This window comes from Hyperoodon ampullatus, assembly GCF_949752795.1.
Source record: "Hyperoodon ampullatus genome assembly, chromosome: 11".
Classification (NCBI taxonomy): Eukaryota; Metazoa; Chordata; class Mammalia; order Artiodactyla; family Ziphiidae; genus Hyperoodon; species Hyperoodon ampullatus.
In genome coordinates this window covers 4,236,070-4,308,158 of record NC_136924.1, presented here as the reverse complement: position 1 = coordinate 4,308,158, position 72,089 = coordinate 4,236,070, and positions in this window count along the sequence as shown.

The window sequence follows — 72,089 nt, the reverse complement described above, 5'->3', positions numbered from 1 at the left end:
ATAATATTGATGAGGTGAAGTCACTTTATATATTTTTTTCAGAAATCTTAATTTAGAGTGATAAAATGACTAAAATTCACTTGAAGGTTAAATATATATGAATAGTAAAGAAATTTCAGGAAAAAAGTAATGCTTTTCCCTACCAGTTGCTTAAAAGATAGAAGAATTTAGTGTACAAAGGTTCAGCTCAAATCAGTGATGAGAAGAAACATCCAATAAGTGGTATATAGGGGCAACTAGCTAGTAGTCAACCTGGGAAAGCAACTTAAGATGTCTGTAAATATTTCATATAGTATAAATTTTGTTTTGGTATATTAAAATACATTAACTACAGTTAAAGCATGATATTCTGACACTTTGCATTTCGGATTCTGCCAAACCAAAGGAAGAAAACAATCATACATTTTGCCACCAAAACACAGGTAAAGATTAAATAGTATCTGCCTTATACATTCAAAACAATTTTGAAAAATAACCGCTGATTTCATAAACTGATTGAGATTTCTAGCGCTCACTCATATATGGGTCTCCTCTTCTAGGCACATAGAGTTGGGTGGGCTAAGTGACTGCTTCTGACCAACAAGCCAGAAAAATTAAATCACAGTGCTGTGACTGAAAATGTGGCCTGTCCTAGATGGTGCTGGTAAGTAACAGTGGGGCTCCATCAGCTTTGACGACTGAGTGGCTGTGGGCAGCAGAGCACACGATCACCTTAAGTTCACCATGTAGCATGAGAAGAAATACACCTGCACTTATTCCTTCAACACAGACTATTCCATCCTGTTCAGCACAAATGCTAACAGAATAAAGCAGTACACTAAGGGGGCTTATAAAGAATGGTAAGTCATTTGTAAAGCCATGGTGGAATTCAAAAGAACATTAAGTAATAAACAATGTAAAAATCAAATCATGAATTATCAGTCAAATTTGACAAACTTTCCAAAAATGGAAAAGAAAAATACAAAAGTTGACTCCAACAAGAGAATTAATAATATAATTCAAGATAACTGATTTTCAACAAGTGGATAGTAGGTATTTTCTTGATGAAGAGACTAAGACAAATAGAACAAATATAATAATCCAACATACTAAAACATTAGAGCTAAATAATGACCTGCATGATCAGTCGAAAACACTCAACACATACAAGTCAAAATTAATAAAAGAATAATAGGGCTGAATTGGGTTAAAGAAACATTCCTATAGGGACATATGCAAAGAAAAAAGAGAGAGAGAGAGAAATCAGGCCAGAGTCATTTGCTCTGAAATAATACAGTACAAAAGATAAGAAATAAATAAAAAGGATACCAAGTATGACCCTGGAGCTCAAAATTTTAAACACTGAGTCAACCTGTATCCATAATGCAAGTTTGTCTAAAAATGAAAATATGTATAGGATATGTAGGAAAGCAGAGTTTGGTTTGTTTCCTCTTATCTTGTCAAAATCTTTAAAGACCCTACAGTGGAATCCCAGGTACAAAAAAAGAGATGCTTTAAGCAAAAAAAGATTGCAAGAGAGCATAAAAAGATTCTGAGTGTTTGACTATTAAATCAGAAATGTTTTGCATGTAAGAGCTTGTATATGTAAGACTATCAGCTCTGTCAACATTTATGCTCACCTAAGAAAAATGTCAGAAAGTATCCTGCATTTCATTTTCTTCATATAGTTTTCTTGATGCTACAGTAACATCTTTTCAGCTGGCAGGGAATTTCAAGCTCACCATGGGCAATAAGAAACACTTGGTGTGAGACAGATCTGATTGGTTTGGATTTATTGATAGATACTTGATTATATTTATTTCAGAAAGCTCTATCTGCTGTAGTAATGAGAAAATAATTACTGTGCAAAAACTCTTATCAACAGATCCTTCATTTATTGGTGCTGTGATATAGTTGATATATAACAACAATTACAAATGTAGTAATTTCCTGATAGCTTTTTTACACATTAATGTTGAGAGTAGGATTAATTTCCCCCATATCTAACCTTCTAGGCCTGGAGTATGTGTTTGTTGTTTTAACTTTACATAATATTTATCCTTGCCAGTATCCACATTTAAATTTTATGTTACAGACATTTTATGTGGTCAAAAAAAGTATCTTAATAAGATACAGAAGGAATCGAAGCTAAGGAACGCCCAAGTGCTTAATAATAAAGGTAATGAGGGTAAGGCAAACACAAAGATACATGAAAATGTAAGCAAAACCTCTACATAATTCGAAATTCATGTGTGATAATGTATGTTTAAATGCCAAACGAAAATTAGTAATTTTTAAATGACAGAAATCAGGAAGGCTTCAAGGAATAGTTGAAAGGATATGTATAAATGCATTTTTTATGTTTAAGTACATTAATAGTATTGACATAAAATTTGAAATGTAAAACTTAAGAACAAAAGAGTTGATAACATCGTATGTATCACTTTGCCAGGCTCCACATGCTTATTTTCATGTCCTAGAGATACCACGGGGGTTGAAAATGGTGCATAAGCATCATTCAATGTATGGCCATCACGGTGCCTTGCACCACCAACTGGACAGTTTCCAGGTCAGACACCTATGCATTAATCCTCGAAGTCCCCTCTTCCTACTCTACTGCATTCACTTACACATAAAGCCACACTCACTCAACCTCTTAAACTCCTCTGCTGCCTCAAGCCGACCTTCAGCCTCCTTCACTTCTCACTTGGATCACTAAGAACTTTTCAAATTGTTTACCTTACCCTTTTGAAATCCACTATTCACACAGAGAAAGGGTCACCCCTTGAAAGTACAGATTCCAGAATGGCAATTCCTTCTTTAAACGGCATTCACTGACTCCCTATTTGCTCCAAGATGAAGTCCCAACTCTATAGTATGACTTACAAAGGCCCTTAAGAACCTGGCACTGGGTATCTCTCCACCCACATCCCTGGGTACCCTGCACCCCACCCAGCCAGGTCTGCCCCAAACACAATGAAACACTGCACACCAGGTCCAGTCAGCTCACAAAAGAGCCCTGTGAAATTACTATTATGAGGTTATCAACATAAAAAAGTGAAACTGGCACCCTCATCTTGGCTAACAACTAGGACAAGAGATCACTTTATCCCTGTCACTAGTTTAACTTGTCACTATCAGGATTAACACTAGCCTAGGGTTACTCTGGAAGACCTAAAGCAAACTTGAAAGACTCACTACACCTAACTTATACTATTAGTTTTCCAATATTTTGTGCTTTTCACATCTCCTTAAATAAACAAACAAACATAACACAATGCTAATAGGAAAGATGTATTAAGTGCTTAATATGTACTGGAATTTTGCTGTCTGTGTCTGAAGTATAAGGTAAAATAGAAAAAGCAAATTGGTGGTGGCAGAATAGTGGATCTTTTTATTTCAACACAACTTTTTATTGCTTCCATCATTTCAAAAACTATATATGAAAAATAAAAAGACCTACACACTGAAGACTGGTCTTCAACTAAGCTGCAATTCTTTATTTTCGGTATTGATAATCTTCTTATCTCTATCACGTTATTAAAAGAATCAAGGCTGATGTCATCTCCGGCAATGAGAGAAGGACAGAGAAACATGAAAAGAAATACAAAAACCCTAACAGTTAAATTTGTACATCACATATCGGAAAAGTTACTTGCTGTCAACACCAGCATTTGAAGATCCATGGAAGTTCTACCTATATTTCCTAAACTCCCTCTTACCTATCCCTTGACCAAAACCCATACACAAAATCAAACACACAAAATAGAAGAAAAAAGTTGTAAATGAAAGCTCATTGTATTATACTAGAAACTAACAACCACTTTTTTTTTTTTAACTCTCAAAATGTCAGACTCAACTTGGTTCAATGTGCTTTTTGATTTAACACTGCTACTGAACCTCCTCTTTTTGGTACCTGCCTAGATGATCCATACAAAACACAAGAAAATAATTCATCTTCACATTTTTTGAGAAAAACAGAACTGAGTTCCACTATATGTTCCAGGGAAAAGCTTATGATATACATTATCAGCTAAAATAAACTATTTTAAAAATTTCACACCACATGCAATCTTTTATTACATGGAATATATGCATAAGATACGTTTCTGTATTTTTGAAATTGTGATAATGCCCAGGTTTCTGAATAAAAGTAGGGTTTCTTGGTCCTTCTGTTGACCATTTACCACTATTTCTTCAGAAACTTTCAAAGCACAGAAGAAATAGGATTCTCTTCTCTTCAAACATAATTTATTGGCACTCAAAGTAAGAACATACATACCAAGACAATCACTTGAGTAACCCAGAAATTTGTTTAAGAAACACCTTTCAAATTGAATTTTATAGATAATTTGGCCTGAACAACTGTCCACTTCAATCAGTATTGCAGACATTCTAAGCTTGTGATGGACTGATTCCAGTATCTTATAAAAGCTGTGGAAATTCTGTCCAATTTCAATAGGCTGTTCACACCGCTATTGGGAGACTATGTTCCATGAATATTTTCACATTTCTGCACACTCAGGACCTTCTGGGTAAAAATTACTGTCAACTGGGCTTCCCTGGTGGCACAGTGGTTGAGAGTCTGCCTGCCGATGCAGGGGACACGGGTTCGTGCCCCGGTCCGGGAAGAGCCCACATGCCGCGGAGCGGCTGGGCCCGTGAGCCATGGCCGCTGAGCCTGCGCGTCCGGAGCCTGTGCTCCACAGCAGGAGAGGCCACAACAGTGAGAGGCCCGCGTACCGCAAAAAAAAAAAAAAAAAAAAAAAAATTACTGGCAACCTGGGTGAAAGGATGATTGAATGGAAGTTAGAGATAGTGAATTATTCCAGAGAGATTTAAGGGCTTATCTGCCTCAGAGATATTTACTTCCATTTTAAGGGTGATAAAAATCTCAGGACCAGGCTTCCCTGGTGGCGCAGTGGTTGAGGGTCCGCCTGCCGATGCAGGGGACACGGGTTCGTGCCCCGGTCCGGGAGGATCCCACATGCCGCGGGGCGGCTAGGCCCGTGAGCCATGGCCGCTGAGTCTGCGAGTCCGGAGCCTGTGCTCCGCAACGGGAGAGGCCACAACAGTGAGAGGCCCATGTACCGTCAAAACAAACAAACAAAAAAAGTCTCAGGACTTTCCTTCCCCTCCCCAGACAGGATTTGTCTCTCTCCATGGGGGAAAAGGGAAAATATGCTTGCTGCCTTATGCCTTATACAACCTCTGAGTTTCATAATATAGGAGTTCCTGTCCTTTGGCAAGTCCCTGCACACACAGATATGTCTAGCCCACACTGCACTGCCCCATGGGGAACTGGAACACAGGGGAATTAGTGCTCTAAGATGTGAGTAAATGCTCTGTTCTCTGATCAAGAGGTCTCCTGTTTTTAAGTGTTTATACAGGCACACTACAATGGCAGGTAAGCTTTTGGCTTACAAGAAGCTTCCTCGCTTTTCAAAATTTTTTAATTGAAGTATAGTTGATTTTCAATATTATATGTTACAGGTATAGAAAATAAAGATTCACAATTTTTAAAGGTTATACTCCATTTATAGTTATTATAAACTATTGGCTATATTCCCTGTGCGGTACAATAGATCCTTATAGCTTATTTTATACATAGGAGTTTGTACTTCTTAACCCCCTACCTCTATACTTCCCCTCCCTGCTTCCCTCTCTCCGCTGGGAACCACTAGTGTGTTTTCTGTGAGTCGTCTTCTCTTTTCTTACATTCGCTAGTTTGTTGTATTTTTTAGATTCTACATACAAGAGATATCATACAGTATTTGGCTTTCTCTGCCTGAATTATTTCACTTATCATAGTACCATCCATGTTGTTGCAAATGGTAGGATTCCCTTCCTTTTTATGACTTCCGACTGAGTAGCATTCCATTGTGTATATATATACCACGTCTTCTTTATCAATTCATCTATTGATGGACACTTAGGTTGCTTCCATATCTTGGCTATTGTAAATGATGCTGCTATGAACATTGGGGTGCATGTATCTTTTCAAATCAGTGTTTTCATTTTCTTTGGATATATACCCAGGAACGGAATTGCTGGGTCATATGGTAGCTCTCTTTTTAGTTTTTTAAGGAACCTCCATACTGTTTTCCACGGTGGCTGCACCGATTTACGTTCCCACCAACAGTGCGCAAGGGTTCCCTTCTCTCCACACCCTCGCCACCTTCTGTTATTTGTGTTCCTTTTGATGATAGCCCTTCTGACTCCAAGGGGGAGGCGAGGTGGATTCTAGGAGCAGGAAGAGGAATCACCAGCAGAGAGAAAGACCCATCAGTATCAGATTGAACATCTTCCCACCAATGATTTTTAGTCAGACTCATGATTTTTTACCTGCACTATTGCTGTAGCCTATCTTTTCCTCCAGAGGTTTCCTGCACATTATTTTTGCAATATCGCCCTTAAACACATCTCACATCAATCTATATCTCCCCCCTTTAAAAACTGTAACAAAAGGCAGTGAAGTACCACATTAAAAGCAGAAGCTTTGGAATCTGAGACTGGGTGGCTCCAAACCCAGCTGTGCAGGTCTTTTGCTATGTGACTTTGGTTAAGTTACTTAACCTCTTAGTTTCCTTGTCTACTACATAGGAATAAGACAATACATGCAAATAACTTAAGCAACCCATTGCCCATGGTTAACCCTCAATAAATGGCGGTTACTATCATCACTGTTAGCACAGCTCTTCAACACCTTGAGAATAAAGTATGAACCACATAAAAATTCCTGTTGGAGAACATCATAACCTGGCTCCAAATGTTCTCACTTCTGCAACTCAAAGGCCAGACATGCTGTATCTCTCATCATCCACAAGGCATGCTCTTCTTTCCCAACTCCAGGGCTTTACTTGTGCTCCTTCTATTACTTAGAGGCATTTATCCTTCTCTGCCATGGAAATGACTGCTCATCCTTGACCCAGGTCCTCCTTTGTCTGCCTTTGGCAGGCAGTCACTCCATCCTCTGGGCTCCAGCCCCACAGCTCTATCTAAGCCCTCCTTACACTGACTGTAATCATCATTATTTACTTAGGCAACTGTCTCCCACACTATAGGAGCTGTAAGTGTGGTGATGACCTGAATCAAGATAGAGTGGCCCATCTGCTAGGCTGGATTATATACAATATGGAGTCATGGTGGCTGAAGGCCAAGGGGTGAGAGGGTCTGAATCTTGCCTGAGTAAGGAGGCAGAGTGATGTAGCTACAGAAACAGTGTTCATTGTCAGGTATCAGGGTCAAGGTGGAGCTGCAAATGCAAAACCAAATCAGAAAATCACAAGGCAATATACAGATTCAATGCAATCCCTATCAAAGTACAAATGACATTTTTCAAAGAACTAGAACAAAAAATCTTTTTAATTGTAAGGAAACACAAAAGACTCCAGATAATCAAAACAATCTGTAAAAAGAACAGAGCTTGAAGTATCATGCTCCCTGACTTCAGACTATACTACAAAGCTGCAGTAATCAAAACAGTATGGTGCTGGCACAAAAACAGACATACAGATAAATGGAACAGAATAGAGAGCCCAGAAATAAACCCACACACTTATGGTGAATTAATCTACGACAAAAGAGGTAAGAATGTATAATGGAGAAAAGACAGTCTTTTCAATAAGCGGTGCTGGGAAAACTAGAGAGCTATATGTTATAAAATGAAATTTAAACATTTTCTAGCACCATATAAAAAATAAACTCAAAATGGATTAAAGACGTAAATATAAGACCAGAAACATAAAACTTTTAGAAGAAAACATAGAACAGTCTTTGACATAAATCAGAGCAATCTTTTTTTGGATGTTTCTTAAAGCAAAAGAAACAAAAGCAAAAATAAACAAATGGTACCTAATTAAGCTGAAAATCTTTTGCAGGTTAAAGGAAACCATCAACAAAGTGAAACGACAACCTACTAAATAGGAGAAAACATTTGAAAATTATATGATCAATAAGGGGTTAATAGCCAAAATATACAAACAGCTCATACAACTCAACATCAAAAAAAAAAAAAAAAAAACCTGATCGAAAAATGGGCAAAACACCAGAATAGACATTTTTCCAAAGAAGTCAATACAGATGGCCAACAGGCACATGAAAAGATGCTCAACACTGTTAATCGTTAGAGAAATGCAAAATCAGAACCACAATGAGATGTCACATCACACCTGCCAGAATGGCTATCATCAAAAAGAATACAAATAACAAATGTTGGCGAGGATGTGGAGAAAAGAGAACCCTCATATACTGTTGGTGAGAATGTAAATTGGTGCAGCCACTATGGAAAACAGTATGGAAGTTTCTCAAAAAAATAAAAATAGAACTACCATATGACCCAGCAATTCCACTCCTGGGTATATATCCAAAGAAATGAAAACACTAATTTGAAAAGACATATGCACCCCAATGTTCATAGCAGCATTATTTACAATAGCCAAGATATGGAAGCAACCTATGTATCCACAGATAAATGGATAAAGAAGATGTGGTATGGACACACACACACTGGAATACTACTCAGCCACAAAAAAGAATGAAATAACTCCATTTGCAGCAACATGGATGGACCTGGAGGGTGTTACACCTAGCAAAGTAAGTCAGAGAAAGACAAATACTATATGATATCACTTATTTACAGAGCCTAAGAAGGAAAAAAAACTAGTGAATATAAAAAAAAAGAAACAAACACAGATATAGAGAACAAACTAGTGGTCACTAGTAAGGAGAGGAAAGGGGGTAGGGGATTAAGAGATATGCTACTATGTACAAAATAAACAAGCTACAAGGATATATTATACAGTATAGGAAATATAGCCAATATTTTATAATAACCATAAATGGAGTATAACCTTCAAAAATGGTGAATCATGTTGTACACCTGAAATTAGACAATGTTGTAAATCAACTATACTTAAATTAAAAAGAATATAAATTAAAAGATAAAATTATTTTTTAACATCTTCATTGGAGTATAATTGCTTTACAATGGTGTGTTTCTGCTTTATAACAAAGTGAATCAGCTATACATATATATATGTATATACAGCTATACATATATATCCCCATATCTCCTCCCTCTTGCGTCTCCCTCCCACCCTCCCTATCCCACCCCTCTAGGTGGTCACAAAGCACCAAGCTGATCTCCCTGTGCTATGTGGCTGCTTCTCACTAGCTATCTATTTTACATTTGGTAGTGTATATATGTCCATGCCACTCTCTCACATAGTCCCAGCTTACCCTTCCCCCCGCCATGTCCTCAAGTCCATTCTCTATGTCTGCGTCTTTATTCCTGTCCTGCCCCTAGGTTCTTCAGAACTATTTTTTTTTTAGATTCCATATATATGTGTTAGCATACGGTATTTGTCTTTCTCTTGCTGACTTACTTCACTCTGTATGACAGACTCTAGGTCCATCCACCTCACTACAAATAACTCAATTTCATTTCTTTTTATGGCTGAGTAATATTCCATTGTATATATGTGCCACATCTTCTTTATCCATTCATCTGTTGATGGATATTTAGGTTGCTTCCATGATCCTGGCTATTGTAAATAAAGCTGCAATGAACTTTTTTTTTTTTTGGTACGCGGGCCTCTCACTGTTGTGGCCTCTCCCATTGCGGAGCACAGGCTCCGGACGCGCAGGCTCAGCGGCCATGGCTCACAGGCCCAGCCACTCCGCGGCATGTGGGATCCTCCCAGACCGGGGCACGAACCCATGTCCCCTGCAGCGGCAGGCGGACTCTCAACCACTGCGCCACCAGGGAAGCCCTGTAATGAACTTTTTGAATTATGGTTTTCTCAGAGTAAATGCCCAGTAGTGGGACTGCTGGGTCGTATGGTAATCTTATAGCCTTATGTTAAATAAAAATATATTAAACTCTGAAACACAGATTTATTATCAATATCAATGTCTTTCCTCCTTCTCCACTTCCTCCCCATCCTTTTTATTCTCCTCCTTCTCCTTCTGTCTGCCTCTGCTTCTCCTTCATTTCACTCATATGTATGTACAATGATGTTGAAAAATACCAAATATACTTTTGAGCCTAACTACCCACTATAAAAACATTTTGTGATACTTTAAAGCTATGACCAGAATCCATGAAATTATATAACACATGAATTAAAAACTACTTAGAGTGACACTTGCATCCTTCTCAAAATGTTCAGATATATCTGCATTCAAACCCTCTCTGAACAGAATACCAAGCATGGAAACTCTATTATTGGCTAAACTCACCTTACATATACTTTCATTAACAAGTGTTAAAAGCTGTGGTGTTAAAAACAGAATTTAGAAAAAACTTGATAATGTTTTTCTCTATGTAGAAAAATGTGGTAACTGCCAAATCTATAAGTGAGAATCTGTTATGTATGCATTTCATAACATTTGCTATAAATTATGGAGTTGTGGACACTCAACATATATAACAAAATATAACACAGCACGGATGGTGAACTAACATTGAGGTCTTCTTTGTATCATTCTTGCCAGATAACCTCTAAAGGATCTTATGTCTCATAATAAAGATGAAAACATAACAATTTTCTTATATTAGTATAGGCCATATTATTGGTATAGCCATAGAAAAGAGGTAAATTTTTCATCTTTGGGCACATTTATATCCTTGGTCAATGAAATTATTAAGATAAATAAAATAGACTCTAGTCATCTTAAACAGATTATTTGCAAAATCTTTTGTTTCTGCCAATAGAATCAGACATGTGATTATATTAAGCAATGAAATTACTCTAGGGTTTCATATATTCTCAAATAAAACTACTTATATACAACATTAGCCATTATTTAATAACTATATGCATACAAACATATAGTGGCTTTCGTGACTACACATTAAAGAATATACTGAATTTTTTACCTTTACCATAAAATTCAAAACTACCAAGTCCCACGAGCAGAAATGGTGACAGAAAGCAACTAAGGCCATGAGAACATACCAAAGTGCCCCCACCAAACCTGTTCTTCTACATTTATCTTAACTCATTCTTCCTACTTTGTCACTAAACTCATTTGTGTTGCTTGCTTTAACTCCTTTCCTTGACAACTGTATATTATTTAATGGATACATTTGTCAAAATAATTTATTCATATCTCATTCCTTATATCTTTTTTGTATGTTGAGAATAGTAGGTGTATTTTTCCCAAAAAAAAGGAAATATAAGAAGAGGAAGCAACCACCTACATGGAGAAAATAGATTTTCTGCTTTTAGCTGAATTAAATTACAATGTACGATGATGTTAATTTCTCCAAAGTAAAACACAACAGAATGTTACGATTTTATTCCAAACATACAATTATCTTTGAACTATTTTAAACATACAGATTAAAAATAGACTATAACTTTTAATACTATTTAAATATCTAGAAATAACTTCTATAATTAACAAATATACAGAATACAACAGGCCTTGTACTATTCTTTACTATTGTTCTTTACTATTCTTTACTATTGTTGCATTACTCTAAATAGCAAATAAGCTACTACTATTAGAGCCTCAAAAACTATAGCATTAAATCACCAAATTAAGTGAATAAATGTATTCTTATACAGAAATTAATGGCTGTGCTTTACGCAGTTTAGTATCTCTGTTGAAATGCCACCCAATTTCAATTCAGAACTTTCTCGTCTCCTCTGACCTCTAGCAATTTTGTCAGCAGAGGTGGAAACTGAGGCTCTAAGCAAGTGAGTTTCATGAATAACAAAATTGCATCAAGTTATCTTTGCAACTTTTGCCTAGCACGTGGGCTGTCATACACTAGGTGCCCAATAAATGCTTATTGACTTGAACGACTGCAATTTTTACTAAATGATAATTTGTACTCCCTTGTTTTGGTCATGGCTCCAGAAACAGAAGGAAGGCCCAGATCTTCCACACACTGCACCCAGAGGCAGCAAAGGGTTAAAATCACTCTATATACCAGGAAACCACATCACTATGGAAAATCGAGGCCAAAGGTGCACTCCTCTCACATACAAGCGGGTACATGAGCTTAGATCCTGACTTCACTCTTTCTTGTTTTTTTATTGATATAAAGAGTGAAAAATATATTGATATATAATTCACATACCATAAAATCCACCCTTTTGAAGGATATAATTCAGCATTTTTTAGAATATTCATGGAACTGTGCAACGATCAACACGACATCATTTCAGAACATTTTTTCACCTCAAAAAGAAACCTTGTAGCCATTAACAGCCATGCCCCATTCCCTCAGCCCTTCAGTCTCTGGCAACCACTAATCAACTTTCTGTTTCTGGGGATTTGCCTAGTCTGAACATTTCATATAAATAATCATACAATATGTGGCCGTTCGTGACTGACTTTTTTCACTTAGCATGTTTTCAAGGTTCATCTGTATTGTAGTATATATCTCTACTTCATTCCTTTTTATTGCCACATAACCTATTATATAAATTATTACATTTTATTTACCCATTCATCAGTTGATTGATATTAGGGTTGTTTTCACTTTTTGGCTACTATAAATACTGCTGCTACAAACTTCTGTGTACAAGTCTTCATGTGACATAGGTTTTCATTTCTCTTGGGTGTATGCCTAGGAGTGCAACTGCTTAACTCGATTCTAAACATTTTGAGGAACTGCTAACCTGTTTTCCAAAGTGACTGTACCATTTTACAATCCCAGCAGCAATGTTTAAGATTTTAATGTCTCCACCTCCTAACAACACTCGTTATTGTCTTTCTGATTTTAGCCATCCTAGTGGGTATGAAATGGCATCTCATTGTTGTTTTAATTTGCATTTCTCTAATGACTAATACTGTTTTCAGGTGCTTACTGACAATTTCTGTATCTTCTTTAGAGAAATATACACTCAAATATTTTACCTACTTTTGATTGGGTTGTCTTACCATTGGATTGTAAAAGTTCTTTATATCAGGGGTCCCCAACCCCCATACCAGTCCGCGGCCTGTTAGGAACCAGGCTGCACAGCAGGAGGTGAGCAGCGGGCAAACAAGCAAAGCTTCATCTGCCGCTCCCCATTGCTCCCCATTAGCGCCTGAATCATGCCCCCTATCACTAGCATTACTGCCTGAACCATCCCCCTGACACCCAACTCCCCGCTCTGCCCTCATCTGTAGAAAAATTGTGTTCAATGAAACCGGTCCCTGGTGCCAATAACGTTGGGGACCGCTGCTTAATATAGCATGGATACTAGTCTCTTATCAGATAAATGAATTTCAAGTATTTTCTTCCATTCTATGGGTTATTGATTCACTTTCTTGATGTTGTCCTTTGTAGTATGACAAATTTTAATTTTGATAAAGTCCAATCCATCTATTTTTCCTTTTGTTGCTTATACTTTTGGTGTCATATCTAAGAAACCATTGCCTAATCCAAGATCATGAAAATTTAGTCCTACATTTTCTTTTAAAAGTTTTATAGTTGTAGCTCTTACATTTAGGTCTGGAATCCATTTTGAGTTAATTTTGGTATACTTCACACCATATACAAAAGTCATTCTTTTGCATGTGGATATCCAATTTTTCTAGCACCATTTGTTGAAAAGACTCTTCTTTCCCCACTGAATTACCTTGGCAACCTTGTAGAACACTCTATAGCTTCTTAAAGGCAAATGTTTATCTGTTTAGATAGTAACGAATTTTCTAATTGTTCTACCATTAGATTTAAGGTTGTAGCTCTTTTTTTTTTTTTTTTTTTTTTTTGCGGTATGCGGGCCTCTCACTGTTGTGGCCTCTCCCGCCGCAGAGCACAGGCTCCGGACGCGCAGGCCCAGCGGCCACGGCTCACGGGCCCAGCCGCTCCGCGGCATATGGGATCCCCCCAGACCGGGGCACGAACCCGTATCCCCTGCATCGGCAGGCGGACTCTCAACCACTGCGCCACCAGGGAGGCCCTGTAGCTCATTTTTATAAGATTTTCTTGTGGTTCTATTCTTTTTTTTTTTTTTTTTTTGCTGTACGTGGGCCTCTCACTGTTGTGGCCTCTCCCATTGCGGAGCACAGGCTCCGGACGCGCAGGCTCAACGGCCATGGCTCACGGGCCCAACCGCTCCGCGGCATGTGGGATCTTCCCAGACCGGGGCACGAACCCGTGTCCCCTGCATCGGCAGGCGGACTCTCAACCACTGCGCCACCAGGGAAGCCCATTGTGGTTCTATTCTTAAATCATCTGTTTAAACGGGTGGCAACCCTAAAATTTTTTTTCATTTCAAAGACAATACTGTTTTAAAATCTAAACTTTATTTTCTAGGTGTATTGTGCTAAGCATAATATCACATTGACTCTTTGGGACAACATTATGAAGAAAGTTGTAAAACATTAATTTAGTTATAAGCTCTACTATGGTTGTTCACTCTTTTCAAGAAGAACTATGAGCAGAAGCAGGACTCATTATGCAAAGCCAGACTGCCCTTAAATTTACTAAAACAGCCAGTGTAGAAGATAGCTCTTGCCTTAGAGCTGCCTGACAGATCTTTGCTTTGCTAACAGTACCCAGGTTTCATTTTAGGAAACAACTTTCCTTCCCTACATGATATCTTGCTGGAGCAGTATATCAAGGTGCTATGTGCTCCCACTACAGACCCCCAAGGAGTGCCTGAAGGTCTTATCATGGGTCTCTTCCTCTTTTCCATCCATATAAGGATAAGTTGTGGCAACAACCTGAAGTACAAGCTCTTAGAAATTCAAGCGAGGTAATGCAAGGACAGAGTCAGCAATCTGAGTTCATACATCCCACGGAGCTGCCAGGGAAAGATGATTAAAATGCTCCTACTCCCAAAAGCCATATTAATATGCCTGGCTCTGGTCTATCTGAAGCCTGGTTCATGTTACTCCTTTCAATAATGGAAACTACACCACAAACTTCAAATAAATTAATTTATTTGCTTAAGCTAGTCATAAAAATTCACTGATTGAAAAAAAAGAACCTTAACTTATATAGTCAATTCCAAAGATATCACTAGAGATTTTAATCTTGCTTTCTAATATGATTTTTTCCATAAATGAAAACTGATAAGCTTTCGCAGAGAGTCTGTTTAATAGCTGGGTCAACACAAATTACACAATTGCTTGATTTAATGAGCTTGTTTAAGCAGGTGGTTTCTAGCATCATTAATGTCATCATAACTTGTCTCCTTGTCTGGGAAACACTATCCCACTAACTTGCATACAGCTTTGTACATGTGTATATTCCTTAGATGCTTTTGACTTAAGTTAGCCAAACTGCTTTCCAAGTACTTTTTGAGGGAATATTAATTAATGGCAGACACCAAAAAACAGAGAAAGAACTGAATTTTGGCATGTGTTTTTAATTTAAAGATAAGAAGAAAGTGATGAGTTACAAGATTTTTTTTTCCTGCCAAAATATTGTGGAATAAAGACTCAGTATGTGGGAACTACCACTCAACCTGATGGAGTAAATTTCCATGATCTTGGGTTAGGCAATGGCTTCTTAGGTATGGCATCAAAAGTAATAGCAACAATAGAAAAAAAAAAAAGATCAATTGGGCTTTATCAAAAGGAAAGAAGTAAGAAGGCTTTAGAGGATTCCAACCCACTAGCCATTAAAATAGCCCCTGACTTTCTAATCTTTCCAGTTAAGGCCTCAGACACCATGGAGCAGAGATAAACATCCCCACATTTGGACTATGCCCTATCTAAATTTCTGACCCATGTATTCCATGAGCATACAAAATGATGACTGTTTTATATCACTAAGTTTTGAGGGTTTTTTTTTAATAGCAACAGGAACAGATTTTGATTCCTGTAAGTGGGGTACCACCATAACAAACCTAAAACATGCGCCAATAGATACCCAGAACGACAGATATGGTCTTGTCCCTTCCAATCTATTGGGAGATACAGACAAGTAAATAAGCAACAGCAATAAAGAACTAAAAAGCACCACGATAAGATGAAATGACTGCACCGGAATGTGAGCATGAACACCTTTCCTTGTCTGTGGTTCTCAGGGAAGATTTCCTCTGTGTAGTGGCATCTAAAGTGAGGACAGAAAAGTAGGAAGACAGTGTTCAAAACCAAAGCAAGATCATGTGTGAAGGCTCGGGGGCCATATAGCCATGCAACATTTGAGAACATATATTAAGTTTCTGTGTGACCGGAGCTCAGAATGTGAGAAAGTAAGAGGTGAATCTAAACTGAAGAAAGGGATGGAGGTCAAGCTCTGAAATACTTTATACAACAGTCTAAGTAGTTTTTTCTTACCCTAAGGGCAAGACCAGTGATGTTTTAAGCACGGAGACAGCATGATTACACATCATTTTGAGTAACGTGGGGAGAACGCATTGAAAAATAGTGGCAGAGAGAATGCAGAAAGCCACCACAATGATCTAGGGAGATAGTGGGCTGAATTAAGTAGTTGCTACAGAGATGGAGAATCCTGAACAGATTCTAGAACGAGTCAAACAGTAAGATAGAGAAAAGTAGGAGTCAAGGATGAAGACCAGGTTTTTGACTTTGGCAAGAGATTGAATGGTAGAACCAGAGCCTGAGAAAGGGAACCGAAAAAGAAGAAGAGCTGGTGGGGGAATACGGAAAATCATAATGAAGTGTTTGGCTCCTTCTAAATATAAAATGAAAAAACTTGTAAACATAAGAAATTGATGGATTTCTCATATATATGAATATTTCTTCAGGGATGTTTTTAAAAATAGATGCTTAAAGAAAAAATTTAATAAGCATCAAATATTTGTACATTAAATATTAAAACACTTAAGAAATGTTTTTCACTATGTGGGAAAGGGATCAAGCCGTCCCTCCCCAGAATCAATGGTTGCTATTTTCAGTTTTAATATTCAATACATAAATATTCGCATCAGAAGGAAGAAACTATCCTTTAAGAAACTGCTTCTCCAAAAAGAAAAGATACCCAGATTCAGCAATCTAGTCTAGTCTTTCAGAAAATGGGAAATCAATGAGAATCTTCATGCTGGTGTGTTTGGAATTACTTAACAAGCCATCACGTGGCCACTGAACCAAATTCTCTCTCATCTCACAGCCCAGCACCCCTACACTAAGAGGCCAGATTAGCTATACTCATCAACTAAAAATAAACACTTCCTTCCCTACCACAATTTGCCTCTTAACTCAGCTGGACAAAACAACACAATATTCATTGTGATTGACAGAATACTTTCAGATCTAATTATAATTTCCACCAGTTTCTGAACATGTTTTGTTTTCAATATGAATTCCAACACAACTGGATGATTCACACATCAATATGAATCAAGGGCTCTGGTGAGGACAAACATCTGTACTGTTGCACATGCAGATGATAAATTGGTAGGATCAGAGTTTGTTTATTTTGTTCACAGAATAATGTCAATAAGGCCAAGGTCAAAAGCTTACTCCTTTTTGGGGAATTCGAAATTGCTTTCTTTAATCTAGCACCCCTAACAGAGGCTAATGAGTTCATAAAAGTATACAACTGATTCCAAGGGTATCCTCGTATCAAGGCTGTATTATGAAAAACCCATGGACACTTCCAGAAAATCAAATTAATGTTTATGCCTGGGTGACTGTGTATCAGGAGCTCTCAGTGTGTCCCACACGCTGTTCAGTCAGCACCACACAAAAATAGTGTTCTAACACCTTGGCATTTTTCACAGTCTTACTATTGAAGCTTTTACCTTACTGTGTTTCCTGCCATACTTCACTATTATCTCCTAGTTCTGTACGTTTGTGATTTTCTGATTTGTTTTTGCATGTAGAGTTCTACCTTGGCGCTAGTACCTGACAATGAGCGCTATTTCTGCAACTACATCGCTGTACCTCCTTACTCAGGGCAGGATTCAGACTCTCTCACCCCTTGGCCTCCAGCCACCATGACTCCACATTCTGTATAATCCAGCCTAGCAGATGGGCCACTCTATCTTGGTTCAAGCCCTCACCACACTTTCCCTTAAAGTTCCTCAAGGAAAGCCAGCCAAGACCTCCTTCTAAACTTTAGAGATGAATTGCCAATGGCCTATATAATACTGCCACTTGAAAGTCTTCCAGGAATCTTAAACTGAAAACCACATTTGGGTCCTATCTCCCATCTCCCCACCCATCAATCAATTCCTTCTTCCAAATGGTTGTTTACACCAGAAATAAGGGAGACATTCTTGGGACTCTCCTTTCCCTCACCACACACCAAGGCCTGTGTTGTCAATTCTGCCTCCAAAACCCAGTAGAAACACTCGTAACTACTCTCCAGTTACCTGACTCTTAGATTAACTGATATTTTCCACTTCTTCTATAAAAAGACACTGACTGGCAACCATGGCACAATGAATGCTTGCAACCAATACAAGGTTTACTTCTAGCATCACCCTACATTTTTACTCCCTCCCATCAAATGGCATCGGTGCCAGAAGTCAGTTGTATTTTTCTCCAAACTTGCTGATACCAATATGCATTTATTATTGAAATTATATATTTCAATTATATACTATATAAACTGGTTAATTTTGAATTTTAAAAAGTTTGGCTCTACAAAAACAAGGTAGAATGTTTTGGGAGATTTCCAAGAAAAATTGCTATATGAATTTTTAAATCCCATAATGGACAACACTGGAAAAAAAAAAAAAAGAAGCTAGAGAGTTCTGTGCTGGCATTCTCATCCCTGCTTCATAAAGACATTTACAGATATCTTTCAATTCTTGCTTCAGGTAAGGGAGCCAAAGCTGGAAATAATGGAAGATGTAACTATGGGTATGGTTCACACAAAAGCAAACCCAACGAAATCAGTTCAGAACTCCAATTCACAGATTCACATTCAACGAATGGTCCCAAGCTGTTTCAAAAGATTGGCAATGAGTATTTATATTCTTTAAGTTAAAATAAAATACAGGACCTGCGTACATATTTTTTTAGTATTTCTCTTTAACCAGATTTTTCAACTAAGTAACCAACTAGTGCAAATTCCATTGGATAATACAAATAATAATAGTAGCTAATATTTACTGATATGAACCCTGTACCAAACACAACTATCCTCATTTTACAGATAATGAAACTGAGGGCTGCGTCTGTATATCCTGACTCTGCCCGTCACTTTGACCACCCTTGTATTCCTTCAGTGGCCTCTTAGCCAGTCTCTACACTTCCACTCTCACTCCTTCACCAACTTTCATGAATCAATGAATAGCAGAAAGTATTTTTTACTTCAACCCTACTCATTCCATCCCCTACTTAAAAGCTTTTCAATGTCATTACACTTGGAAAAATATTCAAAATCCTTACAAGGTTCTTCTCAACCTGGCACTTATATATTTCTCCCTCTTTCCCTCCTAACCCATGCTTCCTTGTTCACTGCATTCCAGTTACCTTGGCCTTCTTTTAGTTTTCAAAATGTGCCAAGATGTTTCCCATTTCTAAGAATTTTTCCATGCTGTTTACTCTGTTAAAACGATTCTCTTTTTTAGTTTCTCTTCATCCTTCAGACCTCAACTTGAGCATCAACTTGTCTCGGAATTCCAATTTAATTACCTCTTCTTGCTAATATTTAAACTCATTAGCACTCAATAATTTTCTTTCATAAGACAGCACAATTGAAAAGTATGTATTTATTTGTGATTATTTTCCTCCCGTCTTTCAGGGGGTAAGAGCCATATGTATTTCACTCACCTCCACCATACCTCCCACAGTACCTTTAATCTAGAAGATAAACTCACAAATAATTATTCAATGAGTCAATCCATCAATGTTCATATCTGAAGCAGAGAACAGAGGCAATGCCAAAGAGTTTTCAAGTGGCCATAAAACGTCCACTACCAAAGGGTTTCCTAAAAATGGGTGATGGTCACTCTCCAGTGATGCTGTGAAATATCTCCAGATATGAGACTCCTCCACCACCTACATTATATTCTGTTTCTATTTTAACCATCATTATAGTTGAGATGTCTAATTCATGAACTCAGAATTGTATTCCTCTTTATCACAGATCTAGTAAATATACCAAATAATATCTATGTAACATTAGCATTTGTGTTCACTTTCTTAACTTAGGCAGATATTAAAAATATTAAATATATAGGTCATTTGATTGTATATTAGAACACTGTTCCAGAAATCAAAATAGTTCCTAAGGCAGCCAGTAGCCTATCTACATACAGTAACATCTCCCTCCTTCCATGAACCGCACTTGAGGAGAAAACATCAAGTCTTCACTCAAGCTCTAGTGTTATTTTAGACACAATCCCAGCAAGCATAGCTTGCAGTCAGAATCAGCAAATAAAGAGGATTGGCTTTCTAGAAGTAGGCACATTGCCAGTGGTGAGAAATAACAGTAGACATGAGAATTCACCAAAAGACAGCTGTCTGGATCCATTTAGTACATGGTCAAGCAGGGCTACATATTTTAATATATCCTGAGGACAGTGTCATGTCAGTGGGCAGTGTAATAATAAAAATGCCTAATGATGACCTTGTATTATGAAGGCAATTTATATTATTTTCACCGTATACTGCTTCAAAAGACAAGGAAGAGAGTACTACATCATAGGGGGGCAATCACCTGAAAAACATGTATTTATCTGGAATATGTCATTTCCTGACAACATGTCACAAAATCAAGGTATTACGCTATCTTACAGTTTTGCATTCCATGCCTTATTAAAATAAAATAAAAATAGGTTCCATAAAGTTTCAAACATGAAACTTTCCTAATATTCCTCTAAAGAAGCGGCATAACATAAATTACCAAAATAAAAGATTAATCGTTCTGCTTCAGTGATTTTATAATTGTGAAGTGCCATCTTTTGAGAATAAGACTTAGATTAATAAGGAACATAAGAAATAGTGCAGCATAAAGTTTTAACAAGATTTTCCAAAGTAGTAAAGCACTTTAACCCAACAGTCTTCCAAACAGATGAACTAGGTTGAAAGTCTAACGTTTCCAAAATAATAATACAAAATGATTACATATTATATGTACTTATGTATTTATATTTGATTCCCACTGTACATTATCTTTGGATTCTCTCAAAGCATATTCTTCACAAACTGCTATAATAGGAGCCCAAAGTAAATACAGTAAATGGAAACCTGCTTCATCAAGAATCATGTAGACTAATTCAAACACTGATTACTAGAAATTTAACTACCAATCAAAATTAGAGATTATAAAACTGCAAAGACAAAAATTATAATAGAAATTATGTTCACTATGTGCCACATATTGTTCTAAGTAAGCATATTATCAGAAGGATCTCATCTAATCCTTAGAACAAAGCTAGCAAGTAGGTACTATTATAATCCCCAGTTAAAGCTGGAAAACCTAAGGCACAGAAAGGTTTATATGTTGCTTTAAACTTGCACAACTAGTAGATGATGAAGTTGGATAAGATTCGTGAAAGTCCACCTTCAGAACATACTTTTAACCATACCAAAATACTATCAATGAGGTCTTTAACTATGCACATAAAAGACATAGCTATATTTCATTTTTAGAGAGTTGTTATGTGGAATACACATAAAAGTGATATAAAACAAAATTTTGGAGAATGCTTTTTTCCTCAAGTGTTTGTTTTATATGTGAAGAAAAGCACAAAGTGCCAATGATTTGATACAAAATAAGATGCATTCAATGATCTTCAAAACATTCTAATTCAATGACCTCAAAATATTTTACTGTTTTAAACTAAAGGTTATAGAAGAATAGCAGTATGCTCTTCTTCAAACTGCCTCAAATCCCAGAAGCCAGTAGTCTATAAAGAGTGTGCTACTGTATACATTAACAATATAACACAGAGTCATAACCAGTGTTTTAGAGTCAGCAGAGTCAAAAGGCATGCACTAGAGATGTAAATTTTCAATGTAGACAAAACAGCCTTCTGTCTATCCTAGAAAATGCCATCTAGGATTTCCATAGCCAGAGAGGAAAAGTCAATGCCTGGCTTCAAAGCATCTAAGGACAGGCTGACTCTTTTGTGAGGGGCTAATGCAGCTGATGACTTAAAGATGAAGCCAATGCTCATTTGACCATTCCCAAAATCCTAGGATCCTTAAGAATTATGCTCAATCTACTCTGCCTGGGCTCTGTAAATGGAACAACAAAGCCTGGATGGCAGCACATCCGTTGACAACATGCTCTGATGGAGATGTACAAGATTCATGTGGTTTTCATGCCTGCTAACACAACATCAATTCTGCAGCTCAGGGATCAAGGAGTCATTATGACTTTCCAGTCATTATTTAAGAAACACATTTTCTAAGGCTACAATTGTCATAGATAGTGATTCCTCTGAAGGATGTAGGCAAAGTCAATTGAAAACCTCTGGAAAGGATTCATTATTCTAGATGCCATTAAGAACATTTGTGATTCATGGGAAGAGGTCAGAATATCAACATTAACAGAAGTTTGAAATAAGTCAATTCAAAGAGGGGTTCAAGACTTCAGAAGAGGAAATAACTGCCGATGTGGTGAAAATAACAAGAAAACTAGAATTAAAAACTAGAATTAGAAGTGGAACCTGAAGATGGGACTGAATTGCTGCAATCTCATAATAAAACTTGAAAGGATAAGGAGCTACTTCTTATGGATGAGCAAAGAAGTGTTCTCTTGAGATGAAACCCACCCTGAGTGAAGTTGCTATGAAGATTGCTGAAATGATGACAAAGGATTTAAAAATTACATAAACCTAGTTGTTATAACAATGGCAGGGTTTGATAGAATAGACTCCAATTTTGAAAGAAGTTCTACTATGGGTAAAATGATATCAAACAGCATTGATGCTACAGAGAAATCATTCGTGAACAGAAGAGTCAATCGATGCAGCAAACCTCACTGTGGTCTTCTTTTAAGAAATTCCCACAGCCATCTCAGCCTTCAACCACACTGATGGGTCAGCAGCATCAACACTTAGGCAAGACCCGCCACCAGCAGAAAGATTACACCTTGCTGAAAGCTCAGAGATGGTTAGAATTTTTTAACAATAAGGTACTTCTAAATTAAGGTATGCACACTTTTTTAGACATAATGGTATTGCACACTTGATAGACTATAGTGTAAATATAAACTTTTGTGTGCACTAGGAAACCAAAAAATTCATGTGATTCCCTTTATTGCACTGGGCTGGAACCAAACCCACAATGTCTTGAGGTGTGCACGTAAACATTTATTAACTGCCTTCTATGTCCCACTGGCTCTGCCAAAGGTGGCGATACAGCAGTGAATAAGAGGGCCATGGTCCCTGACTTCAGAATAGTTGCAAAATGCCTGGATGGCTTTTGCAAGCACACGGTAGGCACCCAATAAATGGTTACTGATACTGTCACTGTTATTAGTATTTATTAGCATTATTCTGGCCCAGCAAAATGCTGACAATATTGAGATGAGAGCTAGGCCTCTCTCTCCACTAGGAACATCTATTCCATTACTCTCTACAGTGTGTCTTGAAGTAAAGGAAGTTTAAATAAGGGTATATTTATGAGAGAAGAAAGGGAGATAAAACCACTGAGCAGACCCACTGGGACCCCACAAGCATAGATACAATTCCATTGTGAAAAGCATCTTGGCTTTATATAAGATGTAGAAGCCTCCTCTTATGGGTCTTTATTTGAGCCTGGGAAAATATTTCTCAAGGTAAGGGTAAAAACCCTTCTCCAATATGGCTGGATACTCTTCCTCCTTCTGTGACCAGAGAGCAGGACTACATCTTCATTTTTAAATATTTATTTAGTTCAGATGACCAGGTGGTCTTTCTCAGGAAAAAGAACAAGTAACCTATTCTGGGAGAGGTATACTCCTCTTGTTCCAATTTTCTATTGTCCAGAACAAGTACAGATTTCCCTTTGGGGACCCAAAGGGTAGATAGGGTGGTTGGAGAAAAGAAGGTCATGGACTGACCAAACAGGCCCCAAACCAGTTACTAAAATTGTCAATGGAGAACTAACTAAAAATACACAGCAATCATCCATATGAACAGTGCCAAGGCTATTACACTGTCTCACTATAGCAGACATTCCTGTTCCATTCAGATTCATGGATATGTACCATACATTAATGGAAGGGGAAAAGTCATCAGTTAAATAAATGAAGAAAATTTAAAAAGCAGGGTACTGTGAAAGGTTTTTTATCTATGTCAAAATTTCACTGAATATTCAAAGTTCCTGCAACATCCAATCAACTGATATTTATTAAATAAACACTATGTGTCAGTGACTATCAAACTCCTGTGGGATAAAGTCCATTTGACTTGAAAATTAGAGATAATGGGTAACAAGGACACAACAATTTCAAGGACAATCTCTTCTACGGATAGAGAGCTACCAGCAGAAGTCAGAAGGAAATTGGTTTCAATTTGGCAAATGAGGATATAAAAGAGGGAAATGTAACCTCTTCTTTTAAGAGATTTAGGAGAAGAATGAAAGACTCAGAGACACAGATAGACAGACTCAGTCCTTAAGCCTCAAGCTACTTGTCTGTGTTTGCCTGAAAGTGAGAGGATATGCATGCATGGGTGTGTGGACGTGCACACACACATAAGGGGGGCCCTGCACACATGTTCGTTTTAAAGCTGAGCCAGACAGCTTGTTTCTAGCCTTCGTGAAGAAGGCTGTATTAAGGGAGATGTTGAAAATTAAACAAAAAGAGGAACTAATTGAAGGAATCAAATCTCAGAGAGGAAAGGAGGTAACTGGACCAAGAGGAATTAGCCTTGGATAGGAGAAGTCTTGTAGATAATCTTAAAGCAAAGGTCTTTGGGGGAAAAATATAATTCTTGATGTAGAATTTATAAAGTGTACGATGGAGTAAAGAAAACTTAAATACTCTTATTTCCAATAATAAATAGAACTCCATAAATGGAAAGACAAACATGAAAAGTACAGCCACATATCTTCCCAGATACAACACAAAATGCCACTTACAGTATCTTCCCCTTATTGTTTATATGAAACAACACTCATGAAAGAGCTTTTTTTTAAATTGGATTGCCCTAAATATATGTTCCCTTTGGTATAAGAATTTTCATCTTATAGTAACATCTTCCCTGTCACCAGTTAAAAGCTACCTAATTTACAGTGGAGTCTTTGGTCTGTTATGAAAATTAAACTTCACTTACAAATCATAATAATGTATCATTTGAATGTTTTAATGAAAGTTTAAAAAGAACCTTCCTACTGCACAGATTTAAAAGGTGTATTTGGGTCTGAATAAAAGAGAAAAATCGAAATGTAGCTCCCTTTTTATAATACAAAATTATGCTCTTGCTTCCAAAGAATAGGATACAGATGGGGCAAACAAGAACTTTCCAGTCAAGCAGTCTAGCAAACACTACCTTAGCCAAGTGATCAAAGTTACTGTCACCAGGAGTAAGTGATGTTGATACTATGTACCTCCTGATAGGAGGTGAGAAGGTAGGAACTGGGCTACGGTGGTATTCTTCACCAAGCCTCACAACTCAAGTCTAATATTATTCGAAACTAAATTGAGGAATACTTTATGAATCACCCACCAGTAACCCTGAAAAAACGTCAAGGTCATGTAAAAGAAAAGGCTAAAATACTGTCACAGGTCAGAGGACACTAAGTCATGATGGGTAAATGCAATGTGATAACTTGGACTGGATCACTGAACAGAAAAAGGGACATTAGTGGAAAAATTTGTGAAATCCAAATAAATTCTGGAACTTAGTAAATATTAATGCACTGGGGGTTTCCCTGGTGGCGCAGTGGTTAAGAATCTGCCTGCCAAAGCAGGTGACACGGGTTCAAGCCTTGGTTCAGGAAGATCCCACATGCCGCCGTGCACCACAACTACTGAGCCTGTGCTCTAGAGCCCACAAGCCACAACTACTGAAGCCTGCTCGCCTAGAGCCCGTGCTTCGCAACAAGAGAAGCCACCACAATGAGAAGCCCGTGCACCGCAACGAAGAGTAGCCCCCGCTCGCCGCAACTAGAGAAAGCCCGCGCACAACAACGAGGACCCAATGCAGTCAAAAAAACAAAAAATATATTAATGCACTAATACTGGTTTCCTAGTTTTGACAAATATACCATGGCTAACCTTAGGGGAAATGAGTAAGAGGAGTAAGAAAACTCACTACTATCTTCACAATTTTTCTACACATATAAAATAACCCCCAAAATGCAAAGTTTATTTAAAAATCAGCTTACTTTAAAAAAAGAAATTAAATTAAAACCCGGTATCTATTTCTGAATTACCTCAAATTGTAATTAAACTGCTGCAACAGAAGCACTCATGTCCCCAGTTAAAGCATGAGAACAGAATAAAAGGTTAATTTTGAAGTATAGTTATAAAAATCTTGAATTAAAATTAGCAACATGAAATCTACTGCCTACATTGTAAGAGCCATTCTGTTTATAGTTTCTTTCCTTCTGCTCTGAAACTATTTTTGCCATTTTATTGGACTTAGTTTTAGATGTCTTTCTGATATTTCTGAAAATATCTTTTTTATATTAATTGGCTATATTCTTATGGACACAGATTCTACACAAACTTGAACCAAACTGCTATGCTAGTTGTGCTCTTCAGAATGTGAAGGCACCTTGGGCTACGACCCTAATATGAAAAGTAAACATGTAAACTAGATCCAAAACACAAAGACTGTCACTTGGTTCATCAAATGATAGCATTTATTTAATACTTCCATATGATCCTTAAATATGTATTTCCTTTTTTAAACAGCCTTATTGAGACATAATTTATACAGTCTAAAATTCACCCACTTAAAGTGTACAATTCAGTGGGTTTTATTATATTACCAGAGTTGTACAACCATCACCACGATCTAATTTTAGAACATTTCATCATCCAAAACAGAAACCCCATACCCATTAGCAGCCACTCCTCATTCCCCATCCCACCCTCAACCCAGGCAACTGTTAATCTACTTTACAGCTCTGTAAGTTTGCCTATTCTGGACATGTCATATTAATGAAATCAAACATGTGGTCCTTTATGACTGGCTTCAGTTAACATAATGCTTTCAAGATTCATCCATGTTGTAGCATGTATCAGCACGTCCTTTCTTTTCATGGCCAAATAATATTCCATCGAGTGAGTATACCACATTTTTTTTATCCATTTATCAGCTGATGGACCTTAGGGTTATTTCCAATTTGGGGCTATTATGAATAGAGCTGCCATGAATATTCATTTGTATACAAGTTTTTGTGTGGACATATATTTTCATTGCTCTCAAATATATACTTCAAGGTAGAACTGAATTGCTTCATCAATGGTAACTCTATGTTGAACATTTCAAAGAACTGCCCAACTGTTTTCCAAAGTGGCTGCACTATTTTAAAGTCCCTTCAGTAATAAATGAGGTTTCCAATTTCTCCACATTGTCACCAACACGTGTCATTGTCTGTCTTAAAACACGCATTTTCAATACTCATCACTTCTCTTGGTCATGTTACTCCCTATTAAAATTGTTTGTTGTCTTCTGAACTCCTTTCCAAGGAAACTCCCATGTTGCCAAACAACTCTACAAAACAAGTTTTAAATGATCCGAAATATACTAAATCCATAATCCATCTTAATTCTATTAAAGTGTGTTATTTCATTCCCCTCTGACCTAATCATTAACCTTCTTTCTTCCATTAATAATGACTTTAATATGACTTTTCAAAATATAAATTCCCACTAAAGTAATTCTTAGCAAAGCAATTAATGTGACATGTATTTATATGGGTGATAGGAGCAAAATTATTAATTTAGCCATGTTCATAGACTTCTCTCTTTCTCCAGTCAAAGAAAATTGTGTGATTCAGTTTCTTATTGCTGCCCAGGACCCATTAATGAATCATAAAATCAATTGGATGGGTCGTAACTGAGATTTTTAAACAGAGGACAGAGGAGAATAGAGGGGAAGGGTGGAGTGGACCAAAATGGAATGGAATAAAATAGAAATGTTAGAGTTGACTGCATTATTTTCTGATACTTTTCACTCATTTTATATGTTCAAGAAAGTTTGAAAGCCACTGCTGAAATCACAAATTTGATTTTCCCTTACCTCTTAAACAAGAGTAATTCTTTCCTAAATTGAAAGAACTGAAAAAGGTAGAAAGGGAAGTATTTTTAAAAGACAGATTGTGAAAAAGAAATTTGGAGAATTAATCTGAAGAGAAAAGAGCTGTGAGTTAGAAAAGGAAATTTTAATAAACGCTGATAGTGAGCTACATATTTAGCTTATTTTTATGTCTGTTGAAGGTCAGAGCAAGTAAAGAATAGGATATATTTTTAATTATTTTGGACTATAAACTTTGCCTCTTGCATGCCATTCTGCTGATACTAAGTAATGAGTTTCTAGGTTATTAAAAGCCACATAATATATTCATACTTACAAATATATGTTCATTTATGTAAACAGGCATTTATTATGATTGGAAAAGATGACTTAACAACTCTCTATGGAAAGGGAATTTGTCTTTTTTAGAGATGACAGTAGCTTATAGTTAAGAGCATAAACTTTGGAGTCAGGCAGACTTCAGCTTATCCCAACTTTACTTCCAATTATATATGGTACACTGGGAAAATGACTCAATTTTCTTCAGAAAACCCATTAGGTTGCCTTAAAAATCAAATAATATAAGTCAAATTAAAACAAACTTAGTGCAATATCCTACAACCCAGCACATAGTATCAGTAACTGGAAGCTATTTTTATTCAAATTATTTTATAAGTCTTAAAAGTATTTGAAAGCAAATAATCCAAAGATATAGTCCATTTTAATCGAGAGAAAGTGAATGGATACATTAGAAAATGCTGCTGGTGTAAGCAATCAGACAAGGATCAGCACCATTCAGTGATTCTATCGACTGCCAGTTCATGTAATTACTGTATTCATTACAGTTTTTAAAACTGGCATATGACAAGGAAAAAAAAAAAGAAAGAAAAGAAAAAAACAGATTATTCCTTGTGCTCCAATTTCCAATAATAAAAGGTAATTATAGCTGAAATCAGCTCTATAACTGTCCCCTGATAGCACAGGAAATCTGTGTGCATCAACCAGGTAAAATTATAAGGCATCAAGACATATACAGGAATAGAATATTGAAAACAATTATAACTTATGCATTTTATATAACCTTGATTAAACTACACCATACCTCTGGAAAGACAAGAAGTCTGGCACAAACACCATTTGTTAAATGTGAAGCAACCGGGGAAAATGGAGGTGGAAAGAGCTGATCAAGAAAGTCTAGGAGGGGCTTCCCTGGTGGCGCAGTGGTTGAGAGTCTGCCTGCCGATGCAGGGGACATGGGTTCGTGCCCTGGTCTAGGAAGATCCCACATGCCGTGGAGCTGCTGGGCCCGTGAGCCATGGCCGCTGAGCCTGTGCGTCTGGAGCCTGTGCTCCGCAATGGGAGAGGCCACAACAGTGAGAGGCCAGCGTACCGCCAAAAAAAAAAAAGAAAGTCTAGGAAATCAACTGCAAATTAAAATATTGGAATAACTACTTTAAACTCATGCTCCTGTTGTAACCTGGTTGAAGTCCTTTGCAACCAGTTAGTTCACTTAGAAAATGTCACTTCTGAGAACCTCAAACACTTGCTCATACAAGGGAATTACACACATGTCAGAGAGCTTCCACTGTGACCCATAATCCTCCCCAGGCTGCCTACAAAGCGTGAGGTTTCTGAGACACCTCCAGATTATCTAGTAAATTGCACAATTCACTGGTATCTGCTTCTAAATAATTCATCGATATCATGACCAAAAGTAAATCTGCAACAACAATCCTGTCTAGTCTGGTGTCTGACACATAGTAGGTCCTCAACAAGTGTTTATTACAGGGAGGCAAGAGATCAGGAACAGTAAGATCTATTGTCTTAAGTAACAACACCTACTTCATTTCATTCTCTAACAGAATTTTCCCCAAATTCTAAAAGATTATTTCTTCAATTTTTAGAAAAAAACTACAAACATTCATTGCTGTGGACAAAGGTGCGTATTAAATATTGAAGATTAACCTATTTAAAAGAAGTAACAGATAAAAGGGCCATTTGCTCCTAATAACAGGAGCAAAAAGGAAGAGAAGGGATAAAGAGAAAAGCAAAATTAACTGGATACCACCAGGGAATGTTAAGGTACCACCTTATTTTTCCAAAAATTAATGAATAAAGAGAAAAATATAAAACTTATGATACTATCCCTGTTTAAAATGTATCTCACAGTAAATACGAGACAGGTTTATGTAGGGAAATCCTACCTAATAAAGGCAAACAGAAGGAAAGAATTAGACTGCCACCATTTTTCAGTATCTAATAAAATAACTGATTTGTGCAATCAATAGCCATCAATGAATGGTAAAACCACTGGGAGCAAAGTTGATGGCAAAGTTCAGGCTGCCACCTGTCACCGTCTGAACCCAATCTAAGTATCACCGAAAGTGAAACAACCAGACATCGTTTACCACTGATGTGATGAAATGGGAAATACACAGCACCACTTAACGAATTATTCTTGCAAAAAATACATGTAAATCTAAATAGGTCTTCCAATCTAACTTCCCGTCTACGGAGAACATGTAGAATAGGGGAATGAGTTAAATGTCTGGACAAAGGAGTAGTGAGAATAATCTAAACTCCAAAACGTGGGACTTTCTACAGGACAACTAACTGACTGCTTCTACAAAATGAACAAATGGGAGAGAGGGAAGATGGGATGAAGAGAGGGAAGGGGGAAACGAAGAAGGGATGAATGGAAAAAGGAAAGATGGAGGGATGGTGAGAAACGGAGGGAGGAAGGGAAGGGGGGAGGTGTGGTAAGAAGAAGGATAGGAGGGAGGGAGGGAGGGAGGGAGGGAGGGGGCGGGAGATGAAAGAAGTTAGCGCGTAGATCCAGAGAACCCAGGAGACTTAAAGAACACAACCAGATCCAAGGTATGGATCTCGTCTGGAACCTGATTTGAAGAAACCAACTGTTTAAAACAAACACACATTTCTTAGACAAACAAGTAAATGTGAATTTGACAGGAACTGAGAATAACCTTAAGCTCATTTTATTTGAGGTTATAATTAAACTGTATTTAGTAGTCTACTAATGACGAAGTAATAGCTTTAAGTGCTATACAGCTGAAAGCTAACTACAACAGGTGAAGACAGGAAGCTCCAAGGGAGGGACCACGTTTACTTTTCTCTCTGCTGTGCCCTCTGAGCCTAACACAGCGCCCACACTGAGAGACAATGGGCCACTCAGTGATTACGGAATGACTGTATCTAGGATAGTCTAAGAGCACATCTCAGAAGCTTGCCTGGGAACTTTAACAAGTGAAATACAGCAAATAACAGAAAGCTCTTGAGAACATTCAAACTGCTTAAAGTGGCTAGAATTTCACGCACATTTGGAAGAAAAATGAGAGAGGTAGTTGCAGTAGCAAGGAGGAAGCAAATCATAATTACGCTCCAAATGTTATGCTATGAACTTTGTGTTTTACCCTTTTGGTACAGGGCAGTCATGGAAAGGGTTGCACTATACATAAACTTGAATGAGGTTTTAAAAAGCTTTCCTTAGAACGGAGTTTTTCAATACCTGCACTGTTGACATTTTGGCCGGGTAATTCTTTGTTGTCTTGCGCACGGCAGAATGTTTACCAACATCCCTAGCCTCTCCCATCTAGATGCCAGTACAACCCAGTTGTGACAAGCAATTAAATATCTCCAGACACTGCCAAATTTTACCTGGGGGCAAGGAGCAAAATTTCCTCCAGTTGAGAATCACGGCACTATAACTTTTGTGAATCAGAAGGTGAAACTCAAGGCAGGGAAACAGATCAGAAGGCTACTGCACAAAGAGAGTAAGTACCTGGGGCTTCCCTGGTGGCGCAGTGGTTGAGAGTCCGCCTGCCGATGCAGGGGAGACGGGTTCGTGCCCCGGTCTGGGAGGATCCCACATGCCGCGGAGCGGCTGGGCCCGTGAGCCATGGCCGCTGGGCCTGTGCGTCCGGGGCCTGTGCTCCGCAACGGGAGAGGCCACAACAGTGAGAGGCCCACATACCACAAAAAAAAAAAAAAAAAAAAAAAAAAAAAAAAAAAAAAAAAAAGAGAGTAAGTACCTGAACTAACGCGGTAGTGTGTGGGGAATGGAGAAAAACAGATTTGAGTGACAGCGGAGAGGCAAACATAGCAACCAATTATGGGTAGTGACTGAGGCTTAACAATGGTCAAAGACAATGCCCAGCTACCTCGATTGAGCAACCGGATGGGAGGGCTAATCATTCAAACACGGACTAAAGAAGAGAGGGGGCTCATTTATTCATTTATCCAACAACTAGCGGGTAACGTGGTGAACAACAACAAAAAATACCAATACCCTCCTTCTTCTGGAATCGATTTTCTAATGGATGTACGCAGGTCAACAAACACAGGAATAACCTAACTTCTGAGAATGATCATTGCTATAAAGAGATGATGCCTGTGAAAATGTTTAAAATCTGAAGCTGGACACATAGAAAGAGATATTAGTATCGTATAGTTGTTTCACCATGCAGGCTTGGAATTGGAAGACATGATCTTTCATTCCAATTCTGCTATTAATTGGTTGTGTTACTTGGAAATGTTGCTTGGCCTGTGTAAGTCTCAGTTTCCCCCAATTGTGACATGAGGATAATAACAGTACTTATTTAATAGGGCTGTTATGAGTTTTAAACAGGAAAGAACATAGTTGTGGGTGTACATGTCTATATGGCCATGTATGTGTGTAGAATCTTACTGCAATGTCTGGCACGTATAAGAACTCAATAATAACTATTATCATATAATAATTCAGTTGCGTGTGGGGAGGGAGAGGGTTAGGGCTTAACAGCTTTTCTCAAAGCCATTCAGCACTTAGGTTTTTCATGCTTTATGCCTTCATTCAACAAGTTTTCATCGTGTGCATACTCTGTAGTTGATACTGTTCTAAGAGCCAGGGACCCAGCAGTGAACAAGACAGATAAGGTTCCAGGCTTCAGCACCAAAGCTGTTCCTGGCAGCTTCAACCTTCTCAGCAGCTGGATCTTTCCACTTCATAGGCTGTCTGGGCACATCCTTGACGGACAATCAGCAAAATTCCCATCATGACTTCGTATTGGTCCATTTCAAGGGCAATATATAACAGCTAAAAAGCTTCACCAGAGTCTGAGGGTATTTAGAAGATTACACACCTGTTTCCCCCTTGCCAATCTTTGACAATATTAGGTTGAAAGTTGTTTCAGAGAAAAATGGCTTGGCTCTATAGAAAGCAATTCCAGTTAACAATGGTAGCCAAGCTGAAGTCATGCTAAAATTGCATCCTGGGGCCAGTTGTGCTCTAAATAATGACATTTACATCTCCTAAGTGGGAGCAAGAGGAAGAACAGCTGAGAACAGAGAACAGATTAATGCTGCAGACATCCTTGAATTGATGGATTCCTGGAGCTGGAGGGCTGCTCACTGCCGTCCTATATCAGCTTCTGAGTGATTACTGGGTCAGGATCTGAGTCAGTGGGCCTCAACCTCAGTCAGACGTGACTGTCACTTGGACATATCTTAAAAATAGGCAGACCTGGGCCATCCCCCTCAGACATTCTCATTTAATTGAATCGGGTGGGGCCTGGGTGCTGGTATTTTTATAAAGTTCCCCAGATGATTCCAAAGTTTATAACTTCTTCTGTGGACCATCGATCACAGCAAGTAATAATCAGTGTACGACTTCAACTGAAATGTTTTCAAAAAGGAGAAGGTATGAAGTTGTCAAATTAATTAGAAGAAAAACTGTAAGTTATTTGATTCACTCCTCCCTGGGTCATCCTTAAATTATCATTACTTCTTTTAATCCCGAGTCTCAACAGAAGAATAGTGATTATTATTGAACTAATAATCAAATTCATTAACAATAATTCATATTAACCTAGTAACTATTTTTAAGAAGCTGCATTTTTTTGATATATGGTTTAAATAAACTGACACAGAGAAAAAATATAAATCAGTTTTTTAAAATTCCTAAAAATAACTTTAGCCCTCAAAATTTAATTTCTTATCTTGATCTCTATCATCTTTCCTTCACTCTTTGTTAAAATGGATGCCAGGTTCCAATTTAATATAAAACAGGTGCTCTGTATTGGAGGACAATTGTACCCAAAAGCAGCCAATTAAGAGGATACTGTAATCTTATAATAAATGACAGAAATTTGGATTGATAGCATTCATTGAAAATAAAAATAAAAAAATAAGTTATATTTTAAATGAACCAAAAATAAATATAATTTCAGAGGCACTATTTTTCTGACAAAATTGCATGAAAATATTACAAGACATTGTTCACTTCATTTCTGATTCACTCAAAAAAATGATCACTTCATTTTCCAATGATTCGCATCATTTGCTTTATATTTCACCAAGCAACTGCTCATTATGAAATTTGATATCAAATGCAAGAAAAGATGGCATCTTAAGCACAGGAGATATTTGAATGGAGACTAATTTTTTAGGTAAATGTCAATAAACAGCTTCATGTTATAGAAATTTTTTCTCCCTACTCAACTTTATATATGGATAAGGACTGGGTGCATTATTCTAAAATTATTATCACAGAGCAGAATGAGCCAATTAGTCACGAAAACCATAGGTGATCAGATTAGTAAAACACTCAAAGAATCACGTAAAATGTGAACTTTACATACAAAATAGCCATCAGCCCTAACAACAATTGATATCAAGGTCCAATATTATTCTGAAATCAACTATTGATCTTAAAGTAGAATATATATGAGATACAAAGGTTTTTGTCTACGCTAGAAACAACAGTCTATCCCAGTTGCTGACAAATAGTATTAAATGATAATTATAATGTGATACTCTAATGCTTTACATAGTGTTTTATTGTTTATATAATATGAAGACATTATTACCCTGCTTTATAGATGTGGAAATTGAGGCTCAGAAGTGCTAAGGAATGCACCCAAGGATGTTGGGTTACAAGAGGTAGATATGAAATTCAAAGCCAAATCTTGGCTCCAGATATAAAGGTTTTGGTTTTCTAAATGGTACTTCTGTGACTTTTAAGAATATTTATAAGTATTTTTAGCAAAAAGGCCAGAGAAGTACCTTTCTTTATTATTTCTGTGGGATGGGAACATTTCTTTCTAACGTACGGGGCCAGAAACACAACTTTATTTTTACTTTATTTTCTAGGAGGGAAAAGTGGGCAGATATATCATAAAAATGACAGAATTTACCAAGAAACACTGTTTTTAAGCAATTCCCATCACCCTTCAGTCACGTCTGTCCATTCAAATTAATACACAAGGAGCAAATTCTACAAAAGCACTCAAAGCATCTTCTTCATCATCAAATCTGTATTTCAGCTCCTTTCTAAAGTTCACTTAGCCAGAAGCTTACGATTATTCAATTAACTCCCCAGACCCCAAAACACTCACGTAAGTAATGACCTTTACACATCCGTCATAGCAGGAACCATCGTCTACTGATTTAAATTATTTCAAGCCTGGCACGAAGTAGATGTACCTTTGTTAAGCTAAGTTGCTAATCTCCTCATTATGTGCTTTTGTGTATGAGATGTAAATTCACATGTGTGTGAACATTTAACTAATCTAACCCCTCCTGTATACTAGCAACTCATGAAGGCAGCACTGTACCTTTTTCTATTAGTAATTATACACCCAGAACAGAGCATGCTGCCTGGCACACAGTTGGCCCTTATCCTGTCACAAGATTTTATATACAGTCCTTAGAATAATGGAAGACTTTCAGGCCTATAGCAAGCACGCTAAGTGTTTACTGTCATTGCTGGGTTTGAATCAACGAATGAATCATTGACAACCTTATCACGACCTGATGTAGCAGATAAGGAAGTTTTACAGTCTATATTTTTACCAGATTTTTTTTAACTTAGAGAAATAACATAAGTTGACCAAAAATACTTGGCAAGGATCTATCTTGCAATGACGTATCATAGAAATTAAATGAATCAGACTAAGATCTGATTAAAAGAAGGGAGACATATCTAATCTTGGCAGTTCCTAAAACATGAATCCAATCAGAAACTTCAGACCATAAGAAGCAGACAAGCCAGCCCCCCTGAGTGTATCTCAGTCCTGACTAGCATTCAACTCCTTTATTCAGCATGGCAGATTGTGTTTTTCAAAGATGGTGGCAACAGTATCTTTCTTCCCACATGTTTATCTCCAATGGGACCTACTTACTCCTAAAGTCCTAAAATCACCCCTAAAGGGTCAAGTCTAATCCCCCTCCCTTTGATGCTGGGCTTTCCTTAGTGATTTTTTTTTGACCAATAGAATATGGCAGAAGTGAAATTCGGAGACAAAGAAGGCTAGAGAAGAAACCCTACAGCTTCTATTTGGGCTTCTTGGAACCACCTAGCTGGGCCCAGACAACTCCTCGGACCACAAGAGGTCATTAATAAACTATTAATAATGTGTTACTAAGTTTGAGAATGGTTTATTACACAGCAATACGTAACTTGAAAATTCAGCAAAAACACGTGATCCCTACTATATATATATATATATATATATATATATATATATATATATATATATATATATATATGTACTGTGCTAGCTTGTACTGTGTGTTACAAGACTGTATGGGGTAAGAATGGAATTCACAGTTAGTGCAAGCATTAACTGAAAGGGTCCGACAGCCCCAGGTAATCACATCCTCTTATTCCGTCCTCTTGCAGCTTAACACACATGTTGCTTACTTCCATGTGATTATTCTATAACCTATCTGGATGCTCTGCCTGGAATGCTCAGCCCAACACCTCCTTCATTTAGCTGATCACTAGTCAGTCTCAGACTTACTAGTTCTCCTTTTTAACACACTCATAACACCCTGTACTTCTCCATTGCAGTACTGTTCACAATTCTAATTAATGAATTATTTGTGTCATTATTAGCTTACCATGTATCCCCAAAAACAATGCACTCCATGAGAAATGAGACCATGTGCTTGTTTATCACCACATTCCTAAGGTACTGTAACATGCATGGCACAGTACTCTGTACATAGTCAAAAAAAAAAGTTTTGTGTCCAATTAATGAATACATGAGATGTCACAGTTACAGGCCATTGGGTGGGAGAAAGAGGCCTTCCCTCAAATCTGAGGTTTCCTAATTTTGTTTTTATCAAAGATGACGACTATAGTTTCCAAGGAGCTCTGAAAGTTCTAGCAAGATGACAGGGCTGGCTCCGGTAGGTAAGCCTTTGGGCAATAAAATGTGGCTGGGTGACAATGGATCAGGAAGACAAACAGCCAACATCATCACCTTCCAAGTGACCACCTTGCAAGCTGCCTTAAGACCTCAAATACCCAACTTAGCAACATTACTCAAGGGGATAACTGCACAATCTTTAGAATCAGATGAACTCAGACAGATATACAGTCAGATATACAGTCACATACTAGTTCTGCAAATTACTAGTTGTGTCATACTGGGCAATTTTCTTCTCTGAGTCTCGATTTCATAATATACGAAAAACAGAGATAATATATTTTCATGAAGTTACTATGAAAATGAAATAAAGTAATGTATGGACAACTCTTGACATGCAGTGACTCTAGGTTACTGAATGAAGATAGTGCCCCCTCTTCTGGAATTTGTAACCGCCATTCTGCAGCATTTCCTCATGGAGAGCACACTGCAATCCACCATGAAAATAAAAGTCAAAACATGCATCAGTGTAAGAATATAGAGCACCGCTGACTGAATTGGGATCTATCAACTGTAAGTCACTCATTTAAAAAGGAAAGGAAAGCCCTATGTTTAAGATGCAGGTTAGGTGAAGAGTACCAGGCTAGCTGGAGGTTCCCTTCTGCAATATTTTCAAGACACACCAACTCTTGCCTATGCACTTTCAGACTGAACCTGGGATTAGGTTTCACGTTCGAAATTGCAATTTGGAGAAGTAGCTCATATTCCAGAGAAGAAACAGATAATACTTCCCACTTCACACTGACTACACATCTGAGGAAAAAGAATGACAGCCTCACCGTCAATGTTGCAGAACCTGGAGTTGACACGTATGCCAAGAAGCTAAGTCATCCTCATCTTCCTTCTCTTACTACCAATTGGCATGAACATATGAGAAAAATGCAAATGAGGCAGACACAGAAAGTGTCAGGGGAAGAAAGTATATAACTTTGATTGGAGTATTACTCCTTCCACACGATAAAGCTCTCCAGGCTCATCAAAATGTTTCTCTACAGTCACAGCTCTTGTCACTCAGTATCCAGTATTTTTGACTACTAACAATGTGTAGTCAACCTAGTGTTTAAAGAAAGAATAGATTTGAAGAGTTTTTCAATAAGACCATTTAAAACAGAGTAAGATCAGTTGACATACAATTTCTCAAATAGAGATAAGAAACCATTTAGAGAAAAGGAAGAGAGATCCTAGGAAAATGGCATTAAACCGTCCTACAATTGAAGAGCGAATTCAGCACTCAGCTAAATTTTGTGATGGATTTTATAGTTCTCCGTCTGCAAGCAAGCTCATTTCAGAGGCAGATTTTGCTGGCATTAGATCCTGGGAAGAATGTATTTTGTGGATCCTTACATGCAAAGGGAGATGTTAGAAATGGGATGGAAACTATCTTTAGAACATGGAATAGCAAAACTATCTTCTTAGAGCCATTTCTTATAACAACCTTTGATGAACACTTAGGACATAATAATAAATAATTTCATGAAGCTTAAATAATATGTTGCTTCCTGAAAGTACAGCCTAATGAAAAATTTAGGGAAAGCAATGAAATATTCTGATTAGTTACTTTAGAACTGTGGTTCCAAGATAGCAGGAATTTCTAATGAGTAAAATCAGGGGTGAAGGGAGAAAAGAACACCAGGACAGGGGGCTGCCACGTGTTATTTTTGTCAGATAAAGATACTTTTAGGTCTATCATTGTAATCACCTCAAAAAGAAGGCTATTTTATTTTTTTTAAATCTTTATTGGAGTATAATTGCTTTACTATGTTGTGTTAGTTTCTGCTGTATAACAAAGTGAATCAGCAGCTATACATATACATATATCCCCGTATCTCCTCCCTCTTGGGTCTCCCTCCCATCCTCCCTATCCCACCCGTCTAGGTGGTCACAAAGCACGGAGGTGATCTCCCTGTGCTATGAAGCTGCTTTCCACTAGCTATTTATTTTACATTTGGTGGTGTATGTATGTCAATGCTACTCTCTCACTTCGTCCCAGCTTACCCTTCCCCCACCAACCTGTGTCCTCAAGTCCATTCTCTACGTCTGCGTCTTTATTCCTGTCCTGCCCCTAGGTTCATCAGAACCTTTTTTTTTTTTTAGATTCCATATATATGTGCTAGCATACAGTATTTGTTTTGCTCTTTCTGACTTACTTCACTCTGTATGACAGACTCTAAGTCCAACCACCTCACTACGAATAACTCAATTTCGTTTCTTTTTATGGTTGAGTAATATTCCATTGTATATTTGTGCCACATCTCCCTTATCCATTCATCTGTCAATGGACACTTAGGTTGCTTTCATGACCTGATTATTTTAAATAGTGCTGCAATGAACACTGTGGTACATGTCTCTTTTTGAATTATGGTTTTCTTGGGGTATATGCCCAGTAGTGGGATTGCTGGGTCATACGGTAGTTCTACTTTTAGGTTTTTAAGGAACCTCCATACTGTTCTCCATAGTGGCTGTATCAATTTACATTCCCACCAACACTGCAAGAGAGTTCCCTTTTTTCCACACCCTCTCTAGCATTTATTGTTCGTAGATTTTTTGATGATGGCCATCCTGACCGGTATGAGGTGATACCTCATTGTAGTTTTGATTTGCATTTCTCTAATGATTAGTGATGTTGAGCATCCTTTCATGTGTTTCTGGCAATCTGTATATCTTCTTTGGAGAAATGTCTATTTAGGCCTTCACCCATTTTTGGATTGGGTTGCTTGTTTTTTTTGATATTGAGCTGCATGAGCTGCTTGTATGTCTTGGAGATTAATCCTTTGACTGTTGCTTCGTTTGCAAATATTTTCTCCCATTCTGAGGGTTGTCTTTTCATCCTGTTTATGGTTTTCTTTGCTGTGCAAAACCTTTTAAGTTTCATTAGGTCCCATGTGTTTATTTTTGTTTTTATTTCCATTTCTCTAGGAGGTGGGTCAAAAAGGATCTTGCTGTGATTTATGTCATAGAGTGTTCTGCCTATGTTTTCCTCTAAGAGTTTTATAGTGTCTGGCCTTACATTTAGGTCTTTAATCTATTCTGAGTTTATTTTTGTGTATGGTGTTAGGAAGTGTTCTAATTTCTTGCTTTTACATGTAGCTGTCCAGTTTTCCCAGCACCACTTACTGAGGAGGCTGTCTTTTCTCCAGTGTATATTCTTGCCTCCTTTGTCAAAGATAAGGTGACCATATGTGCGTGGGTTTATCTCTGGGCTTTCTATCCTGTTCCATTGATCTATATTTCTGTTTTGGTGCCAGTACCATACTGTCTTGATTACTGTGCTTTGTAGTATAGTCTGAAGTCAGGGAGCCTGATTCCTCCAGCTCCGTTTTTCTTTCTCAAGATTGCTTTGGCTATTCAGGGTCTTTTGTGCTTCCATACAAGTTGTGAAATATTTTGTTCTAGTTCTGTGAAAAATGCCATTGGTAGTTTGATAGGGATTGCACTGAATCTGTGGATTGCTTTGGATAGTAGAGTCATAGAAAGGCTATTTTAAATGGCAAAAAAAAAGATGGCATTATTAAGTTAAAATGTTAGTCCTTTAGTAAATTTTATAAAATGTCTGATAAGGTCACCTCATACTTCTAACATCCTCTTTTGTTTTCCCTATGTGCCACTACCAGTGAAACGTTTGCCACAGAATAGCACCAGAACACAGACATTTGGGAATTACCCCCTCAGATGATTTTCCTAAAATAAAGAGTCAACTTCACAGGTGAGTGGTCCATGCAGTCTCACAGGTCCCTGTACTCAGAAGGGCCTCTCACTTGGGGTTTTAAGGCTCTGTGTTCATCATCTTCAGCACCTAAAAATGCAAAATGCCTACTGTTTCCATTTTGCCTTGGGCATCCCCAAATTATGTAGCCAGTCCTGCCTAAAATATTGCAGGCATCATGTATGTTTTAAAGTAACCTGCCTAGCAATCAATTCAGGATTTCGTTTCGAGTGAGTGCCCAAAGTACAATAGTGTCCATTGAAAGGACAGTGAAAGCCTTCAGAGGTAAGAGTAGGAAGTGGCAAGCAGACATTTTACAGTGAAAACTGTGGCGTCTAATGCCACCCAGATCAAAGGTTATTTCAGCTCTCAACAGGTTGCCGAATGCCTTGGGAGAAAAGGCTAACATTTTTCTAAAGGAATAACAGCTTGAATAGCTCAAGTGATAAGACCAGTAATAAGCTGACACTGCATAGGTCTGTATCAGGAAGCACGCAAAAAAAATGTTGAGTTGGGCCAGGAAAATGTGAATATCCTTTATTATGACTCTCTAGCACACACCACCACCTCTTGAAGGGCCTGCCAGAATGAATGAGCCCCAAAAGGGACACTTAAGTTGTCTTCCCAGCTGTGCCGCTAAGAAGAATTATTTAATCTTGTCCACACAAACTTGGACAATTTATGCCCAAAACTATCCCTAAGATTTGGCAAAGCTGAAGTACAAATGTCTCTCCTGACAGTAATTAGCCTAAGTGTGATATGGCTTTGGAGCAAAATCAATATGGAATTAAGCCCAGCTAGCTCTGACACTTAAGTGCTGTACCACCCCAAGCAAGGGATCTTCCTTTATCTCCCTAAACCTTAGTTTCCTCTACCTGTAAAATGGGTATGGACGAGGGTGGTGACTAAATCAACATTTTAATCTAGTGGCTAAGAGCAGACACTCTAGAGTAATCCTGGCCCTGCCACTTACTGGTTGTATAGTCTTTGCCAAGTCACTTTGTCTCAGGAGTGCCTACTCATTAGTTTTGAATCCAAAATGACCTGTTAGTTGTGTGCCCCACTATAACTCTTACTAACTCTCACTGTACTGGGAATGTACACCCAATATCACCTTTGTTCCAAGGCTATCGGGAGACCCCCTGGCTGACCCAGACCTTGCACTGTCAGACCTTTTACAGATATCAAACAACATACCCCTGCCCGTTTCCCCCAGTTTCTCATGTCTCAATGTATGAGACATTGACTTTGCACAAATCAGGTAGCCCCACACACATCCATTCTGATGAAATAGGATACCCCTAACTGGGCCCAGGCTGAGAGTCAGGTGTGTCTGTCTAGCATGTGATGACCTTCACTTCATACATCTATAGGTATGGATTACTATTCTCCTGGGATTTAGGTCATGTTATATTGAAATTATCCATGCCTGCCTCCTGCCAGAGTTTAATTCCTTGAGGACAGGGCAGTGTCTCTTTCATCAGCTTTGTTCCACCAGTGCTCATCATACAGCACACTTACCTCACATGGACTGTAGATTAAATGTCTAAAAAGGAACTAGTAAAGTACTCAATGCAAAGTAGACTCTCAATAACTATCAGTACCCCTCAAATTATACCTTCCTTTTCTTTTCCACAAAGTAAGGCTGGGCTAAGCTTTTGGTCATTTATTTTTGTGCCGAAGTATTTTACTTGATGTTTAACTCTTTGAGTATCATTAAATCATGTATGTCATACAAGGGGATAATTCAGTTCTACAATAATTGTTTTTTCAATTCTAGCCTAAAGGTTGCCACCAGAACAATGCTTTCCGAATACGGGCGTACCTTGGAGACAGTGCAGGTTTGGTTCCAGACCATTGCAATAAAGTGAACATCGCAAGAAAGTGAGCCACACGAACTTTCTGGTTTCCCAGTGCACAATGCCTACACTATACTATAGTCTATTAAGCGTGCAACAGCATTATGTCTAAAAAATCCAATGTACATACCTGAATTTTAAAATCCTTTTTTGTTAAAAACTAACCATCAGGGACTTCCCTGGTGGTGCAGTGGTTAAGAATCCACCTGCCAATGCAGGGGACACGGGTTCGAACCCTGGTCCGGGAAGATCCCACATGCCGCGGAGCAACTAAGCCCATGCGCCACCGCTACTGAGCCTGTGTTCTAGAGCCCGCGAGCCACAACTACTGAGCCCGCGCACCTAGAAGCCTGTGCTCCGCAACAAGAGAAGCCACCGCAGTGAGAGGCCTGTGCACCGCAAAAAAGAGTAGCCCCTGCTCGTCACAACTAGAGAAAGCCCACATGCAGCAACAAAGACCCAATGTAGCCAAAAATAAATAAATTAAAAAAAAAAAATCTTAACCATCTTCTGAGCCTTCAGCAAGTTGTAATCTTTTTGCTGCTGGAGGGTCTTGCCTCATTGCTGATGGCACTGAGCAGGGTGGTGGCTGCCGGAGGCTGGGGTGGCAGTGGCAATTTCTTAAAATGAGACAACCATGATGTGTGCTGCATCCATTGACTCTTCCTTTCACTTGAACACTTAGAGGCCAGTGTAGGGTTATTAATTGGTCTCATTTCAAAACTGCTGTGTCTCGGGGAATAGGGTGGTCTGAGGAGAAGGAGAGAGAGGAGGAGCAGTGAAGCAGTCAGAACACACAACACTGATCTAGTTTGCTGTCTTATACAGGTGTGGCTCATGGTGCCCCAAGACGATTACAATAGTAACATCAAAGATCACTGATCATAGGGCTTCCCTGGTGGCACAGTGGTTGAGAGTCTGCCTGCTGATGCAGGGGACACAGGTTCGTGCCCCGGTCCGGGAGGATCCCACATGCCGCGCAGTGGCTGGGCCCGTGAGCCATGGCCGCTGGGCCTGTGCATCTGGAGCCTGTGCTCCACAACGGGAGAGGCCACAACAGTGAGAGGCCCGCGTACCGCAAAAAAAAAAAAAAAAAAAAAAAAAAAAGATCACTGATCATAGATCACCAAAACAAATATAATAATAATTTAAAAGTTTGAAATACTGTGAGAATTACCAAAATGTGACAGAGACACAAAGTAAGCAAATGTTGTTGGAAAAATGGTGTCAGTAGACTTGCTTGATGCAGAGTTGCCGGAAACCTTCACTTTATCAAAAACGCAGTATCTGCATATCTGTGAAGCACAATAGAGCAAAGTGCAATAAAATGAGCTATGCCTGTACCGGTTGCTTGATAAATAGTTGATGGATGAATGAGTGAGTAAATGACTGAGGACTTTGCAATCTGTTCTATCACCTCCTCTCCCATTCACTGCAGATGTGGCTAAGAATTTATAACAAACCAGCAACTCTAAATGCAGAAAGACCAAACCACAGAGACCTGTAGGAGTGGCACCAGTAACTCCTGCTCTTATGCACATTCCCATGCTTTGCAGGCAAGTGCCATTTGTTTTGCAAGAAACCTTAGAGTAACCAAGCCAAGAGAATTCCTCCAGGGCTTATGCAAAATTAAAAGATTTAGCTTCTAAGGCTCAATTATAAGGGGAACTTCTAGTGTGCAATATGGAGTTAAAAATCTCTGGCACTCCATCATTTCATTAAAAGCTCAGCTGAACAAATCTTGTGTCCATTTGATATATTTCAACTCTAGTAAATTACTATGAGTTTATAAAGTCCTAATAAATGAAGATATATACACACGGATAAGAATCACAAAGGAACTATGTAAAAGTATGTTAATGGTTTCTAATTCTCTTGGTTTTCTATTTCCTTTTCCTAAGCTTTCAAAAAGTAGAAAGTCTCTCAAAAGGAAGCCTTGGTAAAATAGTAAAGTACCGCATGGGGCAGTGCTTCTCAAACTTCAGTCACTTCAGAATCACCCAGAGGACTGATTAAACATACATGGCTGGGCTCCAACCTGAGTTTCTCATCCTGTAGATCTGGGGTAGCACCCACATATTTGCATTTCTATAAGCTTTTAAGGGATGCTGATGCTGCGGGCCTAGGAATTATACTTTGTAAAGCACTGGCATAAGGCAGAGGTAGTACTCAGGCTGCAGAGCCTCAGGGTTGAGGGCACCAGCTCTGGACCAGACACATAGGTGAGCGTTAGAGTTTCCCAACTGTATTAAACGTGGCAGATAGCGGTAGCCTATCTTCCTTTGAATAACTTTTCCATATTTGGAAGTATTCCCATGTCCCACGTCCCCAGTGCTGAAGTTAAACTCAAACTGCAGCCACATCCCAGACATGTGACCTGAGCTTCACTCATCAGACGTACCCACTGAGCCATCAATTCACAAGTGAGCAATGTGTGGAAACAAGCTCTCTGGGCAGCTTCCATACTGCTGACACTGGGAATGGTAGGCACTGGTAGGCATCCAGGTTCCTGAGGCCTCAGTGGCTGCCAGGTCAAGTTCCTGATGTTCAAGAGGCATCAGTGTAACAAGGTCAAGTTTCTAGCATTAATTGCTTGGTGCATCAGCTTCCTCAACAGGCCAGTTAAGCAGCGTGACTTCAGTCACTGTCCCAGGGAGTTGATACCTGAGTCCCAGCTCTAGCTGCTCAAATGTTCTTTGGGCCACCTAATATCCTGTAATTAACTCCTTTCTGCCAAATGGATTCTGAGGGTCATAATTAAGAACTCAATAACATCCACATTCTAGTACTGTGAGCCAATAAATATCAACATAGCCTCAATGTCCTTCTTCTTAAAATGAAAATACTACAAAATGGAGTGGTTTGAAAAAATTTACACAGTATGGATTAAATATATATTCTGAAAGACATTTTTAACTTCAAACATATTTTGTTTTGTCACAAAACTCCAATTTCATGACACTAAATAATCCTACAAAATATAGTTAATAGGTAATTTTTTACAAACACGAGATTCTTTTAACTGACATCAGCTAGCCAGAAAAATGAATTTATGTTGAAGTATGTTTTTCCTCTCATCTTTTCTCCTCTTAGAATTTTGGATATTTTCAAATGAAATATTCAATATATCAAAATGAAAAACAGTGATTAGTAAATTGCCTGGAAGAAACAGAAAACAGTATTCAAGGTGATGTTTCCAACACACAGACTTTCCCTAGGCTATGTCTGTAAGAGAAATGGAGAGAAACCAAAATGTGCTTTTCCGCTTCTACTTTTTCCATAGCCCCACAAAGACCTCCTGGCAAAGCTGTCACATCTAATCTTGTCTTACATTCCTGGATGCTGTTTACTAAACTCTTATTTATTTTCTTTGATTCAGCTGACAAGCTGGCGAGCACAACTGTAGTTTCTAGTTTTGATTGCAATTTTCTTTTTCCTTCTGACCCTCAGGATAGATGCTGGTGTCTGATAATCTCCCTACTTGAACCCATTTGACTGATGTCGAGTGCAAAGTAGCAAGCTGGGCCACACATTCACCAACCACCTGCAGTCCTCTTCCTCCTTGTCACTCAAAGGCCAAGTTCCTCGAGGTCATGCTGGTTTCAATCAAGGCCCAGGATGCACAGTAAAATTGTCACAGGCCTATATTTTAAGAACACTGAAGCTGGGAGAGACTTTGCACGTTTGGCCACAATCACACACCAATTACAAGTACTGGAAAGAGGGTCTGATCTCAGATCTCCCTGATTCCAACAGTCCCAATTCTTAACCATTTTTGTAATATTTCCTCTTTCAATGAATGTGAAATAGGAATTACATTTATTCTGTATATCTCTTGAAAGCCTGACTTATTAAAATTTTTTAGAATACAGTAAATATTTACTCAGGTGGTAGTCACCTGGTCATCTATTAGAATCCCTGTTCTGATAAGAGACTGATACCTTAATCCTAATTCTTTAAAAATCCAAGTCTGAGACAAATATTCCAGGCTGAGGCTTGAACAGAAGGGGCAATTCCAACGCAGCAAGTCTGAGGAGGAAGGAGAAAAAGCAGCTAAGGAGGGAAAGAAAATACAAGGTGGGGGCATTATGAAGCTTATAAGGAAATAGTCAGTGGCGCAGGTACACAGTGGGGGGGGAGGGGGATGTCTTCAGATAGGCCATGTGAAACCATGGCACCTTGGGACAATCAGGAGAGAATTTTATCTACACACCTCTTCCGGTCATAGCTTCCTCGTTGGTCAGAGTCAGCCCCGTGTTACAGTAACCCTCTAATATTTTATCTTTTCTTTATCCTGTCCTCTACATAACTTCTGGGACAGAAGCCAGACCCTATGCATCTTGGGACTGCACGTCTTCGGAGACCAAAAGCTGTAAGAGGACCCCCTGTGAGTCTTGTCAGTCTGGCCCTAGAGGTTGGACTTGGGTGTCAGAGCCGCTATGGCCGGGCCTCACTCCAGCAGGGGAGGTGCTAGGAGATGCAACAGTGGCGGTGGTGGTGAGGCCTTCCATTAGGCAAGTTACCAAGGCCTGGGGAGGCACAGAGCTGGGTCTAGAACAACTGGTTACACAGAGTTTCTTATGCCCCGTCCAAAGGATTCAAAATGGTCTGTGATTCAAAACATGCCAGTGGGGTTAATGACCTGCTGAAGATCGAACAGCAAAGTTAGCAGCAGTTTGCAACGAGCAACTCCCGAGAGCTCCTCTGGTGTGCTTTCCACTACAGCACAGTTGCCTTAAAACTTCCCTAGAATCTTTTTACATCCTCGCAGTCCTTCAGACCACAGGTAGCAAGCAAACACCTAGAAGGCCCAGACACGCACCACCAACTAGTAAACTGTGCCAGCTGTTTGCACATTAGACCACAACAAAGCATCCTCCCTTTTTTTCTTTAAACATTTCATCTTTGGACTTACATTTCCAATTTTGATAGAGCAAAGAATGGAGAAATGTTTCTTTGCCATAAGAAAAATAATGTAAGTGTGATGATAAATGAACACTCCCTGTGGTAGGCTCTAGCCACCAGCTCACACCAGATGGTCGGAGCATCTTCCCTGCTCCTTGTTCCACTGCTTCACACTGGTAACCTGAAATTGGCCACGGCGGAAAATCATCAAATGCTACAAACCTGGGTTCTTCCTTTCTGCAGAGCCAAGTAAACACTGACCAACATAACACTGCACATGGCCTCACTTTTAGACGATAGAAAGTTATGGGGCCTGTAGACGAGGGAACACACTCCCTTTAAAGATGACAGTGAGGGCTTCCCTGGTGGCGCAGTGGTTGAGAGTCCGCCTGCCGATGCAGAGGACATGGGTTCGTGCCCCGGTCCGGAAAGATCCCACATGCCGCGGAGCGGCTGGGTCCGTGAGCCATGGCCGCTGAGCCTGCGCGTCCGGAGCCTGCGCTCTGCAACGGGAGAGGCCACAGCAGTGAGAGGCCCGTGTACGGCAAAAAAAAAAAAAAAAAAGATGACAGTGAGACTGACTGAGTCTTAGAAAAATATTGCCACACAAGAATGTAGGCTCGACCTTCCAAGTCTTCCAGGAAGTAAGAAACCCAAGGATTTAAATTAAAACCTCTAATTTTTAAACGTCAGCTATTTTTTTTCCCCTAAACATCTCCCTGAGACAAACTGGGACTCCTGGCCTCAAGTTTGCAAATTCCAGTTTAAACCAAGTGTGATCCCAAAGGGTAGCATGCTAAACACCTTCAACTAAAAAAACACCAACATGGAAGATTTGGTTTGAATTTTTCTTTTCTGAGAAAAATAGCAAAAGATACTCCAAGGACTTATCCCATATTAACTATCCCTTTATTTAACGTAGCAGCAGCATCATTTGGTATTTATCTGGCTGCCAGAAATGCACTGACCTAACTAGGAGTGCTGTGGGACTAAAATCTTACGCTCCTCTTCCAAATTCCTTTCTTGGGCAAACTTCATCCATATCACTTTACAAAGTTCCAGATGACTTGCAGGCTGCTGATTTTAATATTAGCCTTTACTTGAGCAGGCTCCCAGTGGGATAATTGGCAACACATGAAACTATTTTTTTTTAATCCTGCTTGAACTATCTTTATTATCCAAAAATGACAATAGATGGAAAACACAGGAAAAAAATCTGGTTTCCAAATTCTAAGTTTTGTTCTACTGGAAATGCCATTGCTTGCAAGGATGTAGCGACATCCAGGAATCTCTTGTAAGATCCACAGATACATCTACAAGTAGGTGCAGGACAGTGGCTCCCTGCCTTGTAGATGGAGCTGCAGTGAGCCTAGTTTGCCACTGTTTGCAACTTAGCTTCACAGATTCCTGGTGAACTTGAGCTTTTATTCTTTTTAATTTGACAAGAATGAAAGGCTGTACTGTTTTAAAAAATAAAAAAGACATGGAAGCAGCCTAAATGCCCATCGACAGATGAAGAAGATGTGGTACATATATACAATGGAATATTACTCAGAAATAAAAAAGAATGAAATAATGCCATTTGTAGCAACATGGATGGACCTAGAGATGATCATACTAAGTGAAGTAAGTCAAAGGCAAATATATGGTCTCACTTATATGTGGAATCTGAAAAAATGTTAAAAGTGAACTTATTTACAAAACAGAAACAGACGCACAGACATAGAAAACAAACTTATGGTTACCAAAGGGGAAAGGTGGGGGGCAGGGATAAGTTAGGAGTTTGGGATTAACATATACACACCACTATATATAAAATAAATAACCAACAAAGACCTACTGTATAGCACCGGGAGCTCTATTTAATATTCGGTAATAACCTATATGGGAAAAGAATCATTTTGAATCACTTTGCTGTACATCTGAAACTAACACAACATTGTAAATAAACTATACTTCAATATAACAAAAAAATTTTTTTAATTGCATACATTGACATGATACTATACATAGAGAATATTAAAGATGCTACCAGAAAACTACTAGAGCTAATCAACAAATTTCGTAAAGTAGCAGGACACAAAATTAATGCACAGAAATCTCTTGCATTCCTATACATGAATGATGAAAAATCTGAAAGAGAAATTAAGGAAACACTCCTATTCCCCATTGAAACGAAAAGAATAAAATACCTAGGAATAAACCTACCTAAGGAGACAAAAGATCTATATGCAGAAAACTATAAGACACTGATGAAAGAAATTAAAGATGATACAAACACATGGAGAGATATACCATGTTCTTGGATTGGAAGAATCAACATTGTGAAAATGACTATACTACCCAAAGCAATCTACAGATTCAATGCAATCCCCATCAAACTACCAATGGCATTTTTCACAGAACTAGAACAAAGTATTTCACAACTTGTATGGAAACACAAAAGACCCCGAATAGCCAAAGCAATCTTGGGAAAGAAAAACAGAACTGAGGAATCAGGCTCCCTGGCTTCAGACTATACTACAAAGCTACAGTAATCAAGACAGTATGGTATTGGCACAAAAACAGACATACAGATCAATGGAACAGGATAGAAAGCCCAGAGATAAACACACGCACATATGCTCACTTTATTTTTGATAAAGGAGGCAAGAATATACAATGGAGAAAAGACAGCCTCTTCAATAAGTGTTGCTGGGAAAACTGGACAGCTACATGTATAAGAATGAAATTAGAACACTCCCTAACACCATACACAAAAATAAACTCAAAATGGATTAAAGACCTAAATAAAAGGCCAGACACTATAAAACTCTTATTGGAAAACATAGGCAGAACACTCTGTGACATAAATCACAGCAAGATCCTTTTTGACCCACCTCCTAGAGAAATGGAAATAAAAACAAAAATAAACAAATGGGACCTAATGAAACTTAAAAGCTTTTGCACAGCAAAGGAAACCATGAACAAGATGAAAAGACAACCCTCAGAATGGGAGAAAATATTTGCAAATGAAGCAACTGACGAAGGATTAACCTCCAAAATTTACAAGCAGCTCATGCAGCTCAATATCAGAAAAACAAACAACCCAATCCAAAAATGGGCAGAAGACCTAAATAGACATTTCCCCAAAGAAGATATACAGATTGTGAACAAACACATGAAAGAATGCTCAACATCATTAATCATTAGAGAAATGCAAATCAAAACTACAGTGAGGTAACACCTCACCCCAGTCAGAATGGCCATCATCAAAAAATCTACAAACAATAAATGCTGGAGAGGATGTGGAGAAAAGGGAACCCTCTTGCACTGTTGGTGGGAATGTAAATTGATACAACATTATGGAGAACAGTATGGAGGTACCTTAAGAAACTAAAAACAGAAATGCCATACGACCCAGCCATCCCACTACTGGGCATACACCCTGAGATAAACCATAATTCAAAAAGAGTCATGTACCAAAATGTTCATTGCAGCTCTATTTACAATAGCCAGGACATGGAAGCAACCTAAGTGTCCATCGACAGATGAATGGATAAAGAAGATGTGGCACATATATACAATGGAATATTACTCAGCCATAAAAAGAAATGAAATTGAGTTATTTGTAGTGAGGTGGATGGACTTAGAGTCTGTCAAACAGAGTGAAGTAAGTCAGAAAGAGAAAAAGAAATACCGTATGCTGACACATATATATGAAATCTAAAAAAAAAACTGGTTCTGAAGAATCTAGGGGCAGGACAGGAATAAAGATGCAGACGTAGAGAATGGACTTGAGGACACGGGGAGGGGGAAGGGTAAGCTGGGATGAAGTGAGAGAGTGGCATGGACTTATAAATACTACCAAATGTAAAATAGATAGCTAGTGGGAAGCAGCCGCATAGCACAGGGACATCAGCTTGGTGCTTTGTGACCACCTAGAGGGGTGGGATAGGGAGGGTAGGAGGGAGACACAAGAGGGAGGAGATATGGGGAATATATGTATATGTAGAGCTGATTCACTTTGTTATAAAACAGAAACTAACACCCCATTGTAAAGCAATTATACTCTAATAAAGATGTTAAAAAATAAATAAATAAAATAAAATTTTAAAATTAAAAAAATTGCATACATTTAAGGTGTACCACATCTTTTTTTTTTTTTTTTTTTTTGCGGTACGCGGGCCTCTCACTGTTGCGGCCTCTCCCGTTACAGGCTCCGCGGCATGTGGGATCTTCCCAGACCGGGGCACGAACCCGTCCGTGTCCCCTGCATTGGCAGGCGGACTCTCAACCACAGCGCCACCAGGGAAGCCCCCATATGATGTTTTGATATACATAATGAAAAGATTACTACAGAAAGCTAGTTAACATGCATCTCTTCATATACCTTTGTGTATGGGTGGGTGGTAAGAGCACCTGAAACCTACAATCAAGCAAATTTCCAGTATTCAGTACAGTATTATTAACTATTGTCATCATGTTGTATATTACAGCTCTAGATTTATTCATCCTACTTAACTGCAATTTTGTACCCTTTGACCATTATCTCCCCGTTTCTTCCACCTCCCCACCCCTGGCAACCGTCATTCTACTCTCTGCTTCTATGTTTTCAAAGCAACTTTTTTAGATTCCACATCTAAGTGAGAACATGCAGTATTTTTCGTTCTATGTCTGGCTTATTTCACCTCGCATAATGTTCTCCAGGTTCATCCATGTTGTCACAAATGGCAGGATCTCCTTCTTTTTAAGGCTAAATAATATTCCAATATATTATAATTATACTACATCTTTATATACATATATATGTGTATATATACATACACACACATATATAGTTATATATATATATATATATATATATATATATATATCACATCTCACAATTTCTCTATCCATTCATCAATTGATGGACACTTAGGCTTTCATATATTGGCTATTGTGAATAGTGCCTCAATAAACATGGGATTGCAGGTATCACTTGAAGATACTGACTTCATTTCCTTTGGGTATATATTCAGAAGAGGCACAAAACAATGACTCTAACTCTAGAATTTACATTCATGCCCAATGGGCGGGCTTTTCCTTTAACTTCTGATTATATTCTTTTTCTGAATTCTCTCTGGTTCCACAAAAGTCAGCTGGCAGGATGTCTTGCTGTTAGGTATTCCATATACATACCTAGATCAGTGGAGTTTCATTAGTAAGCACAGCTGAGGCAGTTTGGATCCTCCCTCGGTAGGGAGCTGCATGGTGCTGAGTAGAACACATAGGAAATATGGATGCAACTGCATGAGCAGTCGGATGTAGATGAAACATCTCTCCAGATTCTATGCCAACCTTATAAAACTTAGTTTAATATAAATCTGAATGCTCTTCAACACATTCTGTCTGCCAGTCCACAACAACTTTGGGGCTAATTTTTTAAATTTATATTTAGCATTCACTTGCTACCTAGATGGTAAAATTTGGTAATATCTCTCAACTTTGCACTGTCAACCAACATATTTGTAATCAATATATATGTACAGAGTGTCTGAAAAGTCAGGAAACATAGGAAAAACTTATTTTTAAACAGTTCGTTAGTTACATTTCTAAATATGCTATCCTCAAGGTATTTTACTTCAACTCCTAGAAAACATTTTGGGTAAAGTGTCCCTAATTTAAAGCAATGGGTACAATTGTTAATATACTACAGAGTGTCCAAAGTATGTGTAAACACAGAGAGAAATGTGATTTTATCTTTTCTGATGAACAATTATTCAGACCCTGAGTACAATCAATATTTTACCCTCATTCAGTGAAGAAAAAAAAAAAGATTATTCAAGTGATCATATACTTTTTTGTCTCATTTAGAAGGAAAATGATGCTATCCAAATTCAAAATTTTTTTCAGTCCTTTCTTTACAATGAGACATGCAAAGACAATATGCCTAAAGCACTGCAAAATGGACACAAATCCAACTGGTTTGAGTAGACCACAACCAAAACCTTAGCATCACTATATTTTTTCTGAGCTTGTGAGTAATCAGACACAGTCAGGAAGAAAAAGGAGACAAATAAAACAAATGAGCTATTTCTCAAATGCAAATATTTTGGCTCAAGTTGAAAGATTATTTGTTTATAGACACAAGATACGTTAAAATAGCAAAACCAATATTTTCTTAAAATACACCACATGCTGAGTAGGAAATATGTAATCTGTTCAAGTATTGAACAGAAAATCTTTTCCCATAGCACACAACCACATGTATGAGGAAGATTAATAAATATTACTTTGAGAAGGTTACTGGAGAGAAAATTTCCTATTGGGAAAGTTTATTATCCAGAGTAGGATACACTGATTACCAACTTCCATTAAGCTTATTTATTAAGGCTACTTTATATTCTACTCAGAGTCTGTTTACCAAGTAAAATGCAAGGAAGCAAATTCCCATTGCATTGACTATCTCAGTGTCCTAGACGTTAAAGATTGCATGGACAGGTTTTGCATTTTGCAGCTTAGATCACCATTTAAAGATTATGCACATTACCTAGTAACATCAGGCTTTTCTACTGCTACATCACAGCTCAGTTATTTCTGTGTACCAGAAAATCTGAACTTATTTACCTTTGTTATTATTAACAGAAACATGCTTTGTCATAATGTCCTTAAAATTTATAGACTTCATCGGCACACATTTCCTTTCTTGAAATACTAGTACTGAAAATAAAACACAGCTTTACCATCCATCCCTGGGTATCATCAGTCAAATATATAAATAGCGAGCAGGATGATTGATGTATCCACGTTATATTAGGCAACTCAACAAGCCTTCATCTTCCAGAAAATACTGAGTCTCTAGTCCAAAACAGACTTGCAGTTAGAAGAAATACGTGAACAAATAATCAAAGAAATAACCCAAATCAAATCATCTTATAGTATACCTTAAACTTATACAATGTTATATGCCAATTATGTTGCAATAAACTGGAAAGAAAGAAAAGGCAAGAACCCCAAAGTTAAGGATGTACTACTATGAAACTCAGTGGGTACAAATGTCTCCAGGAGCTTCTGGATATAAGAAGCTGGGTCAATTAATGCTAAAGAGAGTTATAACAGGTTATAAATCAGAACATTCTTGTTGGGGTCTCAGAGGTGCCAAGAGCTAGAGAAGAAACATATGCTCACAGTGTGGAAGGAAAAGTTAACCAAGGTTTTGCTGAGAATCTTCAGGACAGAGTTTCAGAAGAATGTGCCAGATCCCTGAAGGATTCTTTTTTCAAAACACAGCAGACCAGTGTTTGAGGGGCAGGGAAAAGGCAAGTACAATACTGCTAGAGCTTTTGACAGCAGCCTTCCCTTCCGCCTTCCCCAGAGGGGAGAGCACCACTGTCCTTTCCTGCAGGAACTGTCTGCATTCAGACTTCTCTGGCTGTAAATCTAATACATCAATATTTGCTATAAAAATGAGTATCCACCCTACTAAACTCCTACTAACTCAATACCCAGGCAGACTGTCCATCTGTCTAAGTATTGCCCTATTTCATATGTAGCTACCCATTTCCCTTTCCAAGTCATTATTTACTACACACACACAGGAAGGGTCAGCAGGGGAGACACTGTGATGGGATGATGTTTAAGTTATCAACTAACCCCATCCCCTTAATAATTCTGCCCGCCTTAACACTACATTCCTGTTCATAGCTCACATTCCACAAACCAACTCACATGAGTTATAGGAAAGGCCCTGCCGCATCAGCTTCAGGACTCCTTTGAAATCTGCAGATTCCATTGTGGTAGCACCGCCATGGTGATATGTCCCTTCAAATCCATTCAACCCCAGAAGATCTTAGTGTTTGTACACTTCCCTGTGTGTGTGTGTGTCTAGTGTAAGACCTGACAGATGTGAGGGTTTGTAATGCAAGTGCCTGACTTAAGCTTTGATTGCCTGGGCTTTCATTTCAAGGAGGCACCCACCCCAAAGTCTGCTATCTCATATAAACACACTGCCAGGCACTAGGCTGGATAAAGAGCCAGGGGACCTCCCCACAGTGAGGCTCCTTTGTTTTAGAGATCTTGGTTGATTTCAAAAACTGACTGGGCTACTTGCTTTTCTTCTCTTCCCACTCTTTACATTCCCGCTCTTACGCTTTGAATTCACCTACAAAGAACGAGCCTAGGAAACCCTAGGCGCCCACCCTCCATGCCAGTAAAAGCAAAACCACAGCCCCTGCTGCTTGCTCTCCCCCTCAAACCCCAAACCTCATTGTGTGCATTGCAGTTTCCAGGTCTTTTAAGTAATAAACGTCTATTTTTATCAGAGTTTCCTGATTTAACCATCAGGAAAGCATCTTGCAATCACAGTAAGAACCACAAGGGCTGGTCCAACTATAACACTGGTTATTGATAGGATGAGACCAGCACAAAACAGTGTGTGTGTCCTTGTGTTCAATGTGATTTTCAAAGGCAACCCGTTGAGTAGAAGTACAGGGGAGAAAAGTAGCAAATTGCTATAAACTGAATGTTTGTGTCCCCCACCAACTCATATGTTGAAACCTTATTCCCAATGTGCTATTAGAAGGCAGTGCCTTTGGGAGGTGATTAGGTCATGAGGGAAAGTCGCCATGCGTGAGACTAGTGTCCTTATAAAAGAGACCCGAGAGAGCTCTCTCACCTCTGCCATCTGGGGTCACAGCAAGGTGATGGCCATCTATGAACCAGGAAGCAGGCCCTGACCAGCCACCGAATCTGCTGGCACCTTGATCTTAGACTTCCCAGCCTCCAAAACCATGTGAAATAAAGTTCTATTGTTTACAAACCACAGTCGGTGGTATTCTATTATAGCAGCCCAAACAGACTAAGATACAAATACTACTCCAAATCCATTTCTTATCATCACAACCATGACTTCAGCCTCTGTTCCTCCGATAAGGTTTGGGGACCCACGCCACATGACAAGAGCCCCATCGCAACCTCATGCAGGAGCTTGGCTTTGGGAGGGCCAGCTTTGCCAGGCTGTGGTTCTTACCTCCCATTTCTTGGATTTTCTCTTTTTTCTCCCATATAATTTCCTCCTTTCTTCTCTATGACCATTATCTTTACTAACTACATCTTATTCCTTTCCAAAGGACTCTGTATTAGACTTGACTCCTCGCCTTTTGATCCACTAACTAGCTTTTCACTATCCTCTACCTCCTGTGAAGCCTGTTCATAAACCTGGACCTCCCTCTCCCCACTCCACCCTTTCTTCACACGTTACCAATCCTTTGTGCTTTGCCTTTCATCTTCCCTTGCATGTGAGATTATCTACTTCTATTCTCCGCAAAGCCTTTGTTCTCATTTTGTTATTTTCTAGAGGAAATGTCACCTCTAATCTTATTTTCAGCTCTTCAAATACCTCCTACTTTCTTTCATGATTAATTTATGTTAAGGCTGGGATATATTACAGTTGTCTCCAGCCAAATCACTAGAGAGTCTGTATAATATAAAAGTAATCAATTAATAATTACAAATTGCTAAAAAATGTTTTCCAGTCTCTGCATTTCAAATGCATTTTTAAATGGAGAATTATTTAGAAAAGGAAAAAGGAAATAAGGCTTCACCACCTGATACCTCTTGTAAACAAATAATGGAACATGTACTTCTTATCATCCCAAAATACATCAAGGTGGGACTATATTACAATTCTGATCTCTTTAAACAAGGAAAATATCCCTTGGAAAACAAAATAACATAGATTTTAGGGTGCAGATCATTAAACTAGAGAATTTCATTATTTTTTCTCCCATGGAAAAGTGAGATTGAAAATCCTATGGTATAAGCTACACCAGAAATGAAGCTTCCTGGATAAATTGAAGTTATTTTCACCACACTCTTTGAATAGGTGACCTTGCCAGAAATACGTCATCAAAGAACAAGACTGTGCTGCCTCCAGACAAGTTATGTTAATTAATGTGTCATTTGCAAGTTATGTAAATACTTCATTAAAAAGTGTAAAGGATTGTCATATTTTAATAATGAATATTGTAGACTCTCATAACTCAATTCATTCTGTGCATCAGACACACAGATTCCTAATTAGGCAATTTACTATAATGTGTATTTGAACCAACATGGCAGGCTTTCTAGCCAACTGTCCTGATTTTCATTTCACCAACTTTATTTTGATTTTTGGGCTTTTCATATAAAGGAAATAAACACTGGCAAAAGTTTAATCTATTTTGGGGTAGGGGAGGTAGAGATGTCATGATCCCTTAGAAAATTAAATAAAAGGCACAGACTCTCCTCCCTGAGAAGCATATGAGAACCTGTGCATGTACATATCATACATCTGCACCAACACAGAATTTTATCTATACTTTTGGGGATTACATGGAGTTCCTAATTAATCATAGCCAGAGTAAGATCCCAAGGACACAGTGCAACCTTAATAACACTGGGAATATCTTGTTAAATTTTCTAAACAGTCTTTCACACTATATATGAAAGAACCCTTCTAAGATGATAAATGGCAACATACAAACGTGAGAAATGCCCAGAAACTGTGTGTGCTTCCCCTTCTAGAAGACAGGAAAGAATTCTTTTTTATTTAAAAATCCCTAACTTCACTGTCTTATACAGTCACTAGTAGATACCAAGCACTGGAAATGTGATTACGAGTCTAAACCGAGATGTACATTAAATGATAATTAACCAGATTTCTAAAATTTAGGACCATATATATATACACATATATGTGTGTGTATATACACACACATATATATGTACATATATGTGTGTATATATATATGTGTGTGTGTATATATATATATATATATATATATATATATAAAGTAGCTCACTAACAATTTTCAGTTTATTATATGATGAAATATTTGAAATCTTGGGTCAAGTCAACTATATGACTATAATTAATTTCCTCTGCTTTCTACTGTTGAGATGCAGCTACTAGAAAATTTAAAATTGCATATGTGGCTTGTGTTGTATTTCTACTGGACAGGACTGGTCTAGAAATATAAATCAATTGTTCTTCATTATATACCTAATCCTGCAAGAGTATCAGGTGGCTATACTCTTCCACCTAGAGGCAGTAATTCCATACCTGACGTATATGGCGCATTTCCGATTTATTCGTGTGAAAAACCACTATCGTTCACTTCCCTTCTCCCCCCTCCTCCATTACTACCAATAACCCTTCTGCGGCTTTTCTCTCTGTCCCCTTCTCTTCTTCCATCACTGTCTGCTCCTGGCCATGTTTCTCACTGGTCCCAGCCACTACTGTCTAGCACTAGAAGACTGGACCATCCCTACTGTCAAGGCCATGTGGACTTTTAATATTGTTGGACTTAGAATGCTTTCATTTTCCTTCTTCATTTTTCATAGCATGATACCATTTGTATTATGGCACATTAGCCTCAGAAAAGATGTTAATTCTGGGGATTTTCTACATTCCTTATCCTGAAGAAGTTTACCATTATATATATGAGACAAGGCATTCAAATATAAAACTAGAAGATAATTAAAAGTTTTTAGAAGAATGTAATCAAGGGTTGAAATGTGTTAGATGGACCATAACCACAGCTCATAAAGATTTCTTTTAAAAAAAGTATAAATTATTGCCTAACAAGTTTTCCATCTTAAATGTCACTGATAAGAGCAGAGTCTACAAGATTATATTTCTATATTGTTCCAAAGCAATTGACTGAAATGTGAAAAAAATGGGAAAATGTTTATTTATAGGAAAACAAAAAATATTTAAGTTCAATACCTTGATGATTAGAAGCAATGATTTGAGTATTATCTCAGAAGTCATATAATCACATATAAACTCAAGATTTTTTTTTAATTGCCTGCAAGCAAATGGAATGTCTACATATGAAGAATTCAGGTTCCTGAGAACTGAAAGAAAACAATTCTGAGGAAACTTCAAAGCGGGAAACCAGAAAAGTTTCATTTGAAACTTAGAAGTGTACAAGCCAGAGTTCCAATTCCTATTTTTTTTTTTTGATGAGAACTCTTAGGATTTACTGTCTTAAAATTTTTCATATATAACATAGGGCAGTGTTAATTATATTTATTATGTTGTACATGACATCCCTAGTACTTATCTGATAACTGGAATTTTGTACCTTTTGACCACCTTCATACAATTTCCCCTCCCCACCCCTGCCTCTAGTAACCACAAATACAATCTCTTTTTATATAAGTGTTTCTTTGTTTGCTTGTTTGTATGTTTTTGGTTTTTGTTTTGACCTAAATGGATGAAATATTACTTTCTCACTGTTGTATTTGGTACCTTAAAATTGGTCAACTTAAGTCAGTTCACAAACTTTTGTCAGTGATGTGTATTAATCACCAACTATGAGATTTTTTTTTTAGGTAATGATTTTTTTCAACCACTTTGTTTACAGTTCAAACAATAGGTATTTAACAAGGGGGTATGCCTGCCTGTTACAACAGACTTTTAATCTTGGTCCAACAAATGTGTACTATGTAACAGGGCAAAGTTCACAATCCCTCCATCTTCAATCTCCATCCTTTCCAAAAAATCCATATGTCATATAATATTCCAAATGCAATTTGCCTTCCAGCTTAACCTTGGCCTTTGCCCATAATTATTAAAAGGCCTGGATGAGGCAGTAATTCAGTTTATTATTGTTCGTGTGGCAGGACAATCCATACTGTGGCAGCATTTCACACATCACCTGCTATCTTCACTATTTCCATGTGGAAGCATCTGCAAGGGTCTGCAGAGCGTCTGTATCTATGTACTCAGGAGTCAAACAGCAGCCGTCAAGAGACAGAGACTCATACAAAAAAAAAATAGCAACAACAAAAAACTCTAAACACTCCGAGATAAAGAAATAAAAATATTACAGATGAAAAGAAAAGTACAGGAGAAATTATTTCCAGTTTTTGAAATCTATAAATGTGAGATTTTACAGCAATCACAACAATATTCTATATGTATGTATTAGAAACTTGCTGGATAAGAAAATGTGAGCATACCGTATTGCTTGTTACTATACACATGAATTCTTTATTTTTCTATATTTGTATTTCTGTATTCTAATTCCTGTATCTTTTTCTACATTAGAAAATACCTGGAATTATGTTTATTGTGCTGTATGCACATGAAATCTAGAATGGACATACTGCAATGAATTTCCAATAGCCATGCTCCATAAACATGATTTTACCTACATGACACCTATAACACACAGGTATCAATAACTGTTTGTTGAATGAATGAATGAGTAAATAAATACCTAAGTACAGAATCCAGGATTTTTCTTTAAATAGTATTTACTGAAAACTACTAATTAATTGGGCTATACAGACACAATGTAGCTCCCCACTGGTTCCTTTCCCCCTAGACAATGAGGTGGAGAAATTTCCCAATACACACTCTTAACTGAATATCAATGGGTGTGAAGAGGGCTAGAGGCTGGGAGGGTGGACAGTTCAGCAAGTCAGTTTTATAACATCGGCTTTCCGTAGCAATGAGCTCACCAGCAAATCAGATTGGGTCTGTTGTTTTATATTTTAATTTAATGATTTGGAAGGAAAACAAATTTAGCATATGACACTTTCTAGATATACTGCAAAACCCCCTGTGAGGTCACCGAAATGGAAAGAATATAGTCAAATATCAATAGGAAACAGAGATCCTCCCTCAACTGAACTGTGGTCGAGGAGAATTCAAGACAAATACACACACACGCACACACACGTACACACTCATGACAGGAAGAGTCAAATTAGAAATAAGTGTGTAGTCATGTAATATACCTTATGCCTAATAGTGGGTATGGCTCATTGAGGTATTCTCCACAATTTCATTTAATCCACTGTGGTATTACAAACTTAAGGATATGTCTACAAGTATCTAAACTGGATAAGAAAGGAACAATATTTCTGAAGCATATACATATCCATAATTAACCAAGTTGAATTTCTTTCCCAAACGTAGCTAAGGAAATACACAACAATCCTCTGCAAGCTTCTTTTTTTCTTTAGATATCCAAAACAAAATCCAACAGTTATTTCCCAAAGCTTCTTGAATTCTCTGCACTAGAAGAAAAATGGACTATTATGTAAGACAGTGGTCTCAAATGATTTCCCTAGCACTTATTCATTCAAGGAAAATGTGTTCTTGTGACGTTTGCTTTAGAAAATTAAAATGAGTAACTGGAAAAATTAGTATATAATTGAAAGCCATAGCATGTATACTGGCAGCTTAACAACATCTAATTTTACCTTTCATGTACCCCTCACAAATTCTCTAATGCAAGGGTCCCCAACCCCTGGGCAGTGGACCGGTACCAGTCCGTGGCCCCTTAGGGACGGGGCCACACAGCAGGAGCAAGCGAGCGAAGCTTCATCTGCTGCTCCCCATGGCTCCCCATCACTCTGCATTACAGCCTGAACTATCACCCCTCCCCCCATCCGTGGAAAAATTGTCTTCCACAAAACCAGTCCCTGGTGCCAAAAAGGTTGGGGACTGCTGTTCTAATGAACATTACCGTCCAATGAATTAAGAAACAATGACACAGGGCTTCCTAAGATACTCAACAACAGCATTAAGCACTTTCCAGTATAGAAGACAAAATTCACATGGGAATAACTGGATTACAATGCATCGATGGCTGAATTTCTGGTTTTGCCCTTGCTATAGAGAAAACTGTAGGCAGCCTCAACTTCTTTACTTTTAATTTAGTTAACAGCAGGTAAAACAGTTCACATGGTGATGGATGTAGCCCTTAATTGGACATTAATGAAGAATATGAATCTGAGAGTCTGCTTTTCTACACTTTCTTTTTGTTGTAGAACACATAAGACTACTGGCAACCATGTATCATGCTTGTCTTTTACCTCTTCATTTATGATTACTCTACCTTTTTCTTCCTTCAGTTATGTCATATTAAATATTATTTCCTTTCTCTGAAGAAAGCAAATATTTATCACTGGCTCACCAAGATCAATGCTTATAGTTGAAGAGATGAACAAATTAATATTCATAATCAAGTGTAAAGAAAGCAGAAGGAATAAGGACCCTTCTTAGCTATGGGGAGAAGGCAGGCTAGAAGGAGGTGTGGCCTACAGAATGGGCTTTGTACCCGATTCAGCCTGGGGCTGGCCTAAGTGAATTTCCTACGTGTGGCTCAAAGGCCACTTCACCAAGCGCCATAGTCAGAAGTAGAGCTGTGGCCTGAAGGACTTAGCAGGATCTTGCCAGGAATCTAACTATAAAGAATATTTCATGGTTAATAATAACAGTGACACTTTATTAGGATCACACAATATACTAGGTATATCATATTCATTCAATCAGTAAATCCTAGCTACAATCCTATCACGTAGATACTATTTTCATCCTTATTTTGTAAATTAACAAACAGCCTCAGAGCGATTAAGCAACTTGATTAAAACCACACAACTGGAAGTGGTGCGAGGAAAAAAGATATCTCCTATTCTCTAGATGCGTGAAAGACCATCAAAAACCAAAATTATGCTAGTAAAATAGTAGCTTAGAAGATTTAGGAAAACAGCCTCAGGAGGGAGAGTCCTGCACGTGACCAAGTTATTGTTTTTATATCCTTCCAACGGTTCCAGTATAAGAATCATGCACTGAGGTAGATCTGCCTCAAGCAAGAACAGTCTTCCCATTCAATAAAATGAATATAATTCATTCTCTGGCATTATCCACACCCACTCTTAAGAATTTGGTAGAAAGGGTCAGAAAGTCAAATTCAAATTTCTCAGGAATGAAAAGAAACTAAATGTAGTATGGTATTTCAGCAGGAATGTCCAAGAAAGAGACTTATCTAGAACGAATGATCATGGGAGCTGTGTCAGTACAGAGCAACACGGGCTGTAAGGCCACTCTTGGGAAAGTAGGTACAGAGACTTCACAATAACAACAACAACAGCAACAACTATTATACATGTTAACATTTTATAGGGTGCTTCCCATGTGCCAGGCATTGCTCCAAGGGATTTAAGCGAATTAACTCATTTAATCTTCATAACAACTCTACAGGCAGACATCAATATTAGCCCCATTTCTTAAATGGGAAAACTGAGACACAAAGTCATTTAGCTAGCAAGTGGTTGGAACAGGGATTAAAACTCAGGCCACCTGGATTCTAAGTGTGTGCTCAAATTCCAGAGACAATGCCCATACAGCAACCCCTCATCCATATATAATATTTTTAGATATTAGGTATTTAGGTGTTACAGCATGGGTATTAGTATAGAACAGAGGTCTAATCTTTAATCCGTCACATACTGTAAACTGTATGACGAAACCAAATGAACTCTTTGTTTCTAGTGAGTAAATCAATTTCTATGTGTTATTGAAGGCTTCTGATGATGATGATTTGAATTATTACCTGTGTCAAGAAGTACAGTGCCTGAAAGTGTGCATTTCAAGCAAAAGAAATAGAAAAAGAAATTAGAAATATTACTACTGCTTTTGCTTTGCATTTAAAGAGAACTTTCCCTTCAATTAACTCTAAAATCACTTCTTATGTACATCACCATCTGTCCTTTCAAATTGTTAAGGCCAAAAATAAAGGATTAAATATAAAGGAGTATACACTCAACTAAAGAATTAGCCAAAATGACACAGCAGGGACTTCCCTGGTGGCACAGTGGTTAAGGATCTGCCTGCCAATGCAGAGGACACACGTTCAAGCCCTGGTCCGGGAAGATCCCACATGCTGTGGAGCAACCAAGCCCGTGCGCCACAACTACTGAGCCTGCACTCTGGAGCCCATGAGCCACAACTACTGAGCCCACATGCCACAACTACTGAAGCCCGCACACCTAGAGCCCGCACTCCACAACAAGAGAAGCCACTGCAATGAGAAGCCCGTGCACCACAACGAAGAGTAGCCCCCGCTCGCCGCAACTAGAGAAAGCCCATAGGCAGCAACAAAGACCTGATGCAGCCAAAAGTAAATAAATAAATAAATAAATAAATAAATAAAATTTTAAAATAAATAAATAATGACACAGCAGTTTTACAAATGTTGAAATTAAATCCAAATTAATTTTAAAGAAAAGTGCATGGGTAGTATGATGTTTGAATGTTTTGAGCTGTGTTCTTAACCTCATCTTTTATTTTTGGAAAACTAAAATGAGAGTCAATCTATGTGTAGATAACACCATGGAAAATATTAAGAAAACCAATGAAATCCCTAAGAAGAGTTTAGAACTCTTATCACTCAAAGCCACCATCTGAAAAGCATAATGAAGCATTCACATTCCGCCCAGAAGGCTTTAATCGCTCCAGCTTCATTAAGTTTAACATTTTTCTAACTCAGATCACAGCTATGAATCTTGCCACTGATCCTGACTCAATATTTTCACAGTAGTTCATTGCTAGTCAGGTTTGCACCTGCTTTCTGATTGCCTGCACCCATTTCCAAGTTGAAATCAATGAAACCTATTAGCATGTTCTCTACTCGGCACTTTAATTTTGGATAGCGATGTATTATTAATGTAATCATCCCGGCAAGCCTGGTTCAGCGCAGAAGTAAAATTGAAGGGTTCACAATAGAGAATGTTAATAAGAATGCTTATTAAATTGTATTGAAATCTAAATAATTGAATGCATATTTGATACAAATTTTAAATTGAAATGGATCACACCAAAGAAGAGGGCTGTCAGTGGAGAACAGAGATCCTTTACACTTTTAAAAGACAAAACATGATTCTAACCATGTACCATTGCATTCATGACATATAACCAAGATGACTTATTTCTACATCTGAAGATGACTGCTCCCTTTTTTACGTCTTTACTATGCTTGGCACTTTCTATGAATAAAACGATCCTTCCCCAAGTCAGGTAAAGATGATGTAGCATCACTAGATGCCAGGTACCGATTAGGTAAGTGTGAAGACCCTCAGGAGAAAAATTAGTGAAGAAGTTGATGAACTCATGCATTGTCAAAGAAGAGGGGAATTTTAATATAACAGAATTAAAAATTTAAAAAGACATTTGGTTAATTTGTTATTTAATATTTTTCACCAAGAACCTCCTACTATTTGAAGATTAATATTTACTTTCCTTAGCACTTGCCTTAATAAATATTAATGAGAACATGCTCCTCATAATTGAAATAAATTTATTGATTTCCAACATGAACATGTTGTTTAAGCAAATTTACTTTCTATACTCTAGGCGCCTATAATCTAAAACAGTCAACCAAAATAGACACCATAGAAGAGCAGCAACAGAGGGGTGTTAAAACAATGGTTGTCACATACATAGCGGCTGCCTACTTAGTCTGAGCATATCAAAGTAAGTACCAAAGCCAGGGGAAGAACTTCTTTAAGTTCTGCTATAGGGGAAAAAAGGCTATGAGGTCATATGACATCACCCAAATTCTCTGAGAGAATTCAGAGGCACTTGGCTGGGTCATGGAATTTGAGAAACCTGCCTGTCTTCTGATGGGGTCGACAGTTTGGAGCTAGGGATTAATGATCTGATGCAGTAATTCACTCCACATATATAAGGCACTTGCTTTATACTAGAATGGTGCACTTCTCCACTCAAAGTTATGGCAATTTCTCCTGATAAGCCTCATGGTTTTGTTTTTTTCAACAGTCTGCCTATATTTCCTCTCCTGTACAACCCATCAGTCACCAGAGAACATATTTGAGGGGTACGAAACGGAAAAAAATACTTGAAGGTTATTTGTTACAGTAGTTCAGATAAATTATGAGAGCTCAAACCAGGTTAGATGCAGTGAGGACAAACAGGAAACACCTGAAATATAGTTAATATGAGATCAAAGTGACTAGGATTTGTGATTGACTGTACATGTGCATGAGCAAGAATGTGAAATGAAGTTTGAAGCCAGGTCTGTACTTTGGGAAAATTAATAGATAGTGAATTCCTCCCATTGAGAAAAAGAAAACAGAAGAAGTAATTGGCTAAGGAGGTGATGGATTCAGTCCAGGACCTCATAAGATGCCCAGGTGAATATCCAGCAGGATTTTCACACTTGAAACCCCAGTGAGGGGTTGTTCTAGACTTAAGAGATTGGGCAACCATCAGCATCCTTTTTTTTTTTTTTTTTTTTTAAGATTTTTTTGATGTGGACCATTTTTAAAGTCTCTATTGAATTTTTTTACAATATCGCTTCTGTTTTCTGTTTTGGTTTTTTGGCCACGAGGTACATGGGATCTTAGCTCCCCGACCAGGGATCGAACCTGCACCCCCTGCATTAGAAGGCGAAGTCTTAACCACTGGACCACCAGGGAAGTCAAAAGTGTTCTCAAATAGAAATATAATTCAATTCACCTATGAAATTTAAAATCTTCTAGTAGCTCCATTTTTAAAAGTAAAAAGGAATAAATCAAGTTTTATTTTATTAAATGTATGCAAAATACTTTTTCAGCATGTGGTACTAGCTACATTTCAAGTGCTAAGTAGCCAAATGCACTTAGTGGCTACTGCACTGTACACCGCAGATTTGGGAGAAGTTGAAGACTTGAGAATGGGTGTGTTACATAGAAAGTGTAAGTAAAATAAGAAGGAAGGACTAAAAATAGAACTCCGGATAACACCAACAGAGATGATGGAAAAACAGCCTGTGTCTGAGATAAGGATGAACTTAAAGAAAAAAAAAAAAACACACAAACACAAAAACCAGGAAAAATGAAACCAAAGGAAAGAGATTTTCACAGAAAAGAGATTAATAAATAGAGTTAGGTACAAGAAGACCACTTAGGCAAAACTTAAAATCCTATAGTCACTGATAATTTTAGCATCAACCTATCAACAATGTACGGCAATAGAAGTTTGGGCAGATTCAGATTTGGGGGGACTGAAAATTTAACCAATTTTAGAATCCCCTTTAAAAGGACAAAATTATGAATACAAAATTGTGTAGGCCCCTATGAAGGCCTAGCAAAGGGTTCACGTAAATGAGGGGCCCTGAAGTTTACGCCTCAGTAGCTTCATGGAAAATCTGTGGTTAATGGGTGCACAATTTCAATGGAAGGTAAGAATATGGAAATGTTTTCAGACATGTTTGAAAAAACTGGAAGCAAAGAAACTGCATGGTACCCATAGGATTAACATGAAGGTTCAGACAGAGTAACCAAGCTACATAAAATTTAGCATGAGTTGACAGGTCAGAGGGTAGGGGGTGCCACAGAGGCAAAAATGGAGCTAGCGATGTAGCTTAATGTCATGGAAAGGCAATCCATGCTAGAACGCCTGCAGACTGTACTCCCTCTTAGATATTCGAAACGTAAAAAGAACTCTAAGAAGTGCTAGCTCCTCTTTCCAAATAATTCAGATTATGCAAAAAGGGTCTTCAAGTTTCTTTACATTTCTTTAATGTCTAATTCTTTAATGTCTCACTTAAAGACTCATTAAAGAAACCAGACATCTAAGATTCCATCAGCCTTTACCCCATGCTTCTCCTAACCACTTACAGCCCACAGAACTTTTCTACCATCCTTTTACTTTTACTTAATTTTCAGAGTTCGCAAAAACAAAATGAAAGAAAATCTTGATTGCCCTGAAACAGTAAACATAGGCTTACATCATGTAACTCCTTTGTGATATTTATTCTTAGAATAAAGCTACATATCGTGATTCTGAATAATTTAGAAATCCAGCCAAGCACAGGCATCCACAAATTTCTGAGTAAAGCTTTTGGGGACTCGCATGACAAAATGAATGAAAGGCTAAAAATGAAGATTCTTTGCAGTTTCAAAATTAAAGCTTTCATTTAGAGTGGTCCTCTGCCATATGGGACCACCTGGCTGCTTAGAGCAAAATCCTATCACCATGACTACTGAGCTCCAACTTTCCATAATGTCTTTGGGATTCTTATGATACACCCCTTCCTCCAGCCTATTTTTTTTACTCCCCCAAGTAAGTGTAGCTTGTTAAAGCTGTATTTCATGACAAACCATTCCTATACCGAAACAGAAAAAGCAGTTATCAGACTGTCCTTCAGGGAACTAAAAGAGTAACCAACACACAGAACACACTCTACAAAGCTCCCTCAGTTGAATCAAAATGGCCATGGATTGCTGAGAAACTTCAGAAGTATTCAAAGAACTCAAACGGGGAGGTTAAAAAAACCAATAGTGTAAAGCACTTTAGATTATATACAGCAATTATACGTAAATCAACCTATTCAGACCTCAAACAACCACTAGGAGGTAAGAATCATTTTCCATAGGAAATGGTGGATCAGAGAAGTAAGTGACTTGTCTCAGTTTGGGAACAAGAAGGAGAATTTGAGATTTCTTGACAACACAGCTCATGATCTTCCTTACAATCACAGATTTCAATTAGTCAAAAATTGAGTCAGAGCTACAGAATAAAGAGGAGTTTACTGGCTCATCCATCCATTCACCTGCCAGGTACCACGTACTGAATTCCAATGAAGAGGCTAGATGTGTTTTTGCAGGAAGCCTGTATCAATGCATACAACTTTTCAGCCACATACGCATTAAACTGGTACTGATTAACAGCAAGAGTGTTATTCACCCCAAAAGAAGGCAATTGCCCCACTAAAAAAACATAAAAATAAAAAGTTAAATGACTGCATCACATTTATTTGTTATCTTATTCTCCTTCATGTGCATTTTCCAGTTTGCAGGTTTCCTCACTCACTCTCCCTTTGAAAACATTCGGGCATTTGGTCTTCAGAATGTTTCAGCTCATTAACAAAAAAATTTCATAAATCCCAAGAGAAGAATTAAGGGGATAGGATCCTTAACTATCTCATATACATGTTTAATCTGACATTCAGTGAACAGTGAAATTATTATAGCCCCACCAGTTGTGACATGCAATACCTATGTAAGCTTAACCAAGAAAAACATATCAAAGTCAGTGCATTGGGTAAATTACAGTATTCAGTCATCAGAGAAGGTTCCACATCAAAGCAAAACTAATTCCATTATCATGGGCTTTTCAAAGTGAAATTAGAAATAAGGCTTAAATAACAGTTGAAGCAAAGGCAAGAGAACTGCCACAAGTAAATGATGTGAATGATACTTATTCTTATCCAAAAGGCAAACACATCTGCCAACATTTAGAATGATAGAAACAAAAAAGAAGGGGGGAAAAAGACATTTCTCTAGTGAACTCTTCATGAACATCAGTAGAAAGCCCTCTTTCTAGGTCTCTCTGATATTTGTCTATGGCCAACCTGTGTTTACTGTATTGTAATGGTCCAATATTTGTAAGCCTTGCCTTTTCTTAATCTTCCAAATGGAAGAAACAGCTCCTCCAAGGAATGCTATTGCAGAAGAGGCCAGAAGGTGTGCTGTGGGGCTCTCCCTCCTATCTCACCACTCAGCTGCTCTACAGGACAGGCCAGGGAGTTCTATGATCCCTATTAGAGAGGAGTGCTAACCACTTGGAGTTCTTTAGTTGTCTGTTCAATCATGGAAAAAAGGACTGGCCAGAAAAGTATGGAAGCTATGAAGGCCTCCCTGGTAAAAGACCTGTTTAGTGCTATCCAATAAAATAAATTTTCTCAGGAAGAGAATAGGGCCCTGATGACAACAGCATTTTTCAAGACAGTATCTTGAACCCTGCTCTAAACAATTTGGGGTTAACATTTAATAGGATCTCCAACCTAGACATCATCTGGACCTAGACCTTACCTTCAAAATGACTATTTTGTCATATAAAATAAATGGATATTCAAGTCATGCTGCATCCTAGGACATTTCCTAAAAGGCATTCAAATTTATTTTGACAAAATAATCTGCTGAAATACTAAATTGTCTTCCCTTGTAATTTCTTATTTTGGAGATTTGGACTGGCCCACTGAAAGTCATTTTAAGAAGAACTAAGGGAGGGAGGAGGAAGATTTGCTGAGACTAGGAAAGGGACAAAGGTCCAGGGCCTGGTACTTTGCTCTGTGTTAGGGACGTAGTCGGGCCAAGGAAGGGAACTGCTGTGTGGGACACAGAGGGAGAGGCGCTCCTAGCTTCCATGGCTCCTGGATTCTCAACTTTTCTTAAGGTTCCTGAACCCCAGTTCTAGCATGGAGTTAATGGAGTGAGGACCCCAAGGAAACCTCTGGTCTGGAAATGGGGCTGTCCCACATAGTCACCACCACTGCAGTGATGACCAGTGACAGGAGGGCCCACAGCATTGTCTTACTGGGTTGCATAACCCTGGGACCTCTGAACAACTGAGGAGGAAGGAGAGCACATAAAATGTTTAAATGAGCTTGGATTTCCCATCATGCCACCAGGTTCTGCAAAAATGGAATTGTTACAGAATATGAAGGAATGAAGCATTTTCAGTAGAGTTAAATTTTTGGAAAGTGATTCAGACTAGCTACCTACTTTGATATTTTTTTTAAAGTCTGTCAAATACTTGCTATGCTAAGCCCTCTCACCATCCTAGCTCCAAAAAAGATTAGGGCATTCAATGATTTTATGAGTCAACTGTAGGACATTTTTCATTTCACATTATCATTCAAATGGAGTCACCACTCTAGGACCCTGCTACTTTCATATGACACAAAAACGGCAAATGCCTCAACATTTGAGGGATTTTTAACAGAATACATTACCTTTGGTTTATGTATGTGAAGATCACAGGTAAATTCTTCCTAAAGCCCTGACTGAACCAAATTTGACAGTTTTAACAACTGAAAAGAAGCTTTTAGCCAATGAGACAACACTACTACAAACCTCAAAAAGAAATATCTTGTATAAATAATTGATATATATAAACAGAAAAATTTTGCCTATAGACAACAGAATATAGGAAACATTTGCTTCCTCATATGCCTTGAACGATAACAATTACCATTTGCACCGCCCACAAAAGCTTAAGAACATGGAATACAGAGTCTAAATGGGAAAAAAGAGCCACCTTCAGAGACTCTGTCATTCAGTAAAACTCAGAATGGAATTCTAAAACTATCATAGCACATCAAACTGCCAAGCATCAAGTATTCCTAATTATTCATATGAAAGCAAAACTCAGAAACTGTCATGATCCAGAGAAAAACACCTCTGGACCTGAAAGACATAGTTAGCTGTGAAGACTTAAGAATCAGACTGCTTGCATTTCAATCCCAGCTTTGCCACTTACCAGCTATGTGAGCTTTGCCAAGTGGTAGGAACCTTTCTGTACCTTAGTTTCTCCATCTATAAAATGGGGATAATGATAGGGTCTAAATTTTAAGATTATTTCTTAGGTCGACATGAGACCTCAAAATCTAGGTAAAGCACCGTGCTGAGGCATATATGGTTCCTGGCACACTGCCCCCAAAACACATTACAGGGTGGTGGTGGTGCTGCTCTTATTACTCGTAAATAGCTGTAAATGGAAACCACGAGGTGGCTCTGTTTTCTGAGTGCCAATTCATTCAACAAATATTTTTAAAGCACCTACTATATCTATATACATATATACGGAGTACATGTGGCTATAGATATAGAGATATAGTGGCACCAAATA